The sequence below is a fragment of the Cyanistes caeruleus genome, chromosome 25 (assembly GCF_971803275.1).
Source record: "Cyanistes caeruleus chromosome 25, bCyaCae1.hap1.1, whole genome shotgun sequence".
Taxonomy (NCBI): domain Eukaryota; kingdom Metazoa; phylum Chordata; class Aves; order Passeriformes; family Paridae; genus Cyanistes; species Cyanistes caeruleus.
This window is the reverse complement of record NC_141725.1, coordinates 487,570-558,694: the sequence shown is the minus strand read 5'-3', so window position 1 is coordinate 558,694 and position 71,125 is coordinate 487,570. Positions and strand designations below refer to the sequence as shown.

Below are 71,125 nucleotides of genomic sequence, written 5' to 3'. Positions count from 1 at the left end.
CAAAAGTCTGGGTCTATAACATCATCACACTGTAATTCTTCTAGGCTTCGCTTTGAATGTTTGATGTTTTTTAACTTTATCAGCTATATTCAGCAATTGATGTAAGTTTGGATGGAACAAAATAAGTTTCCCAAGATAACAGGGTCCTCCATGTAGACTAGCTGGAATTGCATTCCATGCTCTATCTCCACAGATTAGGAATATGGAACTAGGTAGTTACTTTGTTAATCATCTTGTGAGATTGCACCATGAATAAAAAGCTTTACTTTCAGTGTTAGTGATGAGATCAACTATGGGGTTAACTGTAGCCCAGTGTTACATTACTTTGTTGGAGCGGTTTTTTGTTGGGGGCTCAAACATTATCCATCCACCTGAGGTATTGGTGGAGCCTAACAAATCTAATTCTTCTAGGGGCCCTATGGTAGCATTGAGAATTTCAATAATTTTTGCTTGTCAGCAGGCTTCAAGCTGTCTTGACGTGAAGCCAGTAGTGCAATTGCACTCTTGCAACATTGCTGATCGATTCAGTTGAATTTCATTGCTAACTAAACTTAAATGTTTGAGAATCCCATTCAGGGACTCCTATGAGACAGGTGCGAAAGGATCTCCAGGTGTGGTTAGGCTTAGACACATTGATTTTTGACCTGTCAAGTGTGCCAGAGTGACCCATATGTTCTGTCGCTTTTGGATGTTAGGTAGCAGACAGTTGGTCGGGACTATACACAACACAATTACCATAAGCATTTGTTCCATGCAAATGACACCATGCTTTTAGAATCATGGCTAGGTTTTAAGGTTGAATGAACTTTCAAATATGCTCACTTTAACTCTTGAAGGGGGAATACTTATACTTTATACTAGTATCTTTTCTAAACTTATCAACAATCTACAAATAACAATTATCACAGAAGATAAACTCTTTATCTTAAACTATTATCTAACTACCTTTAACACACATGCTCTGGTATTCATGCTATCTAAGTGTGTGTGATAGATTGACATTCAAGAAAACAAAGAGAAACACCTAAGGAAGTTAAAACCGCTGGTGGCTGATGGGAATTTTTCTCCTAGCCAACAGCTGGCCATTTCTAAGAATTGACAGCAGTTTTAACCATTGAAAAGTGAGATCAACCTGTGAACACCACCTTAAGACCCAAGCCTGGGAGTTTCTTTGTCTCTTTGTTTCCTGGCTGTGGAAGGTAACAGAGCTTTTTTTTTTTTTTTAGCTGGGTTCCTGTCCCCTGCCCGGGCCATGTGGCCCAGGCAGGGGCTGGGCTGGGCCTGCCATGGTTCCTGGCCAGTACATGGGGGCCTGTGGGGCTTGCCCCAGGCTCTAGCCGGGCCAGGCTGGTCCCGAGTAAAGAAAGAAAATGCTCTTGACCTGTGGAGTGCTGAGACAGTGACCACATGTAATATGTTTATTCAGTTCTGTTAAAATTGTTAGTATTTCATCTGTTTGGTATGTTCCTGGTTTTCCCCCATTTACTGCTTTGGTTGGTTACAGTTGTCTGTTATGTAAACCGTTCCCAGTTTGCCTGAATGTTCCCCATCCATCACCTTTTAATCCATCACTGTAAATCCCACCTCTCCTTCCAGCTCCTTCCATGCATATCATCCCTTCCTTAAAGCACTACTGGTTGTTATGTTGTATTCCTGCCTTCTTTGTATCCCCATTGGTCCCTGACATTGTAACCTCCTCCCCTTACCCCTCCCTCCGTGAGCTCCCATTGGACCCTGGACTGTGCCCGCCCCTGAGATAAAACCCAGTGCACAGAGGTGCTTGGGGCTCTCTTTGGTCCTGAATTCTCCCAGCCCGGACCCTTGTGCTCATCCCCTTTCTTGAATAAACCTGTTCCTGGGAAGTACAGCTGAGTGAGTCTCCTCCTTCCTTTTGCCACCACCCACGACACCTGATTTGGCAAGAGCCCGGCAGGATTCGGTGCTCTGAAGGTTCTGCAGTGGGATTGCCTTTCCCCTGCAGTTCCCCACTCCTGACAACTGCCCGTGCCAGAGTGGCACCATAGAGCTAGCCCGGAGCTCTGGTGCAGCCGAGAGCAGCGTCAACCACACTCTCCAGAGCAGCCATGAAGAATCTTCCATCGCACACAGCTCCAGCTGCTGCTCCGGCAGAGATCACAGAACCATCTACAAAGCCTGGGCAAGGTTTTAACTCTTTCATTACCCAGATGAGACTTGCAGATTAATCCTTTTTTCCAGAGAGAGAAAAAGAGAGTAATCAACATGTAAAGAGATTTATAAACTATCAAAGACAGTAAAGAAAAGAGTTAAGCTTCAGAAGAGGTAGAAAATAAGGAGATGCTTTATAAGCTGAAATATTTTTCTGTTAAAGCTATGGAGATGGACAATAGTGTTCTGAAAAAACTCCTTTAATTCATGGGAGAGTATATTGGGAGGAATAGAGTGTTCAAAATGTGGATTTTGAGCAAAAGGTGGAGTAATCATGATACAGTGAGGTGCTGGAACCAAGTGAGACGAAGTAATAGTTGAAGATTTGAGGCCTTGAGAGGCAATGAGAAAACTTCTGTTTTCCAGGGAAGCTCACAGAAACAGATGAAGAGAACTTTTGCCTTTGAATAACTCATCCTTAAAATGACATCCCTAGACTCATTGACCCATACACACCTCAGAGTGGTGTGACATGGGAGGAGTGAACTGATGACAGATTTCCGGGCAGCTGGCATCAGAAAAAATAGAAAGCTATAACAGAAATGGTTTTCTTGTGAGAAACTCCATAGATTAGCAGAGGAAGACTTCCATTTCTCTACAAAGACTGATGAAAAGAATCTCGCAGGAATTGGGACTGTTTTAAACACCAAAGTTCCAAAGTTTTTTGTCTCTATGTTGTCATGTGAACGAGGGAATTGTTAAGTAGTGGGGGATAAAGGGGTTTTCTGGAGGTGTATTCTGGTGTTCTTATTCTTGTAGTTTTGTTAATAAACTTTTTTTATTCCTTTTAGGTTTTAAGCCTGTTTTGTTCTTGTTCTAATCCATATCTCACAGCAAGAAATAAGTAAGTTTTCTAGTAATTTTTTAGTTACTACTTTAAAACCACAACAGCGTGAAATCAATTTGCCTAAAGGGTAAAATACAATTACAATTTGCTCTTATATACAGTTAGATGGAGTATCTGTACTCTTCTAGATCTTCTATAAAACTCTTCTCACGTTTCAGTCTTGGATCATCTGCTGCTCCTGTGATGTCAGCTGGCAGCTGATCAGTGACTGACTGAGGGCATCAATGTTCTGATTGTTCTTCACATTCTTCTAAATCTAAAAACAGAGAATACCCGAAAAAAATGGTAGAGACACAACATCATGATAACAACATAAAATTTCTGTTGGCAAACTGTCTGTGTAGTTGTCAGACACAACTGTGTCCTGACAGGTCGACTTCTGATCCATGTCTTGAGTACCAAGGCTGTGTCGTAACTTCTCTGTCCACTGGGTCTCATGTGTTCAGAGGCAGACAGTCTGGTCTGATGAGCAGGTGTGTCGCCCTGAAAACTCAGCTTCTGAGCTTGCTGACATAGTTTTCTAAGACTTTCCCAGGACAGGAACTGTAAACATAGAGATATGTATGCATTCCTTCTGTTACACATCTTGTGATGGACATCTCTCACGGCCAGTGCAGTGGGAAAGTGTTATCCTGACCATTCAATCCCTGGCCGTGGTCAGAAATCCTGGGAGAAGAAATAAACTTTCTCTTCCTTTCACCACACCTCGACCTGTGTTCATGTGATCTATTCATCGCAGTGGCAACACAGGTGACCTTTTTGAACCTGTCAACAAAACACAGACACTTCTCCCCTTGAAGTTAATCAATGATTTTGGCTTAGCTGTGGTACACCCAATTGTAAATTTAGATTATATGATCTTTCTAAACTTTCAATATAAGTATATCATTATTGTAGTCCCAATTGCTAATGCACATATTACACTAATCAAATGCATCTAGGGCATAATTTCCCCCATTTTTTTTTTTTTAAATAAAATGGGATGTACTTCTGTCATACACATCAATATCAACACAAAACCGTATACACAATAAAAAACTTATAGCAGTTAAAAATCAATCAAATAATAAGTATTATTAATCACATACATATATAATATAAAACTACCACTAACCACTTAAAACACTGCATTAGCATCCCATAGATTGCAAACAAACAAACAAAAAATATTAGTGAAGGATTGGATAACCACCTCCGGAAATGATTCTTCAAGCCCACTTCAAAACTGATCTAGCTGTCATATTAATAGGGTCAAATTGCCAAGTCAAAAAGTGACTCAAATACTGATTTGGTACAGAAAACATCTGGATCTGTTGGCAAACATTCTGGCCAGCTAAAGTCAAGGCTTGGCCAGGGCCTAGGCTCTTAACGTATTTCTAAAACAAGGTTCTCAATAGCAGCAGCTATGAGATGCTTACAGCACAGCAAACTGTTAAAATGCATTTGTACAAAGCAAATGATCAGAAGCCTTAGGTACCAGACCAATTAAACCATGCAGCAGTTGGTTTAATCTGAAGCCTCTCCCATGGCAGCTGATCTTCAACAATGATACATTTTCTTGGAATTCTGGAAACACCGAAAAATAAGAAAGCTATAACAAACAAAAACTGCAGAGATTGCAACAACCAATAGAACTCCCGATGAAATCAAGGGTGTCACAGACTGCATTCACCTCTATCCACAAACAGGTGTTCACCAGTGTTCTATCACAGCTGTTTCAGTTATAATTATCTTCATCTCTCTAGCAAAATAACTATTCTTCGCAGTTTAAACAATTATCTCCAATAAAACATAAAACAATTTAAATTAAACAATATTTAAACCTGATAAAAATTGATTATAACAGAAGGAAATAACAAAACTTAACCTTAAAAGAATATCAAAGTTATAAAACAATTTAAAAACATTCAAACCTAAACATAACAAAACTTAATTTTGCTTAATTCTATTAACACCTAATCCATATCAAATAAAAACATAACTTAATCTCACTCTGTTACTACAAAAAGGCAACTAAAAGTTTGATATATACCTTTTAAACACAATATAACAGTAACATGGATTCACTATAAAGATTATAAAAATGTAACAAATACATCACAATTCTATGTCATCTAACTTTGAGAATAACTGACAATAACTGCAAATATTTCTAAAAATACTTACTCATTACAGGAATTTGCCTGGTATATGCTTAAGTTGGTTAGGATTTTAAAGTGTAGTTTTTCTAGAGAAAAACCACAGCACCACAGGATTTGGCAAGTTGCCATTCAACTTTTGTAGCACTTTTCAGAAACATCAAGTCCAATTTTTAAACTAAAATCCAAAATTCAAATCAGTATATATGCTGTTATATATGTTTTTGATAACAAAAGGACTCACATTAAAATTACCTTATTAAAATTGTGGAAAAAACAAGCAAATGGGTATCACATGCTTTAACTTAACTTTGTCTTGTGCAGTAAAGTTCTCTTAGCTAATTATTTTTAAACCATAAGTATCTTTTGTAGATAACATTAATTGGAAGGTTGTTTTTCTAGCAACTGTAAATCATTCAATATATAACATTAGGTTTCAAAACTAATTATTGCAAGGTAACTTTTACTTCTGTTAACATTCACCTTAAACACATTTTTTTTTAAAAAAAGGGGCTTTTTGATCTTTCAAAGAATCACAATAATTTCTCTAGTAAAACTAAAAAAAAATACCAACTGCATTAATTCATAATTACTTAAGACACAAAATTAACTCTAAAAGAGTATATTAAAACATTAAAAAAACCCCCAATGAATCATGACTTTTTAACAAACTGGGTACTATCCCGATGCTTTTTCTTGGAGAGGGAACAGGGAGAGTGAACGGCCCACTTTGCTGATGCTCTCTGCTGCTGTTACCTCTAAAAGGTTTGAGTAATGTCTCTGTCATCCCCCACATACTCTCGCAGAGGAGAAAAATGGTGAGAAAGAAAAAAAAAAACCTCTCAAAGTTAACTTTAACAAATGCAGTTCTTTATCTCAATATTTTTCTCATTGTTCACAGATAGAATAAAAAGGGCACGATTTTACAAAAGCAGGCGATGTTACACGAAAAGTCTCTCGGGGCCAGGTAGTAACAATGGGTGACCATTGCAGCTTATCAACTGTTAATTACAGTGATGAGTTTTGAACTAGATACCATATAGTTAGTGATGTTTTGGCTATTTTGTCTCTCTTTGAAGCTGTCTGAGCCACCTGTTTCTGCTCAACTATTGCTGCTGAAGAATAATAGATCACATGGACACAAGTTGAGGTGTGGTGAAAGGAAAGAGAAAGTTTATTTTTCCTCCCAGGATTTATAGGTTTCTGACCACGGCCAGGGATTGAATGGTCAGGATAACACTTTCCCAATTGCACTGGCCGTGAGAGATACCAAGATGTGTAACAGAAAGAATGTACACATATCTATGTTTACAGTTCCTGTCCTGGGAAAGTCTTAGAAAACTATGTCAGCAAGCTCAGAAGCTGAGTTTTCAGGGCGACATCTCACCCTTTTTGCTTTTAACAAAAATAAAAATAAAAAGATAAATGAACAAAGAAATTAGCAACATTATAAACAATCAAAAGGGAAAATAATAAGAAAATACAATCCTGCATACAATCAGAAGGCTATAATTTCAGGGTGATACCTCACTCTTTCATTATTTCAAAAAAAAAACCCCAAAAAAATAAATACAAAAACATCAACACCTGCTCGTGGATTACTCCCAATTTGGTCGCAGAAGCAGAATCTGTGGCCAGATTGAAAGGTGCCTGGGAAAACCTCTGAAATGTTATGACAGCAGCCTGTAATTCCATCAATTGGGCTGATCCAGCTTCATGACTCTCTAAAACCTGCCACTCAGATCCATCCTTCCAGGTAGCAATGGCATTTCCAGTGTTTTCATTGGCCAATGATACCTGTGGAATGCAAATCTGGAGTGGCAATAAAAAAAACCAGTGACATCAATGGAAAGATTAATGTAATAAACTTGATGAGCAGAACCTCCTCCAGCATCTACTGTGCCTCTGGGGTCAGTGTCAGAGGTGACATTAAATCAGAGTCCCCCTGTAATAGAACAAACAAGGGAGACAGTTGTGTCGTGGTCAGTCCCATATAAGGACACAACCATGTAAAAGTCCATTAATATCTGGACATCATTCATGCAGTGTCTGCACTGAATGCAAAAAAAATAATTGCACCTCCAGATGCGGGACTGTTCGTCCCAAAAATTATTTTGACCCTCAAATAATTTCAGGGAGGTTGTAGAGACGAGCAGCAGGAAACTGCTTGCAAACTCCAGAGAGGGCTAGAGCCCCATATCATCGGCAAATGCCAGCAAATTTTCACAAGCCTTACAGCAAAAATCTCCATTGATATCTCTGTGTGGGCTCAGCATTAATGATAGCTGGCACCAGAAAGGCAAATTTCAGTCTGTCATGGGGATGCAAAGGAATTGTAAAGAAACAATCCTTCAGCTCCATGATGAGGACTGGCCAATCAGCAGGAAGCATGGCAGCCGAAGGCATGCTAGCCTGCAACATCCCCATGCTTTCCATCATAGCAGTAACTTTCTGGAGGTATTGTAGCAACCTCCATTTCCCAGACTTCTTCTTGATAGAGAAAACAGGAATGTCCCAGGGACTGGTCGAAGCTCCAGATCACTGTGATCCAACTGTTCCTGCATCAAGTCACGGATGGTGACTAGTCTATCATGAGAAAGGACAACAGAATCTGCTGAACAAAGAGTCAGTCTCAAATTCTTCTTTGCATAGAATGTGTCAGCATCAGGTCCAAGGGTCACTCTGGGGGCCTGTCAGCAAACCTGACAATTATGATGTCCATGCCAGTGTCAAGAAGTCTGCAGAGCCTAATCTTTGACAGCATCTCACCAAGGATGGACAGGCTGCAGACCCTTTCAGGATGATCCCTGGCTGTCAGAACAGCAGTCCAGTGAACCCAGAGAGCTCCAGGGAACCCGAAGGCACCATCTCCCCGCAGCTGGTTCTCAGCTCTGCAAACACAAGACTCAAAAGGCACAAGGGGAGCAAATCCGGGTCCAGCAGGGATAGGAACAGGAGGGGTGAGTGTGGAACCCATGGCAGAAATGCACCCCAGGAAATCCAAATCAACATCCCCATGGTGAACAATGATGCCCTGAGCAGTGGTATTCAACCACACCACAAGAAGACCACTCATGCCCTCACCCACCGGACCAAAGCATTCGGAAGCACATGGAATGCCTGATATGCTCAGCTGCACAGCCATTTGACAGGGGGACAAAGTCCACAGGCCAGCCAAAGAGGCTCCAGTAGCCTGGGACCCTTTTCTGTGAAGGCCACTGGCTTCACCCCCGCGGCAGCACCATCTGAGCCAATAGTAACCAGCACAGGGCCTTGGTCTGCCACGGCTGCGGGAGGCGACAGGGGAGGCGTGCCTCCAGTCGCAGGCTCGGGCAATGCCCGGGAACCTGAGGCGGGGTGGGTTGGAGCCAAATCGGCATGACACGCCTCTGGCGCTGGGGGGGACAGGGCCGTTGGTAGAGGCACAGCCCACGGAGCCACGGTACCATCCCGCTCCACTGCCAAGGGACAACCTGGGCTCACAGGAGGGGAAACCCGCAGCATGGGGCCGGCAGAACCCGGCCCGGCGTCTGCCCCACTCACAGCACCCATCCCCACGCCCCATGAATTCGGTACGGGGGTGGGGGGCGGGGGCAGCGCTTGGAATCGCCCCTAACAGCGTTTCTTCAGGGGCAAAAGGTCCAAGAAGCGGTGCCAGCCACTCCTCCACTGGAACAGCGTGTGTGGCTGCCAGCATGGAGCCTGGCTCCGTCCCATCCCCCACTGTGGGGCAGGGCACAGCCCAGCCACAGCAGGGACATGGGACCGACCCTGAGGTATCCCCCAGGGGCCGGCGCCGCCCCACGTTCAAGCAGCCCCTCATCAGTCTGCGCCTAACCCTAACCCTAATTCCTCAGGAATCATGAGGCTTGCTTTTACTGTGGCAGTAATTAAGCGGGTTACACAAGGAAGCATACACGGCAGGAAGATTAGCCCAGTAACTGCACATACGGTGATAAAGGCTATTTTCTTCCACCATTTCCCTTTCCTGGACCAAAATTCATCCCACCAATTTGTGTCAACTAGGGGTGTCCACTGTTGGGTTCCTACATAGGCGATCTTTTTGATTCCTTTGGATATATTCTTAACTACTTCATTTTTTTCATTTATTTCCAGACAACATTCAGAGTTATTAAATTTACCACAGATTCCCCCTTCATCAGCGAGTAGGTAATTGACCGCTAGCCTAATTTGATAAATTACAGACTGGGTTTGAGTTAGTTGATCACTAATTTGATCAAGGGCTAGGGGAGTCTTATTAGACACTATTTTGAGTACACCTTGCAGCCGAATGATTCTGTTTAGCATATAAATTGGGGTCCGGTAACCCCAGGACCCGTCCTGGGCCCAGGTAGTGGGTCCATAAGTTTTGATTATTTCTTCAGGAGTCCAAATATTCCCTTTCCATTCTTGATCACCCCCCATTTGGACAGTTTCTCTTTTCTGTTGACTTTGGTTTCTTCTTCAATCATCAAATAGTGGAATTCCTAGATTTGCCCCAAGCTCTCTTGGTAATAAAAAGAAAGCGGGTGTCATGGGGTGGCTTTACCTTTAAGGTCATTTTGGGAGCTAAGAAAGTTGAAACTGCTGGTGGCTGATGGGAGTCTTTCCTCCTGACCAATTATCAGTCATTTCTAAGAATTGACAGCAGTTTTGACCATTAAAAAATGAAGTCAACTTGTAAACACCCCCTTAAGATGTACAGTCAAAACTCTCTTGTCCTCTTTGTTCCCTGGCTGTGAAAGGTAACAGAGCTCCAGCTGGCCTCCCGTTCTCTGCCCAGGCCATGCGAGCCAGGCTGGTCCCTGGCTCGGCTGCAGTTTTTGCTGTGACTGAATTCACCAGAGACTGCCGAGTAAAGAAAGGAAAAAAAGTTCTTGACCTGCGGCGGGCTGGGACAGGGACCACACTCTCCAGAGCAGCCAAGAAGAATCTTCCATCACAGACAGCTCCAGCTGCTGCTCCAGCAGAGATCACAAAACCATCTACAAAGCCTGGGCAAGATTTTAACCTTTTCCTTACCTAGATGAGACTTGCAGATTAATCCTTTTATCCAGAGAAAGCAAAAGAGAGTAATCAACATGTAAAGAGACTTTATAAACTATCAAAGACAGTAAAGAAAAGAAGCTTCAGAAAAGGTAGAGAATAAGGAGATGCTTTCTTTATAAGCTGAAATATTTTTCTGTTAAAGCTATGGAGATGGACAATAAGGTCTTGAAAAAAACTCCTTTAATTCATGAGAGAGTATATGGGGAGGAATGAAGTGTTCAAAATGTGGATTTTGAGTAAAAAGTAGAGTAATTGTGATACAGTGAAGTGCTGGAAGAGAGTGAAGCGAAGATTTGAAGCCTTGGGGGGCAATGAAAAAACTGTTTTCCAGCGAAGCTCACAGAGACAGATGAAGAAGACTTTTGCCTTTGAATAACTCATCCTTAAAATAACATCTCTAGACTCACAGCCCATACACACCTCAGAGTGATGTGAAATGGGAGGAGTAAATTCTGATGAAAAGATTTCCGGGCAGCTGGCATCAGAAAAATAGAAAGCTATAATAGAAATAGTTTTCTTGTGAGAAACTCCATAGATTAGCAGAAGGAGACTTCTGTTTCTCTACAAAGACTGATGAAAAGACTGTAGCAGGAATTGAGACTGTTTTAAACACCAAAGTTCCAAAGTTTTTGTCTATGTAATCACGTGTACAAGAGAATGGTTAAGTAGTGAGAGATAAAAGGGTTTTCTGGAAGTTTATTCTGGTGTTTTTTTGTTCTTAAATTTTGTTAATAAGCTTTCTTTATTCCTTTTAAGTTTTAAGCCTGTTTTGCTCTTGTTCTAATCCATATCTCACAGCAAGAAATAAGTAATTTTTTTAGTTACTGCTTTAAAGCCACGACAGCGGGCTTCACTATTCCCATCATGCAGCTGCCTGCCCAATTGCCTGGAAGCTTTGTGTATGCAGTGTCCCCACAAATCCAGAACAGATGCTCTGGTGTTTCCCAGAAAGTATTACTGATTTCTGAAGGGGATTCCCAGAACTTAGATAATTCCCTTATTGCCCAGAAGGGGTTTATTCCTCTGCCTGCACATTCATGTAATTGATGTCCTCCATGAAAGATGCAACCTTGGGGTTTCTTTTCTATGGACCAATATTTTAAAGGGGGTCTAGGCACCCATCGAGTTACTGCATTTTTAACCTTCAGGTAACATATACAGGCCATGTTTCCTACTGGAGCATCAAACCCTTCCCCTTTCCTTAAAATACATTCTTTACCTATTACTTTGTTCTTTAAGTTCCATTGTACCATTTTCCCTATTCCTAGAGACGGGAGTTCCGGCTTACTTTGTTTCTGGTTGAGTAGCTCCAATGGTCCTAAGCTAATACCTTCCCAGGGCAATATGTCAATCATTTGAGTGTTCCTGCACACCCGGCAGTTAGTCACATTTAGTTCTCAACTTATTCTTTCCACCAGGTCTACAAACAGGTTTTTCCCTTTTGGAATATCCAATTCCCCTTCCACATTTTTGGGGTGAATTATTTCTTCTTCTTTTACCAGGTCAATGGGTTTATTTTGCCCTAGGTCATTTTCAAAGCACAGCCATTGTCCCACAGGACACTCCCCCAGTAATCTCTGCCAAAATGTGGCAGTATTCCTAGCCATCCAGTATCGTTGCCCATCCTCTTGGCATGGTATGGCTAGGGAAGAGTTTACACATTTGAGATTCAGATTAGTGTGGATCTGCAACAAAGAACTCATCTTCTCCTCATAGTAAAGCGGTTGATAGCACTTGGTGCATGGCTCTGATGGGTCTTCATCAGAAACCCAAATCAAGAAGAGCAGCACCATACTCCCTCTGAGTCCAGTATAGGCCATCTTTAGAGATCAGCCTACCCCAGTCTTGCCTCCTGGGACTTCCTTTGAAGGGGGCACTCAGGAGGAGTTCCTTTTATTCTGAATCCTCTCCTCAACCTCTTCTAAAGGGGAGATCCTAGTGGGAGACTTTGGCTTGAGCCTTAGTAGGTTCCTGAGAGCCTCTTTCCATGGAAACAAAGTTTGCCTCACCCACGGGTGTTGTAGTTGGGTCCTGGCGCTGCGGAAGAACTCGGGATGTAACGGAAAGTTAGCAGACCCTCTCTCTGCTAAGATAGTAAGTTCTCTTGCAATTAGCCAATAGCACCTAGGTGTGACATATGCAGATGGGAGTAACACAGTGAACCCAGGCTATAAAATGTTAAGTTTCCCTGTAATAAATCGCCATTTTCGCCATCCATCACATTGATGCAGTGGGAGATGGTCCACGCGGCTGGGATAGCCGCCTGTGCTGGAGCGAGTCAGGGTGCTTATCTTGCTTTAAACCCAACATCTGGTGCCGGAAACCCGGGAGAAAAAAGCGGGAAGAAACATGAGAAGAAATTAAAAAGCAAGGATACCCTGATTCAGCGGACAGTGGCCAAGAGAGCTGGACTATTCTTGGCGTGGAAATCCTGGGCCCAGAAGGATGATGGAATCATCAAAAAGGTTAGATTGTAATTAAGTTGTAAACCTAATTTGCTTGTTATTGCAAGAATTTAGGTTGTTGAAGTCGTAAATGAGTTTGTAAAGTTTATCCACCCTAAGGTGTGGGACAGATGTGCTAAAATCCTTGCTGAACAAATTTGAGAAACGACAAGAAACTGTTTGCTGGCTACCCTGAAATTTAGGGTCAGAGCTTTACATCCCCCAGATCGGAGAAGCTCAGCTGAGCCAAGAGGGGGGCTGGGAGTCCCCTCAGTCCCTAAATTCTTATCTTCTCTCAGAGAAACAGTGAAGAACAGAAGATTTTTGGAAAAAGTTAACAGAAATAGCCAGAGGTGTGGCAGAAAAAATAAGAAGAAAGCATACCCCCAAAGTCATAAAGATGGCGCAGAGAAAGAAGTTGTAGCACGAGAAAATATGTCTCTAACAAAGAACTAAAGCTGGCCTTGGAAGGTGGGCACAGTCGGGGGGATGGGAGAAAAAAGGAATGTGAAGAAGTGAAGTGAAAGAGGTAAGACGCGGCGAATGGGAACAGACACACAGAGATTGGAATGCAAAGTGATAAGGAGGAGAAGAAGGCAAAAGGAAAGGTGGGGTAAAAGGCGGAGTGGAGGGTGGAAAGAAAGGCGTGGAGAGCCGGGGGGAGGGAACAGCCTGCCCACAGGGGTGGCAGCGGGGCCAGGGCCCAAGAAAAACGCACAGAAAACAAGAAGTAACCTGCCAGGTCTGACTTTGGCCGAGACACGAGTGGTTCACCCCCCCGCCCCCTCTGAGAAGAAGCACCGGGATAATACTGAGTTTGTTAGAAAGTCATAATTTACTGAGTTTTTAAAAGGTGTTTATGTATGTTTTTGGAGTTAATTTTGTGTTTTAAGTAATTATGAGTTTATGCAGTTGGAGTTTTCAGAGTTTTTCTCAGATTTAAAAAGTAACCCGGCACAGACGAGTTTAAAAAAAACACACGGCAAAACGCTGTTGCCACGGCAACCACCGGGGAAACAAGTGACTTCAATAACCTCCGGAAAGCAAAGCAATGAAACAACAAAAAACAAAACAAAAAAAAAGCTGGACATTTTAGAGAGAGATAAAAAGAGAGAATTTTAATTAGACAATTCAAAAATTAAAAGCTTTATAAATTGTATTGTTTGTAAATCAGCAAATTGTTGCAATCAAGATTGAAATTTAAAATAAGTTTTTATTAAATGAAGTGCCTTTAAAAATAGATTAAAAAGTTTAAATGTTGTATTTCTGTATCCCAAGAAACTTAAAAGATTTTTGTTTTGTTTTAGTAATCATATATTACCCATTTGCTGAGTTTTTGAGAGTTTTAATAAAGAAATTCTAATGTGAATCTTGTTGATATATAAAACACATATAACTGCATATATATCAATTTGAATTTTGGATTTTAATTTAAAAATTGGACTTGATGTTCCTGAAAAGTGCTACAGAAGTTAAATGATAACTTGCCCAGTTCTGTGTTGTTGTGGCCTTTGTTTTCAGAGAAGCATCACTTTAGCTAATTTGAGCATATACTGGGCAGATTTTTGTTGTGAGTGAGTGTTTTTAGTGACATTTCCGGTTGTTGTGGGTTATTCTCGAGGCTAGATGACATGGAGTTGTGATGTATTTGTTACATTTTTATAATTTTTATAGTGAATCCAGGTTACCATTGGCTTGAATGTTAAGTTGGGTTGTTTAACTTAGATGTTTTTTGAAAGTTAGGTTTTGTTATTCCCTTTTGTTACAGATAATTGTTGTTGAATTTGGGTGTTGTTTAATTTGAATTGTTTTGTGTTTTATTGGAGACATTTGTCTGGATTGCAAGGTATAGTTATTTTCCTAGAGATATGAAGACAGCTACAACTGAAACAACTGTGAAAGGGCACTGATGAACACCTGCTTGTAGACGGAAATAAATGCAGTCTGTGACACCATGGACTTTATTAAGAGTTCTATTGAGTTGTTGCAATTTTTGCAGTTTTGTTTGCTATAACTTTCTTATTTTTCAGTGTTTCCAGAATTTAAAAAAAAAAAAATGTAGCATTGCTGAAAATCAGCTGCCATTGAAGAAGCCTCAAATTAAACCAACTGCTGAATGATTTAATTGGTCCGGTACCTAAAGTTTTTAATTATTTACTTTGTACAAATGCATTTTAACAGTTTGCTGTGCTGTAAGCATCTCATAGCTGTTGTTATTGAAAATCCTGTTTTAAAAATAAGTTAAGAGGCATCTTTCCAGTTTAAAGTCTAAGACCCTGGCCAAGTCTTAACTTTACCTGGACAGAATGCTTATCAATAGATCCAGATGTTCTACTACAAAATCAGAATTTGAGTCACCTTTTAACGCAACAATTTGACCCTATTAATATAACAGCTGTTGGTTTGTTTGTGTTTTTGTCTCTTTTGGTTTGAGTTGTTCTCCTTTTTTAGAAATGACTGGTGAAGTTAGGAGCCAAACTCTAGAAAACGTAAACCAGGCTTGACTTTCCAGAAATTGCTTTTGGCTGGCTTTAGCTGCATTCCCCAGGATCACGATCAGCAGTAGATACTTGCAGGTTTTGCTCTGCATCCTCAGCCTGCCCAGATGTTGTTCAGTGTTTCAGCAGTGGAGAAGACAATGGATATTTTGCCAAACCTCCTTTCAAACAACAAAACTTGGGTTAGCACGACAGAAAAGAAGAAAAGAAAATATTCCCCACTTAGAACAGAGCCAGAGTCCCACCATTTCCCCCTCCACTTTTCTTTCTTTTCTACATTTAGAGGCAAATCTCCAAAAGCTTCCATCTCCCACTTCCTGATGCCATTTGCTACCCTTTAGCCTTGACCCCCACGCATCGGACTGCTGTCCGTGTGGGGCTGGGGATGCTCAGCCTGGAAAGAGAAGGGGGCTGGGGAGGCCTCCCTGCAGCTCTAGGAAAGATGGGCACAGACAGGAGAAGCCTTTCAGCTGCAGGAGTGAGCTTGAAGTTGGATCTAATGAAGCTGCTCTTTTCCACTCAGGCTGCTGGGGCACTGGCCCAGGCTGTGCACAGAGGCTGGGGATGCTCCATCCTTGGCAACATCCAAGGCCAGCTGGGAGCAGGGCTCTGAGCAACCTATTCTGGGGGAAGATTGCTCCGCTTGGAACAAGATGGTCTTTAGGGTCCCTTCCAAGCCCAAGCACCCAGGGATTCCATCATTCTATGGTCTCCGTTGTCCTCTTCAGCCTGGGCCTGAACTCCTGGCGGTGATGTCACAGTGCACGCTCCAGCTAGAACTTCCAGCATCCAGCAACGGCCACGACACAACCCTTGGCTCCTTGTGCCAGCACGCTCTTCACCCTGCTCCAAGGCTACCCCTGTCACCTTGTTGCCACCTGCTCCCTGATTCCCCCAGCAGTCCCCAAAGCTCGCCATTGTGTGCATTTTCTTCTCCATCCCTGCACGATGTCTGCATTTGCTCCAAAGAAGGTATGGTACTATTCCACGGAGGTGGACACCCCGCAGCTGCCTGGGTGGGCTGGAGCTCTGTGGGACAGTGTGGGAAAGGGACCCCACTCTGGAATTTTGCTACCTCTGCAGGCTGGCACAGACAGAGAGGAGGAGATGGAGGTCGATACACAGACTGATAGAGAAGAAGCCATGGAAGTGGATGGAGAGGATACTGGAGACGAAGAGATGGATGTGGATATGTACGAGACAGAGGAAGAGATGGAGGTGGAAACGAAAAATTATATTGAAGAGATGGAGATTGATGTAAAAGACGAGGAGGAGGACATGGTGTTGGGATGAAGACCGATGCCAGCAGCAGAATAGGCAGGTGCTCCCCACAGGCAGAGTGGGTCCCCTGCTGCCAGCCTGGGGCTGGGCTGGGCCCTCCCTGCTCAGGGACACGCTAGCCCATGCACTGGATTCTGCTGGCCATCCCTGGCCTGGCCTGGGCTTGCTTTGGGCCACACAAGCCCTGTTCCAGTGCCTGGGCCACAGCCCCCAGCCAGGCTCCCTTCTGGCAGCAGAGTCCCACTGGGCCAGTGTCCCAGCCCGGGAGCACATGGAACTCCCTTCCATGCCTGACTGCACTGACCGTGCTACTTGTTTTTCTTCCAGGACTGAGGCACATCCTGGACAGAGATGCCACCCTGCTGTATATACATTTTACAGTTGTTGTGTTCAGATAGACGTTTTGGAGTTTAAGTTTTCTGTAAATACGTTTCATAGAGTTTTGTTAGATCTGTTCTTAGGTAAATAGGTTCTATAGTTTGTTGCTGTTGTTGTTGTTGTTCCCAATATTCTTACAATGTAAATATGTTGTGTAGTTCATTCTTGTTCCTTTTCTTCTACAAATAAACATTCTTTGATTTTCACACCCCAGTTCTCTTTGCATTTTCTTTGGGTGTTATAAACGAGGCTCGAGACTTTTTGGTGTAATTAAAGCCTGGCCTGTTTATTAATACTGAGCTGCAGCCGAAGGGAGACACAGGCTAGTCCCGTGTGCTCCACGCTACAGACCGGGACAGTAACAATGTATCGAACAAAACTTACGAACAACAACGGAGAAAAAACCCCACAAGAAAAGAAAGAAAAAGCCCCGCTAACATGTAACACCCTGTTTTATATCCTCCCTTAGGCTTGGATTGGTCCGTTTTGGATCCGTCTCAGGATTGGCTGTTTTCTTGGGCTTTGATTGGTCCATAGCCATGTTCATCCTGGTCCAATCATTTTCCTAGGGCGTCAAATGATTGGTGGATATTTCTTCCAATCCTTACTCACTCTGCTGATGACATCATGTTCCTGAATGTTCCATTCCATGTCCCCATAAGCCCTTTTATATCTCTTACCAATCCCCCATTTTATCCGCCCAACCCCCAATCCAATACCAACCCCGAACATTCTAAAATACACTCAACAATTATCTTAACAATCTTACAACATAATTAAACATATCAATTAACTCTCTAACAGTAACAACTTTAATTAACCTCCCAAGTTCAAGGAAAAGATCCCTTATAACAATTCCCCCCTCTAAAACTTTGATCGGGCTGTTAGCCCGCATCAACAGTCTATTACACAGTCTCTTTATCTATTGTTTGGTAAAATCTCCGCAGCTTCTGGTAGTTTTCATATATTTCTTTCGCTGCTTCCGAGCTTTGGTCTTCTTCTGGGTTCTCAATTTTCATCACCCGGAGGTTTTCAATTCTTTCATCAGTTAACTTCTTTTGTAAGCTCAGTTCAAGGGAGGTTTGGACGGCATTTGTTACAGTCCGGATCATGCAAGGAATTAGACAGGGAAGGAAAACAACACTTATTAGTGCACCACCAGCAATTACTAACCATTTCTTCCACCACTCCCCATTGAACAAATTTTCCCACCAATTCATTTTTATCAAGGGTGTCCATTTTTGAGCTGGTACATGGGCTAATTTTCTTATGTTAGCTGTGATGTTGGTAATTACTTCGCTATGGTCATCGATTTCAATACAGCATTCAGATGAATTAAATTTCCCACACACACCACCCTCTTCGGCTAACAGATAGTCCAGTGCCAACCTGTTCTGATAGATCATTGTTCTCATTTGCCGAGATTGGGCTGAGAGTAAATCAATGGCCAAGGATGATTGGTTTGAAATAATTTCTACTAGTGCCTGTAGACGAATTATGCGATTCAGCATATATATAGGGGTCCTGTATCCCCATGACCCATCTTGAGCCCATGTAGCAGGGCCATATGTAGCTATTATTCTCTCAGGAGGCCACTCATCTTCTCCCCACCTTTGAGTACCTCCGATTAAAATCTCTCTCCTTTTTCTCCTTAACTCATCATAGAGTGGGATCCCTAAATGTTTCTTTTCAATTCTGGGGAGTAAGAAAAAGGAAGGCTTTATAATCCCCAGGGTGCAACTTCCAGCCCAATTCTTAGGAAGCATTACATAAGCTGACTTTCCACACAACCAGAATAGACTCTTTGGGGCTTTCCAATATTTATCTGTTTTTACTGAAGTTATACCGGTTTTGTTCCAAAACTTGGAGATTTGTGGCTCACCTAGAAAAGGGTTTTCTTCTTTAGTAATACATTCATATAGTTTTTCCCTCTCTACCAGCACACAACCTCTCTTGCGCTTCCTTGCCCAATGTAAATGTGGTGTTTGTGGAATCCACCATTGACTGGTATAATTTGTTACCAAGTACCTTTTACAATGAAGCTCTCCCACATATACTGTATACCTGGGACCTCTTCGCCACAAGCATTCTTCCCCAATCACCTTAGATCTCAAACTCCAGGTTTCTTCTTCTGGTCTGTTATCTGGTCCTGGTCCTTCTTTGTCTAACAGTTTTAAAATTTCCTGCGGGTTTAAAGGTATTCCTTCCCACGGCCATATTTCTGCCATCCTTGTATCACCACAAATCCAACAATTTGTTACATTAAATTCTCGGCTGATTTTCTCAACTAGATCCAGGAATAAATTTTTACCTCCCACTAACTGGATATCAGGAGTACTCTTAACCACCCCTTGTATTTCTTCCTCCTTGATTAGATCAGGCTCATAAATTGGTTTATTCCCCCTCAGGTTTGCAGGGTTTTTCTCTGTACATATCCATTTTTCTTTCATAGGGCATTCTCCCAGTAATTTCTGTTTAAAATTTCCTACATTTTCCAGTTGCCAATAAGTTTTCCCGTCCTCTATACAAATTATTGACTGTGAAGTGTTGACACAGGAGGGGCTCGGGTTCGTATGCACTCTGAGGACGGCTGATCGAGCATCCCCTGCATATAATGGGTAGTAACACCTATCACAAGGGACAGCCTCTCCCATCACGGTGTATATCATCAGGAGGGCTAGAATCCGTGGGAGTCCGGTATAGGGCACTCTGTCATTCTTGCCCAGAGAATCCATGCCTCTGACTCAAAAAGTGTTTCCCTACCCGATCTTGCCTCCCTTTCTCCTTGCCCTGGATTGCTGTTCTTACCAGCTACCTGGTTGCAGGGTTTCAAGATTCCCTCTGTGTCAACTGGTTTCCTCTCCTGTTTCTCTTTTTGGGGTCGAATTTGCTAAGCACCTGGGAGAATGCTCTATTTCTTGGACTCAGAATCTGCAAAAGAAACACCAGAAGTTCAGTTTTTACTAAACTACACAATTTAGGTAATTATTCAATATCTGTTACGACTCACAAACTTCAAATAACTTTTCTTAACACTGTCATTGTAGGTTCCATCTGTTTCCCTGTCCGTTGCCGTCCCTTTCAGGTCAGTCACCTGGGGTAAGGAACTCAACCTGGGGCAGAAACAGGCCCTTTTACTCTTGACACGTGAGTCCATCCTTTTTCCTGGGTATTAATTGCTGTTTCCGTTGTCAGAAGGACCTGGAAAGGACCCTCCCACTTTGGAGTCAATGGTTCTTCTTTCCACGTTCTAATTAATACCCAATCTCCAGGCAAAAATTTATGGATCTTAAAGTCTATTGGTGTTGTCTGAGGGAGATGTCCCTTTTGTCTTAACTCTTCCAACATAGTAGCTATGGTTTGCACATATTTTTTTACGTGATGTTCACCTTCTTCATAGGTTCCTATATTATTTGGAGTAGTCAAAAAGGGCAATCCAAACATCATTTCATATGGGGAGATTCCCAAATCTGCTCTCGGTTTCGTTCTTATCCGCATCAGTGCCATTGGGAGACATTTTAACCAGCTCATTTTTGTTTCTTCCACTAACTTTGTGAGAGTGACCTTTAACGACTGATTCACTCTTTCTACCCGAGCTTTGCGGCCTCCATGGAGTATGGAGTTTCCATGTTATTTGTAGTGCATTGACTGTTTGATGTAATATTTTTGCTGTAAAATGGGGGCCCCGGTCTGAATCTATGGTGTTAACAATTCCATATCTTGGTATGATTTGTTCTAGTAAGATCTTACTTACAACCTCAGCCGTCGCCTTGGTGGTAGGGTATGCCTCCACCCAATGGGTCAAATGATCTACTATCACTATTTGAACCTTTGAACCCGGGGCAGCTCAGTAAAGTCTATTTGTATACTCTGGAAAGGTCTCCTGGCCAACCCTCTTCCTCCTTGTGGTAACTTTCTCATTGCTTTCCTATTAACTCTTTGGCATATTATACAGTCCCGAGTTATAATTTTTGCAATTTCAAAGGCGCCAATACAAGCGTATGTTCTTAACAAATGATCACATAAGGCTTGAGTTCCCCAATGGGTTGAGGCATGTAAGTCCTCCAGTACTTTCCTTGCTAGAGTCTTATTTAACACTTGTCTCCCATCAGGTAACCTCCATTCCCCTCTCTCATTTTTGATCGCACCGTGCTTCTGTAGTTCTTCCTGCTCTTTTTCCGTGAACACTGGAACGCCTAAGTTCTCTCTATCATGCTGGTTCCCATCTTCACTACTCCCTTCATTTATTTCTGATATATGAAGTAATCTTTCAGTATCTTCTACAGCCGCCTCCTTGGCAATCCTGTCCGCCAACTCATTTCCCCTTACTTCCCTTGAATCTCCCTTTTGATGTCCTCTCACGTGCACGACCGCTACTTCTGAAGGGCCTTGCAGGGCTCCCAACACTGCCTTTATCAGTCCCTCATGGATTAAAGTCTTCCCTTTTGAATTTATAAATCCTCTCTCAGCCCAAATTTTTCCAAATGTATGCACTACTCCATAGGCATACTTGGAGTCTGTATAGATTGTTCCAGTCTTTTTGTTGAGCCATTTCAGTCCCTTTAGCAAAGCATACAGTTCACAGCATTGTGCTGACCAAGTGGAAGGTAGTCTTCCTTTTTCTATCACAGTCATACTTAGTCCATTTATCACTGAATATCCTGACAACCTTTTTCCCTTCAGTACTCTTGATGAACCATCGATGAAGACTATTTCACCTTCTGGTAAGGGGTATTCATAAAGATCATCCCTAACCTTGGTTTGCATTTCAATGGTTTCTAAGCACTCGTGTTCCAATTCACCCTTAGGTTCCCCATACAAAAACTGTGAGGGATTTTGGACTCTCGTGGTGGCTAATTCCAGATTTTCAACATTATTCAAAATTAATTCATACTTTAACAGCCTGTTGTCTGAAATCCAGTGACTGGCCTTTTTACTCAGTATCGATTTTAGATCATGCGGGGTATACACTCTAATTTTGTTTCCAAATGTCAGTTTGTAGCTGTCTTCCACTAGGGCTACAGTAGCTGCTACAGCTTGCAGACAAATAGGCCAACCTCTTACCATTGGATCCAGTAACTTTGAAACATACGCCACTGGTTTTCTTACCCCACACCATTCTTGAACCAAAACTCCATATGCAACTCCTTCTTCTACATTCACAAATAGTTCAAACAATCGATTCATGTCAGGTAAACTGAGCACTGGGGCTGTTACTAATTTTTCTTTTAACTTCTTTAATCTGTCTTCATCCTCCTCATTCCATGTTACTGGCTCTCCTCCTGCTAATTTGTCATACAGAAATTTTACCAACTTGGTATAGTCCTCTATCCATAATTTACAATACCCGATCAATCCTAATAATTTTCTTATATCTGTCTTAGTTTTGGGAGCTGGTAGTGATATTATTCCTTGTATTCGACTTGAGTCAAGTTTTTTATATCCCTTCCCAATTATATGTCCTAAATACTTCACCTCTGGTTCTACGAACTGCAATTTCTTTTTGGATACCTTTAAACCCTCCTGAGCCAGAAAATTCAATAATTTAATAGTGGTCTCCTGGACTTCATTTTTCAATTTCCCTGAGATCAACAGGTCATCTACATATTGCAGGACTTGTGTGTTTCCTTCTGGGGTAAACTCTCCCATCAATTTCTCTAAGGCTTGCCCAAACAAATTTGGTGATTCTGTAAATCCCTGGGGCAGCCTTGTCCATTGTAACTGTTGTTTCCTTCCAGTCTCCTCATTCCACCACTCAAAGGCAAACCACTCTCGACTGTTCTCCGCCAAAGGGCAGGACCAAAAGGCATCTTTTAAGTCTATTACACTGAACCACTCATGTTCAGATGGGATCTTATTTAACAAGGTGTATGGATCTGCCACCATAGGATACCGGGTGACTGTTTGTTTATTCACTTCCCTCAAGTCCTGCACCAGTCTATATGCGCCGTCAGGCTTTTTGACTGCCAGTATCGGGGTGTTGTGTGGGGACATGCACGGCTCCAAAATCCCCTCTTTTATCAATTCTTTAATCACTGGTGTTAATCCCTGTCGACTTTCAGCTGACAGGGGGTATTGTTTGACTCTTATTGGCATTGTATCAGGTTTCATTTTGACCTCCAAAGGAAGTATATTCAACAATCCGTGGTTGCCCTTTTCCGCCCATACTACTGGATTTATTCCTTTCTCATCTTCTTCCCTTAATACCATCATTTTAACCACCATGCGTCCTCCCTCAGGTATTACCCCTATTCCCAATTGCACTTGCAAGTCCCGACCTAACAAATTAATTCCTAAATCTGGCATATATAAAAGATCAACACAACCTTCCCGAAAATTTCCTCTCACTTGGACTCTTTCTATTATAGAGGTTTTGAATGGATTGTTTTCAGCACCCTTAACAATGCATTTACGATTGCTTACTTCATATCCTTCAGGAATTTCTGTTACACTTGATCTATCTGCCCCAGTATCTACCAAAAATATATATTCTTTGCTCTGAGGGCCTATTTCCAAGTTTACCAGGGGCTCTTTTTGGTGTTCTAGTTCTTCCCTCAGAGCATAGAACCCCTGACACCCCTAATCATCACCTCTCAGTATTTTCTCTAAAGCATCCTGTTCTTTCGCTATCCCCTCATCCATCCTTCGCTTCTTACAAAACCGCTGTGTGTGTCCTTTTTCATTACAGTAATAGCAAGTTATATTCATCCATGGTGATCTCCCTTCTTTCCTGACCTCTTCTTTCTCCTTAGTTCTTCTCCTTTGATCTCCCCTATCACTTCCCATCGGTCCTCCTTTCCTCTCCTTTTCCAATTCTTCAGTTCCTTCCTCTTTTCTCATTCCCATACTCTCTCTCGCGACTGCCACCATAATCTTTGCTTTTGTTTTTGTCTTTTCTTCTTCTCTCCTCAGATATACTTTCTGCGCCTCTCTCAATAGTTCATTCAAACCTCTTTCCTGCCAGTCATCTAGCTTCTCTAATTTTCTCCTTATATCAATCCAAGCTCTGGTGACAAACTGGACTTTTACTAACACCTGCCCTTCAGGGCTCTCTGGGTCTACACTAGAATATAATTGAAAATTTCTTTTCAGCCTTTCTAGCCAGGCACTCGGGGTTTCATCTTTTTCCTGCTGACTGTCAAAGGCTAGTTTTGCATTGGTAGTTCTGGGAACCGCTTCCTTTATTCCCTTAATGATCAGTGATCTATAATCCCTCATCTCTCTCCGCCCCTCTTCTTCATTTGGGTCCCAATCAGGTTGATTATGGGGCATTTTCTCTTCACCCCTTGGACCACCTCGGTTCTCCCGCTCCCAGATCCGCATGCCAGCTGCTCGGATCAATTGGTTTTCTTCAGGAGAGAAAAGTATCCCCATAATGGAATTTAATTCCTCCCATGTGTAAATACTTGGGCCCAGGAATTGATCTAACTGGTTAGAAATGCCAATTGGATCTTCTAATAAACTTTTTATTTCCTTTTTAAAATTGCGCACTTCGGAAGCTGTGAGCGGGACATTCACAAACCCTATTCCTCCCCGAGCTCCTCCCATGGGAACCTCTCTCAGTGGCAACAACCTTTCAACTTTTTCCCTTTCCATTTGGCTCTTTCTAGCCTGGAACCTTGTATTGTAGTGATGACCTTCCAAATTCACATCCTGCTTTTCTTGGCCTCCTGCTTCTGAGGTTTTACAACCACAATTTGACCCCAGCTCTTTTAATCTAGTCTCTTCTCCACTCTGTGCTTCTAAAGTACTACTTGGGGTTTGTGCTGTTGGTGAAAGATAAGAAGGACCACTCTGAGCAAAATTTGGGGCTAATAAACTTTGAGAGGTAGGACGTAATTTGGAAGAACTAGATACAGCTACCAGAGCAGCTGAGGATGATGTAGGGGTAACCAGAGAAAACTGAAGTTCTGGGGTGGGTTCCAAGGAGGAGGAGGAATGTAAAGGAATTGGGGATGAAATACCTTCCATACAGGAAACAGGAGGGTTAGACCCTATGGATAGTGATGTAAAGTTCGTTTCTAAGGTGGGGGGTACAGGTAAGTACTGGGGTTTAGGCTTGGCTGGGGATGGATTAGGGTAAGTGGGCAAAGGGGCAAGTTGGGGTTGAGGTGTTAGTGGTGAGAGAGGAGGGGGTACTATGGGAATAACTGGAGGGGGTGGTGGAGGAAGATGATCCAGAGGATCCCATTTTTCCTTAGATCTTTCCTTACAATCATCCAGTCCTTGTGATACTTTGAACAACTTAACCTCTTTTTCCTTTTTTATGTTTTCTAACCAGCATGCTGCATATTTTATCTCTTCTGTACTTTGATGTCTTTTTACATTAATGTGCTTATTTAATGCCAGACACATCCATTCCTCCTTGGACCCATACCATGGCCAGTATACTGGGCCCTCTGCAATACTCTCTTGTGGCCAAATCTCCAGACAATATTCAATCATTTTTATTTTATCTAGACCACTTAACGTGAGGTCCTTATCCCACTTATCCAGCATTTCTCCCAAAGGGCTATTTGGAGGAATATCTCTTACTAGAGTTTTTTCTTTCTGTGACTTGCTTGCCCGTTTGCTAACACACTGGCCCATAGCTCAACTATTCAGGTCACAATATAGAGAGGTAATATAGTTTAACAGAAAACGAGTTAAAATCTATAAAATCAGAAAAGTAGCTGAAGAGGAATGTGGGAGACAGAAAACAACGTTGTAAACAAATTGGCAAAAAACCGAGCTAAAGTTCATAAAATCAGAAAAGTAGTTGAAAAGGAATGTGGGAGAAACAAGGCAACGTGGTAAATAAATTAGCAAAATAAGGGTAAGAGAGCGTGGGAAAAACAGGAATGGTGCCAGCAAAAGGTGGCTTGATAATAAGGAAGGAAGGGCGTGGAAAGAAAATGAGGATGACCAAAAGGATATGTGGGAAGATATAAATTAAAATGGCGGAATAACGTGGGAAAATGGAAATGAACAAAGAGAAGTTCCGGCAAACTAAGATGGTGGTAGTTCCCTAACGTGAAAACTCAAAATGTACAAAAATAAAATAGTAATTTAAAGGAAAACAGATAATGTTTGAGAAACAGATTTGTGGTCCTGGAAATTCTAAATAATCTATTTATAGATATAGGAAAGCACTGACAGAATCAAGTTCTTACAAAATCTAGTAATCTTAAGTAATGTAATTCGATATGTATTTATTTTCAACAAAAACGAGATAGCGCCCCCGTGACCTCACACTTTAATAACCAGAATCAAAAAGACCTATGAAGTGTTATGAATATATTAGAGTAGAAACAAAATAACCAACAATTGACAATAATTAAATGTAAATATGATCTCTGAGTAATTGGGTAGAAACAAAATGGTGGGAAATTGAAAACATAAACTAAATATGATCAAGTGAAAACAAAATGGCAGACAATCGAATACAATAACTAAATATAATCAAGTAAAAACAAAATGGCAGACAATAAAAAAAATCCGTTAAAAACAAAAGGGCAGACAATAGAAAATAATTAAATATAAAAGTAACCAGGTAAAAACAAAATGGCAGACAATTGAACACAGTAGCTAAATATAGTCAAGTAAAAACAAAATGGCAGACAATTAAAAAAATCAGTTAAAAACAAAAATGGCAGACAATAGAAAGTAATCGGGTAAAAACAAAATGGCGGACAATTAAAACCAATAATTAAATACAAATGTAATCAAGTGAAAACAAAATGGCGGACAACCAAACACAATAACTAAATGTAAAAACAAAATGGCGGACAATTAAAAAAAATCAGTTAAAAACAGAATGGCGGACAATAGAAAATAAGGACTAAATATTAATGTAATCAGGTAAAAACAAAATGGTAGGCAGTTGAAAACAATAATTAAATATAAATATAATCAAGTAAAAACAAAATGGCGGACAATATAAAGTAATCGGGTAAAAACAAAATGGCGGACCCACCTCTCTGAGGGGATTCAGCCTCTCACAAAATGGCCGCTACCTTGCTACAAAAAGCTCCTAAAATGGCAGACTCCTCCTCCGCCCTTCCCTGAGGAGTGGTCTGGGGACTCTTGGCTAGCCCTCACCCCAGAACCTCACTCCCCAGACAGCCGTGACTCCAAAACTAAAATCAACCAACTATAACAAGAACAACTGATCTTTGGTAATAACAATAAAAGGCAACCAAACTTAACTTATAACTAATTAAACCAAAACAAACTCTATCCTTATGTAATAAACAGAACTCAATACACATATATTGCAGACCGAATGATGATTTCTAAATGACCATTCAACTGTGATTAAACAATTAGCAATTCCATTAATCAAATACACATTTCATTAACAACAAACAACTCAGATGTAAAAAAAAAACCTAGCTTGACAGGTTCTAACCCGTTCTTCCCAATCCTAGTGACTGGAAAGATCCTCCCACAGCCGGTGGCCCCTCCCTATAAACCCCTCTCTGGGTTCCTAGCTCAGGGAAGTGAGTCTCCCCCTACGAACCCCCTTTGGGTTTCTAATTCGGGCCTTAGGAGTCACCTTGCTGCAGGGTTTCTGCCTCCCCTACAAATCCCTTGGGTTCCTAGTTCAGGGAAGGATTAACCCCCCCTTATGAACCCCTTGGATTTCTAACTCGGGGAGCTCCTATCTTTCCTCCAGAGTGGGTCCCCTCCCCTCCCCCTGTCAAAAGGAAGGGCACTCACCTATCCGGGGGCCCCCTTTTCGTAGCGGTCCCCGGGTAAGTGTCTTTCTCCCTTACTCTGGAGTCCTAGTTCCCCAGACAGCAAACTTGCCCCAAGTCCGTTTCTGGGGAACCGCCCTCCAGGTAGAATTTAGCCCTCCCCTACAAACCCCTTTAGACTCCTAGTTCAGGAAAAATTCCCTATGAGTCCCTTGGGTTTCTAACTCAGGGATTAGGTCAAATCCACCCCTTGGAGCCTCCCTCCCGGGGAGGAGCGGGAGCCTAAGCGAGTAAGGGCGGCTGAAGGAGAGGTACTCCCCGTCTCCCCTACTCCCGGGGGTCCCTAGGGTACTCCGCACCCCCCTTTTTTGCCTTAAACCCCACTCCCGACACTCACCCACGCATCGGAAGCCTCGCTCCCTCTCGGAGGACCCTTAAACTCCCGGCTGTAGTTTCGTCTGCAGCCTCGGGTACAGCCAGCAAGCTCGTCGATGATCCCGACGTAGTCCAAGCTCGGGCAGCCAAAAACGAGGCTGGACGCTTCACCCCGGTCCTCTCCTACTCCGGGACCGCCCTAGGGCGTGGCTAACTCCTGGACGAGCCCCCAATTACTGTTATAAACGAGGCTCGAGACTTTTTGGTGTAATTAAAGCCTGGCCTGTTTATTAATACTGAGCTGCAGCCGAAGGGAGACACAGGCTAGTCCCGTGTGCTCCACGCTACAGACCGGGACAGTAACAACGTATCGAACAAAACTTACGAACAACAACAGAGAAAAAACCCCACAAGAAAAGAAAGAAAAAGCCCCGCTAACATGTAACACCCTGTTTTATATCCTCCCTTAGGCTTGGATTGGTCCGTTTTGGATCCGTCTCAGGATTGGCTGTTTTCTTGGGCTTTGATTGGTCCATAGCCATGTTCATCCTGGTCCAATCATTTTCCTAGGGCGTCAAATGATTGGTGGATATTTCTTCCAATCCTTACTCACTCTGCTGATGACATCATGTTCCTGAATGTTCCATTCCATGTCCCCATAAGCCCTTTTATATCTCTTACCAATCCCCCATTTTATCCGCCCAACCCCCAATCCAATACCAACCCCGAACATTCTAAAATACACTCAACAATTATCTTAACAATCTTACAACATAATTAAACATATCAATTAACTCTCTAACAGTAACAACTTTAATTAACCTCCCAAGTTCAAGGAAAAGATCCCTTATAACATGGGCACATTTGCAAAGTTGTGGATTGTTTTGGGAACAATGTTTGCAGGACTCTAAAAAGAGTATCAAAACCGCTCTGCCACACTCTCAGCTGCTGCTGCCCCAAAAAGCACTGGCTCTCTTTGCTCACAGAATCACAGTTGTGGTGGGATTTCTACCACACCAGAGGACAGCGATGTTTTTCCTTTTCTCCTGGAAATATCTACAGCACTCGTGGGTAGCAAGGCAAACATGAGCCTCTTTTAGTGGCCCTTGAAATTGGACATGTGAAATGAGGTACACAAAGCCACAGGCCAGCTGAACCTGGCATCTCTGAATGACTCTTCACATTCTTCCCAGGAAGATGAATGGCAATCACTATTTTGGCAGGGAGGAAACTGCATCAGCTGGCAATTTGGTGTAGAAAATGTCCTTTCTGCTGCTCTCAGAGCCAAAACTCCTACCCATTTCTTGGAAGTCCTTCTTAGATAAGGACCATGTTCAACTGAGTGACAGTGAAGCCAAATGGCAATCCCGGAATCAATTGTCCTGTACACAATCTCCTCCATCCACGTGGAAGGTTACTCACAGGCACACAGGAGGAAGGAAGAAACCTAAATGCATCATTGGACTTAAAGTCAGATGTGTTGAGGGATGAAGAAATCTTGCAGAGATATGGAAAGCTGCCCTGAAAACCCAGTTCGGGGAGAGCCTGAGCTCTTTTGTGCTTCTAGGCCTGAAGATGCCCAGGATCTTTCCCAGATGCTCAGCAGGCAGTAGGATTGTGCCTGAATCTGGCTCTGGAAATGCCAGTGCCTCAACTGAGAGCTGTGGCAATGATTTCCATTGCATGGAGAGGGGCCACAGTCCTGCAAGAGTCTTTCAGCAGAGCAAACAGCAGCCTGGAGGGTGGGCAATGCTGCATCTGTACCACTGCATACTCATCCTTCACCACAATGCAGAGCTGCCCCCAAAGCTGCCATGGATTACTTTTTCGATTTCTCCTGTTGGATATATTTTGGAGAAGTTGTTCTAGGTGGCTTTGGATGGTGATCCTGTAGGAAGCAGCCATTCGCCTGCTGTGATATCCTTACAAGTAATCCTAACTTCTCATTGCCTTTGGTTTGATTTGGGGTTTTTTAATCTGTTTGTTTGATTGGTTTCTTTGGGTTGGTTTCTTTGTGTTTTCGTCTCTTTTGGTTTGAGCTGTTCTCCTTTTTTAGAAATGACTGGTGAAGTTGGCACAGAAAAACTCCAGAAAACGTAAACCAAGCCAGTCTTTCCAGAAATTGCTTTTGGCTGGCTTTAGCTGCATTCCCCAGGATCACGATCAGCAGTAGATATTTGCAGGTTTTGCTCTGCATCATCAGCCTGCCCAGATGTTGTTCAGTGTTTCAGCAGTGGAGAAGACAATGGATATTTTGCCAAACCTCCTTTCAAACAACAAAACTTGGGTTAGCACGACAGAAAAGAAGAAAAGAAAATATTCCCCACTTAGAACAGAGCCAGAGTCCCACCATTTCCCCCTCCACTTTTCTTTCTTTTCTACATTTAGAGGCAAATCTCCAAAAGCTTCCATCTCCCACTTCCTGATGCCATTTGCTACCCTTTAGCCTTGACCCCCACGCATCGGACTGCTGTCCGTGTGGGGCTGGGGATGCTCAGCCTGGAAAGAGAAGGGGGCTGGGGAGGCCTCCCTGCAGCTCTAGGAAAGATGGGCACAGAGAGGAGAAGCCTTTCAACTGCAGGAGTGAGCTTGAAGTTGGATCTAATGAAGCTGCTCTTTTCCACTCAGGCTGCTGGGGCACTGGCCCAGGCTGTGCACAGAGGCTGGGGATGCTCCATCCTTGGCAACATCCAAGGCCAGCTGGGAGCGGGGCTCTGAGCAACCTATTCTGGGCGAAGATTGCTCCGCTTGGAACAAGATGGTCTTTAGGGTCCCTTCCAAGCCCAAGCACCCAGGGATTCCATCATTCTATGGTCTCCGTTGTCCACTTCAGCCTGGGCCTGAACTCCTGGCGGTGATGTCACAGTGCACGCTCCAGCTAGAACTTCCAGCATCCAGCAACGGCCACAACACAACCCTTGGCTCCTTGTGCCAGCACGCTCTTCACCCTGCTCCAAGGCTACCCCTGTCACCTTGTTGCCACCTGCTCCCTGATTCCCCCAGCAGTCCCCAAAGTTCGCCATTGTGTGCATTTTCTTCTCCATCCCTGCACGATGTCTGCATTTGCTCCAAAGAAGGTATGGTACTATTCCACGGAGGTGGATACCCCGCAGCTGCCTGGCTGGGCTGGAGCTCTGTGGGACAGTGTGGGAAAGGGACCCCACTCTGGAATTTTGCTACCTCTGCAGGCTGGCACAGACAGAGAGGAGGAGATGGAGGTCGATACACAGACTGATAGAGAAGAAGCCATGGAAGTGGATGGAGAGGATACTGGAGACGAAGAGATGGATGTGGATATGTACGAGACAGAGGAAGAGATGGAGGTGGAAACGAAAAATTATATTGAAGAGATGGAGATTGATGTAAAAGACGAGGAGGAGGACATGGTGTTGGGATGAAGACCGATGCCAGCAGCAGAATAGGCAGGTGCTCCCCACAGGCAGAGTGGGTCCCCTGCTGCCAGCCTGGGGCTGGGCTGGGCCCTCCCTGCTCAGGGACACGCTAGCCCATGCACTGGATTCTGCTGGCCATCCCTGGCCTGGCCTGGGCTTGCTTTGGGCCACACAAGCCCTGTTCCAGTGCCTGGGCCACAGCCCCCAGCCAGGCTCCCTTCTGGCAGCAGAGTCCCACTGGGCCAGTGTCCCAGCCCGGGAGCACATGGAACTCCCTTCCATGCCTGACTGCACTGACCGTGCTACTTGTTTTTCTTCCAGGACTGAGGCACATCCTGGACAGAGATGCCACCCTGCTGTATATACATTTTACAGTTGTTGTGTTCAGATAGACGTTTTGGAGTTTGCTTACGTGTTGTATAATAAGTTTCATGTAATTTTGTTATATATGTTCTTAGGTAAATAGGTTCTATAGTTCGTTGTTGTTAGCAATATTCTTACAATGTAAATATGTTGTGCAGTTCATCCTTGTTCCTTTTCTTCTACAAATAAAGATTCATTGTTTTTCACACCCCAGTTCTCTTTGCATTTGCTCTGCGCACATTTGCAAAGTTGTGCTTTGCACTCGCTCCAGGTTCCCAGGGTTGGATGTCCCTGAGGGAGCTGGCACAGCCACCCCAGGAGTGGGCTCCCTGTGCACAGGGGGTCCTACTGACAGAGCTCACCGTCTCCTTGCAGTTTCTCTGCACACACTTGGTAGCTGGAGGGGCAAATCCCAGTGGACCCTGTCCCATGGCATCCCACATGGGAGCAGGGCTCAGCCTCATCCATGGCTCTTTCCTGGCAAGCCTCAGGGCTAAGGAGGCTGCACTGGGCTGCAGGCAGCCTGCTTCCTGGGCACCCTGAGGGGCTGGAGCCAGACTGGAGGGAGCCTCAGCACAGGGGCCTCTGTGCACCAAGATTTCCTTTGGAAACCCTCTCTGTCACCAGACTCTGCTACAAGCACAACATCAATTGTTCCTCCTAGTTAAAGGGGAGACCTTAATTGGCACAAATTTGTCCCTTGGACTTTCTAGCCCAGAAAATGTCAGCGCTTGTAATCCCTGTTCTGCACTCCCTGCTCAGGCACCAAAACATTGGAACCTGCCAGAACATCTTGAATTAGCACCAACCTGCAGAGAGCTACAGGGGGAGAACCTACCCCCAACCACACAGGGACATTGATGGGCTGGGGCAGAGCTGAAACTAAAGTATTTTAATGCCAAGAGAGAGGATTTTTTATTGCTGAATTCATTCTCCCAGGACAAGAATGAAAGCTTTGTCTCCTCACCTGCCACACATGTCTGTTGCCAAGGTTTGCTTCTGATTTCAAGGTTTACGACTGATTTTCATTAATCTGTTCAGAACTCTGATGCTCTTCCTGCCTAAGGTGCAGAGATGATATTTCAGATATTTCAGAGCCAGATGAGCTCAGCACAGCTTATGCAACACACAAAATTTCCAGACCCACAGATTCAGGCCATGCAAACTAATATTTTTTCATCTCTGTGCAAAGATCACTGTAAGGATGTCAGTGATGCACCACACACTTCTCAGAGCTGTCCCGTCTATCCAGCTCTCCCCAGTCACTTCACACACTTCACTCCAAGCAGTTTCTGACAGAGTTCAGTAGCACATGGGATTTCATCCTGCTTTTTCTTCATTTTCTCCTGAGCTGTCTCCAGACACAGTATGTGGGCACTGCAGCAGCATGAACGTGGCCCCTCCCTGACACTGAGATTCATGTCACAACTTTTCATCAAAAGCAGCAAAGAAATGATTCCCACTGGGTCCCACACGGCTCCCTGGCAACTTTGTGCTGCTGCAGCTCCAGCACCAGCCCTGGTGCACAGCAATTTCAGGAGACACACAGAAGGAATCAGCCATTCCCAGAGAAGAAACATCTGTTTGCATGGCCCAAATCCCCACAACACTGCAGACTGTGCTGACCCTGCAGACTCTGCATTTGCACTTCAGCCTCTGTGCCTCACTTTTCCTCTCACTAAAGTCCCCCCAGTTTCCCTCATGCTCACATTCCCAAGATAATTCAAAGCAGCATTAGGAGCAGGGATAGATGATGGGAGCTGTCCCAAGGCTCAACCAAATTTCTCAGGCCTGACAATTCTAGCCAAGGACAGAGGAAAAACCTGCATGAAAGAGGTGTGAAATCAAAGCAGTCATCAAATTTAGGTAGAATGAGAGAAGCTGAAGAGCTTGTTGCTTGTTTGCAACAAGATTAGCAGCTCCAGGCACAGGAGGGATGCGACATTTTCCCCACTGTAACAACTCTGGGGTGCAAATTGCATCTCAAATCCTTCTCCCCAGCTCTGGGACTTGTTCAGCCACCAACATGGTTCTGAATTTTTAAAGCAAAGTGGAAGCTGGTCAGAGGGGTGGCTTGCAAATCAAAATCACAGAGGACAGCTTGGAAGCAGCAGCCAGAGCAAAGAGAGGCAGAGCCTGGCCCTGGGGTGCAGCACAATGTAATGGTTTAGATTTGCTAATTTCATTTCCCAGCCAATGCACCAAGTAATTCTCCCCCACTACCCAACCATTCCTTTGTTTACATGACAACATAGAGACAAAAAACTTGGAACTTTGGTGTTTAAATCAGTCCCAATTCCTGTTAGAGTCTTTTCATCAGAACTTGTAGAGAAACAGAAGTCTTCTTCTGCTAATCTATGGAGTTTTTCACAAGAAAACTATTTCTGTTACAGCTTTCTATTTTCCTGATGCCAGCTGCCCGGAAAAATCTGTTATCAGTTCACTCCTCTCATTTCACATCACTCTGACGTGTGTATGGGTCAATGAGTCTAGGGATGTTATTCTTAAGGATGAGTTATTCAAAGGCAAAAGTTCTCTTCATCTGTATTTGTGAGCCTCCCTGGAAAGAGAAGTTTTCTCTTTGCCTCTCAAAAGGCCACAAATCTTCAACTATTACTTCTCCCTCTGTTTCAGTATCTCACAGCATCACAATCACTTCACTATTTGCTCAAAATCCACACTTTGAACCACTGCATTCCTCTCAATATACTATGTCATGAATTAAAGGAGCTCTGTTTCAGAACAATATTGTCCATCTCCATAGCTTTAACAGAAAAATATTTCAGTTTAATTAAAGCATCTCCTTATTCTCTCTTCCCCATCTAAAACTTAACTCCTTTCTTCACTGTTTTTGATGGTTTTATAATGTCTTTTTCATGTTGATTCTCTCTCTCTCTCTCTCTCTCTCTGGGAAAAATGAGTAATCTGTATGTTTTATCCAGGTAGTAAAAGAGTTAAAGTCTTGGAAAGCTGCAGATGTTCATGGTGTCAGGTTTCAGTTCAGCAGCAGAAACTGCAAACCAAGCCAGGCTGGCCGGCTCCGTTTCTCCCCCCCCCCGCCCTCTGCGGCCTTGTCCGGCCTGGAGGGGGGGAGGAGGCCGAGACAGAGCCTGTTACCTCGTCAGAAGCCAGAAACCAAAGAGAACAAGAGAGTCCTGGATTTACATCCTAAGGAGGTGTTCACAGGTTGACTCCACATTTTAATGGTCAAAACTACTGTCATTTCTAAGAAATGACTGATAATTGGTTAGGAGGAAAGACTCCCATCAGCCACCAGCAGCTTCAACTTCCTCGCAGCTCCCAAAGCCATCTTTAAGGTAAAGTCACCCCATGACACTCTACCAAATTCCTGCAACATCTCACAAAATCTCCACCAATTTCCACAAAATCTAAGAAAAATTCCTCAAAATTCTTCAAGTGTCCTCCAAATTTCGCAAAATACTGGAAAAGCCCCACAAAATTCCAGAAAAATGCCACAAAATTCCTTAAATCTTCTCAAAAACATTACCAAATTCCAGCAACATCCAACAAAATGTCCACAAATATCCACAAAATTCAAGAAAAATCCATCAAAATTCTTCAAGTCTCCTCAAAACCCCACAAAATCCCAAAAACATCTCACAAAAATCCCACAAAATTTCCTCAATATCCCACAAAATTCTAGAGTAAATCCACAAAATTCCAGAAAAATCCCACAAAGTTCCTTAAATCTTCTCATAACTCAACCAAATTTCTGCAACATCTAAAAAAATCTCCACCAATTTTCATAAAATATACGAAAAATCATCCTCAAAATTCTTCGTCTCCTCCAAATCCCACAAAATTCTAGAAAAGCCCCACAAAATTTCAGAAAAATGCCACAAAATTCCTTAAATCTTCTCAAAACTAAACCAAATTCCAGCAACATCCAACAAAATGTCCACAAATGCCCACAAAATTTAAGAAAAATCGTTCAGAATTCTTCAAGTCTCCTCAAAATCCCACAAAATCCCAAAACATCTCACAAACATCCCACAAAGTCTCCTCAATGTCCCACAAAATTCCAGAGAAATCCCACAAAATTCCAGAGAAATCCCACAAAATTCATTAAATTTTCTCAATATTCCACAAAATTTCAGAAACATCCCATAACATCTCGTCAATATCCCACAAAATTCAAGAGAAATCTCACAAAATTCCTGGATAATCCCACAAAATTCACTAAATTTTCTCAAAAACCTACAAATTCCATAAAGATCCCACAAAATCTACACAAATGTCCACAAAATTCAAGAAAAATCCTGCAAAATTCCATAAATCACCTCAAAATTACACAAAATTTTAGAAACATCCTACAAAATCTCCACAAAATTCAGGAAAACTCCCACAAAATTCTTGAAAAGCCCCACAGAATTCCAGAAAAATCACTCAAAATTCCCTAAATCTTCTCAAAACCTTACCGAATTCCTGCAGGACCTCACAAAATCTCCACCAATTTCCCCAAAATCTAAGAAAAAAACCCCAAAATTCTTGAAATATCCTCAAAATCCCACAAAATCCAAAAAAACCCCACAAAATTCCAGATAAATTCCACAAAATTCCAGAAAAATCTCCACAAATTTCCACAAAATTCAAGAAAAAACCAAAAAAATTCCCTAAATTTTCTCAATATCCCAGAAAATTTCAGAAGCATCCCAAACATCTCCTCAATATCCCACAAAATTCCAGAAAAAATCCCACAAAAATCTCCACAAATGTCCACAAAATTCAAGAAAATTCCCACAAAATTCAAGAAAATTCCCACAAAATTCTTGAAAAGCCCCACAAAATTCCTGAAATCTTCTCAAAACCCAAAAAAATTCCAGCAACATCTCTCAAAATATCCACCAATTTCAACAAAAATTAAGAAAAGTCCCTTCAAATTCTTCAACACCCATCCAAATACCACAAAATTAAAGAGAAATCATCTAATTTCCAGAAAAATCCCACAAAATTCCCAATATCTTCCCAATATCCAAAAAAATTCCAGAAACATCCCACAAAATCTCCACAATTTTCCACAAAATCTAAGAAAAATCCCTCAGAATTCTTCAGGTCTCCTCCAAATCTCACAAAATTAAAGAGAAATCCTCAAATTTCCAGAAAAACTCAGAGAATTTCCTAAATCTCCTCAATATTCCACAAAATACCACAACCATCTCACAAAATCTCCAACAATTTCCACAAAATCTAAGAAAAATGCCTCAAAATTCTTCATGTCCCCTCCAAATCCCACAAAATTCTGGAAAAGCCCCACAAAATTCCAGAAAACTCTTACAAAATTCCCTAAATCTTCTCACCACCCAGTCTAATTCCTGCAACATTTCACAAAATCTCCACCATTTCCCAAAAAATCTAAGAAAAAACCCACGAAATTCTTCAAGACTCTTCCAAATCCCACAAAAATCCCATAAAATTCCAGAAACATCCCACAAAATCTCCTCAGTATCCCACAAAATTCTGGAGAAATTTTTCAAAATTGCAGAAAAATCCCACAAAGTTCTTGAAAAGCCCCTCAAAATTCCAGAAAAATTCCACCAAATTCCCTAAATTTTCTCAAAACCCTACCAAATCCCAGCAATATCCACAAAATGTCCACCAGTGTCCAGAAAATTTCAGAAAAATCCCACAAAATTCCAGTAAAATCGGATGAATTTGTTAGAGTTCAGGAACACACATCATCACAGAATGATTATATGAAGGTGCTTTATTGAAGAGCTCTGAGTGTCAGGGGTACACAGGCCCAAATCTGACCCATCTTGGTTTTGTGCTGAACATGTTTTATACTCCATCATTGTACAACTTAGATATTAACTATTAAACTTACATTATTCTATTGTATGCATTGTTTTTACCCAAGCATGGATTTCTCATGTTCCCCCCTCAGCCCCCTAACATTGTTCCTCATGTTCTTTAAACAATAATTATATGTAATCACATCTAACAATTGTGTCATTTATCATATATTGATTACACAGGTGCAGTTTCACATGATCTTTAGCAAGCACAAGGCCTAACATTCCCCAGGGCCTACTTTTCCCAGGGCTTGCCAAGCCTAACTTTCTTTCTAAGTCCCCAGATTTTCTATGATTTTAAAACCTTTTACTATCATTTCCCCCTTTGAAAGCATTTTCACTTCACTATAAGTGCAAATGTTTTCACTTGATACAGTCCTTTGTTTCTGAGTTTACACTCGATGTTCTTGGAATCCTTGATTGATGTAAACGTTGTCCTGGATGCTGTCAGGAACTGGAGAACCAGAAGATGGTGGGGGTGGATCTCGTGTCAGTGCCTTTATTATTTTCTGGTTCCAGGATGTTTTCTTCTGTATTTCTCCCTTGAAGATGCTGTAAATTAACCAAATTGCTAAGAATACAATTAGTAAGATGATCACACTCTCAATGATAGATTTAATCCATGAACTCACATTCCACCCTAACCCTTTGAAGATTTTTTTGCCTAACCAACTTGTAGTCAAATCCTTTTGCTCTTCCTGTGCTTTGTGCTCTATTTGTTGCAACTGATTGAGGTAATATTCTACATCTGCAGTCACATTTGGGATGAGGACACAGCAATGATCAATCCATCCATTTAAAAACCCACATACTCCATGCTCTTTCAGGAGTAGTAAATTGTAATTGTACATTTAGTTCTTTAAATCTTTCCCAGGTCACTCTTGCTAATTTATCTACCTGACCTGTAGGTTCGTACAACATTTCTTTATTCTGATAGTTTGCTATAGGACCGAGCAAAGACTCTAGGGCCCAGCCAAATTTCACTCTACAAGAGGGTTCTTGCCAAGTGTCATCCTGATTCTGTTCCTATCCTAATCTTCCCTAGCTATGCCTGTGTCTAGCTACTGAGTTGTATTTAAGCAGATTTCACATTTTGAAATTACTGATTTTGCCATTGTTAGCATCTGTACCAAGATTAATTTTTGTTTCATCCATTTTACCAATGCCTCTGCACCCCAATGACATTTGTTATGTTTCATTTATAGAACTTGTCTCATTATCAAGGGGGTTAACACTATTTGTCTTCGTGCAGTTACATACCTCTCTTCTGAATTCTTTTGTGCATTTAGAAAATGTCCCAATTTCTCATCTTCTATGGAATATTTTGGGTTTGGAGGCAAATTAAATTGAGATACATTAACTTTTAAAGATATCAATGCCATTGTTCTTTGCCCTTTTCAAGCAATCTGTCGAGCTGTCCAGTCTGCTTTTCCATTTTCTTCACAAATTTTGGAGTTTCCTGATTGGTGTCCTTTGCAGTGCATAATTACTACTTGTTCAGGTTTTTGTATTGCTTTTATCAATTGCAGGACTGCATCTTGATGTTTCATGTGCGTGCCTTGAGAAGACAGCAGTCTTCTTTCTTTCCACAGCACTCTGTGGACATGCACTACTCCAAAGCATACTCTGAGCCAGTCCAGATGTTTACCCTTTTCCCTTTACTCAATTCTAGTGCTCTGCTTAAGGCAACCAGTTCTGCCCTCTGGGCAGATGGATTTGCTGATAATGCTTTTGTCTCCACTATTGTACTGACTGTTGTTACCGCATATCCAGCGTATCTGGTCCCGTTCTCCACCAAGCTGCTTCCATCTGTGAATAGCTCTCACTCTGGGTGCTCTAGTGGGATGTCTTTCAGGTCTTCTCTTGCCAAATAGGTGTCCTCTATTACTTCTACACAGTCATGCTCTAATGGGCCTTCTTCAGTTGTGGTACCCAGGAACAGAGCTGGATTCAAGAGGTCAGTTGTCTTTAGTGTGACATCATCCTGCTCAGTCAGGATTACCTGGAATTTCATCATCCTGCTTGGAGATAGCCAATGGCCCCTCTTTTGTTCTAAAACAGTGCTCACCATATGTGGCACAGAGACATCTATGTGTCTACCCATCGTGAGTTTCCTGGCTTCTTGTGTCAGCATCGCGCTGGCTGCAACTGCCCGCAGGCATGAAGGCCATCCAGCACTCACCTTGTCAAGCTGTTTGGAAAAGCAGCCTACCAGCCTTTCCCAGCTTCCCAAACCTTGGCTCAGCACTCCCAGTGCTAGGTGTAGTCTTTCATGCACAAACAGCTGGAAATCTTTGGACAAATCTGGCAATCTGAACGCCGGAGCTGTTGTCAATGCCTCCTTCAGTTTGAGGAAGGCCTCCTTCTGTGGTCTGCCCCAGGTAAACGGCTGCATCTTCTGGGCCTCATCCAGGGGTTTTGCAATTAGTCCATAGTCCATGATCCACAGGCAGCACCACCCTGTCATCCCAAGGAAGACTCGCAGCTCCTGCAGGTTCTGGGGTTCTGGAATAGCACAAATAGCTTGAATACAATTAGTACCCAGCTTACACTGCCCTTGTGAGATTTCACATCCCAGGGAAATCACAGTCTGCCAGGCAATTTGTGCCTTTTCTTTAGACTCCTTATATCCTCCCATTCCCAGCTGATTTCAAATTTCAATTGTTACCTTTATGCAGGTTGTTTTCTCTTCTGTAGCTATCAGTACATCATCAACATACTGTAACAGCAGGTATTGTTTTTTCAGTACTTGCACATTCTCAGTCCAAATCTCCAGCTCCTTCCCCAGCTGGCTTCCAAATAGGGTTGGACTGTTCTTGTATCCTTGTGGGAGTCATGTTCAGGTGAGCTGAGTTTTCCTTCCATTTTCTGGACTTTCCCATTCAAAGACAAACAGTTTCCTACTTTCTTTGTCAAGGGGTATGCAGAAAAAGGCATCTTTTAAATCAAGTACAGTAAACCATTTATATTTCATTTTTATAGATGCTAACAGTGTGCAAGGATTAGCTACCACTGGGTAAATATCTTTAGTTATTCCATTTATTGCTCTCAAATCCTGCACTAGTCTTTATTGGTCAACACAGAAATTTGGGCTCCAGTGTTAACTACAAAAGTAAAAAGTGGATGTATAGGACCCGCTATAATTGAGAAACCACTCAGACTATTCAGCCTAGTCTTCACAGAAGTATGGAGAACACGGTTTATTTCTATCTTTAGCACACTTTTATAGGGTTTTACAGGGTCCCCGGGCTAAGCAAGTTACTCTTGGTTAATCCACACAGGTTTACATTTTTTCTCTTATACACAAGGATATTGTTTTGTTTCATTCTCTCTGCTTCAGGAAAATTTCAAGGACATGAGCCTTTAATATCACGACTTATACCAAAGGCTGGTTTGTGCAGACAGGCCTTTACTAAAATATCATGCCCACCTTCTGTTCAAATATTCTCTACACACTATTGTAGTAATCAGTATGTCTCCAGTTTTGTTATTCCTAGTGAGCATTTGAAATAAAAGCAACCTCTGCCTCTCTGCTCACCCATGAGAGGCAGAGTTCCCAGGTTCCCTGATTCTGAGGCTCTTTGGGCTCCACTCCCAGAAGCTGAGAAGGAGACGGCTTTGGCTCACAGCCCAGAGCCTGTGGAGCTGTGCTGGGTTATCCAATGGGGCATTCCATACAATGAACTTGGGACAGTGCCAATAAGAAACAACTTCACTCAACTTTGAAGTGAGAAGCCATCTATTACCTTTCTGGGGACCCCCTTCTTTATCTCCAGTGACCACCAATACTGGCAGTGAGAGATTTCTTTTCTCTTGTCTGGGTTTTCCTTAAGAGAACCAATGCATCTAACACCTTTGCTTTCTCTGATTTTTCTTCTGCCATTTTTACAGGTCCATCATTTCTACTGGAATGAATTAGCTCTTTTGGAGGGTAAATTTGATTCAGGAGAGGGGTTTCCCCCTCTTCTTTCCTCACTTCTTTGCTTAAAGCCAGTTTTTGGAGCTGCTGTAAAACAAGCTCCCAAAACTGAGCAGAGTATAGTTTGATTTTTGCCCAGTTTAAATTTTCTTTCATCTTGTAAAGAACATATTCTATCAATCACATTTTCCAAATTAAACCAGTAACTAAGCGCCCACTTTTCCCCTCTTGGAGAAGGTCTGGCATTGTGTTTTGCTAACAGAGCATAAAATACAGCTTTAACTTCTGCACTGCCCTTTTCAGTCATTTTTACAAAGGGAAAACCACTACAGGGAGGTATAAACTTCAATTATAAACACACACACACACACACACACACACACTCACTGTCTTTTGCTTCCCTGTACGGGTAAAAAGACCAAATCTTCTTGGGAGGCACTCTTTCAGTTTAAAATGCTGATTGTCTCTTTGCTACACCAAGCACTCAAAATTCACACACACAGCAACAACAAAAACATTCCCGCCCTTTTGCACTAAGAGATCTTTTGTGAAATCCTGCACACAGAGGCCTCAAGTGAGTGTGGGGTGCTTTTCACCTCGGCGTGTGCAGTTTGTGGGAAATTCGAGTCGCCCCCCTTGCTTTCTAGACACCGCTCACTCTCTTGGGAGTGTCGGGCTGGGTGCGGCTGGAGCAAAACATCTTTCCCCTAATAAAGACTGCACAACAAACCTGCAGCCCCTTCTGTCTGTCAGAAATCCTGTCTGTGACTCCAGTTTAAATGTCACGATTCGCTAACGCCAGTGGGAGTCGCGAGAAGTTTGTTTGATCTCAGAGGGCAAAAAGGACACAAAGGGATTTCAGTTGAAATCACAACAGCAATAATGTACCTTTATTTTAGAGACAACAAGGGCTATGTGATAGAGGAGAGGAAGAGAGAGAGAGATAGAGAGATATAAAGGAAACAAAGTAAACAGAGGAGAGGAGGTTATAGCTACCAACAGACGAGACGGGGTCACTGGGGTCATTTTCCATGGGGGATCTTAAAAACGAGTTTCACTTAATAAATTATAAAAAGAATTTAATATAAACAAAAGACAATTAGGAGACAAAAGAAATAAAGCAAAGGGTTAAAACGGTCGGGTGCCCTGGTGGGTTACCAGGAACACACCTGGTATCTCAGGAGTGTCCTTTTTATCCCATCTTTGCTGTGAGAGGTTAATGCATATTCAAGCATGTCCCCTCCTTGGTTCCACCTTCTTGGATCATGTTATTTTCTGCTGGTCAGCATTATTTTGGAGTTTGGTTTCTTTTTTGCTGCAGATGGTCACTTGTTGATAACAGCCTGGGCCCCTCATCCTTCCCCTGAGGGCAGCTGGTCTTCATATCTTCCGCTGATAACAGTTTGGGCTCTATTGTTCTCCTGATAACAACTTGGGCCCCACTGTCCTTGCCCTCTGGAGTTTCCTTGCCTTGTACCTAGGAAATTCTTTTAAACTTAAGACTTGTTAGCATAGCTAAAAAGTATTTAATATATAATATTCATCTGCGAAAGCCAATATCACAATACAAATTTATAACAAACCCCTCCTCTTCTTTTTTTATAAATCATTTGGCTTGAGCAATAATTCTTGTATTCGTTCATTTTTTTTTTTTTTTTTTTTTGTGCCATTCCAGATATAGCCAATTTTGAGTCTGTAGGCATTACTACTATTTGCATGCCTTGCACTACTTTGGTGATTAGCCAAATTAAACAGGGGATTAAACAAGGAAGAAATATTAAACCAGCTGTAGCACTGCTACAAGGAGAAGAAACTTAGCTTCTTCTACTACTCTATCCCCAATGTATTATCCCACCAGCTAGTGGTCATTACTGATTTTCATTTTTGGACTGGCACATGGGCTATTTTTCTGATTTCTTTGGCGATATCTAGAACGGCATTTTTATTGTCATTGAAAACAACAATTTTATGTATTAATTTTCTCACAGAACACCCCTTCTTTTATGCAATAAATAGTCTAAAGCCAGCTTATTTTGATATATTGCCACTGGCTTTCATCACTGACTGGCTATTAATTCTATAGCTCCAGCTGTTTCACTGGTTATGATTTCTACAACAACTTGGAGTTTCATAATGCAAAAATTGGGGTTCGATATCTCCAACTTCCATCTTGTGCCCAAGAATGTTTCTAATATGTGTTCAGGGGCTATTTCTCATCTCCCCATTTTTGAGGTACTCAAACTATTCCCTTTTATTTCTTTTTAGGACCTCAAAAACCAACACCCCCAACTAATTTCTGTCTTGTCCTGACAAAAAGAAAAAATCCTAGCTGAATCATTCTCAGAGTACAATTCCCCTTCCATTGCGAAGGGAGCTTTGGGTATGCCCTTTTCTCACATATCCCAAAATAAGACATCTGGTGCTTTCTAATAGTCATTTTTTTGTTGATTTATATTTCCTCAAAATTTGGCTATTTCCAGAGTAAGTATTTTTCCCTGTACTATTACACTGGAAGAATCTGGTTCTATTACTATGTACACAATTTTTTCTTTTACTTTCCTTGGGGTCTAATACCGAGTTGGTTTCTCTGGAACTTACTATGTACAAGTTTTATTACCAGCTTTATACTTTTTACCAGGAGTATTTCTCACTTCATGAAGAAGTTTTCTCCATTTAATTGCTGTTTGAGCTTTGCTTACATGTCCTGATGTGAGGTTAATACAGGTCTAGGTTACTGTGTTGGCTTTATCTTTTCACTTACCATTTGCTCTCTTACCAAATCTTGGTTATTTCTCCTGGCAACAACTGTGAAGAAAATCCATCTTTTTCTCCTTTTTGGGCAGTTGTTTTCTAATCTGTTACTACTTGTTCCTAGATTTTCTGTAGTCTAATATTTTCCCTTTATGCATACAGGTACTTAATTTGGATGGGTTATAGCAGTGATTATTGATACTGGTGTGGGTAATAAGAAAGAAACCCCGGTGTCATTCCATGTGAAGCTTTTGATAGCATTTGTAACATGGCTTTGCTGGTGTCCCAGAAGGGAGAAGGATAAGTGACAGAAGAAGGAATAATAGGGGTCCAGTATGGCTTACACCCCCACCAATCCTGCCTATGAGGTTGCAGCTCACAGCAGGTGTTTTATATTCTTCTCGGTGGCGAGTTGTAGTGGTCAGTCTGGTCTTGCCCCCTATTTCCTTGTCACTTCCTTTTTTGTAATTTCCAAGCAAATTTCTTTTGACACCTTTTAACAGCAGTTTCCCACCGTTCCTCAGGTACTTCCCACTCAACACGCACTAGTAATTTCCCATCTGTAAAAAAAGTTATCATTTAAGTTATTCTTAATAGATTTGACACCTAACACTTCCTGCAATGAGAGGCTTAACTTTGTGGACCACAATACCTATTATTCTCTAATTTAAACACTTATATTTAATCCAGATAGCATGTCCCGTATTGGGATGATTTAGACAAGGTATATGATGTGGCACTGATGGAAGTTGTGGTTCTCCCCCCTCCTTTATACAAATCACAGGCAAAAGTAAAAATATACGAGGATTTCCCAACCAAAACAGCCCCAGTCCTCCTGTTGGGAGTGGGAGTTTTCCTCCTCAAGGTGGATATCGAAAGTGTCCCAGAACTTGTCCAGGCAGGACTTGAAACTACTGATACAGGCTTGGTCTTACTTCCCAGTTAGGCGTGATTCTTAGCTCATTCCTTGGATCATTTGGATTGTCTCAGTTCATTACCACCGGTCTCTGCTCCAGAGTACATTTGGTGCCACTGGGTTTGGGTGTTACAGTCCAGTCCTCAGCTCTTTTGATCTTATTGGTGTGGATCCAACTTCACTCTTTGGTCCAGATTGCAGCTTCTCTGCCTTAATTATCAGTAGTACCTGAAAACAATTTCTTAATAACACAGGGAGAATGAAAACATCACATTAAAATTTTCCATCAGCGAAATTTAACAGTTAACATAGGAGCCAATCTCTTTCTGTGCGTTCAGATTAGTTAAACAAGAAAGGCTAGGTTAGTTTTGACTTCAAATAAATTACATTCATTACCTTTTTTACCTTTTGGTTACTATTTATTTGTTTAGCTTCACAAACTTCTTTTATCGGTTTCTTAGAACAAACCCCTTCCTTTTAACAACAAGAGTAAAAGAAAGAAAGAGAAGAAGAAAATAAGAGAGAAAAAAAAAATCCTATTTCAAGAAATTTAAACTCCTTGATGAGGTTTTCAGAACCTAATGAGCAAGATTACTTTTGCTTTGGTCTCATCATCCACCGGTCTGTTTCTTGGCTTTTGTTCCATTCCTTTCCCATTGACAGCAGTTTTTCAGGCTATCTCTCTCCCCCACTGCTGCCGCAGCTGTGGGCTGAGCAGGCTGTTTCAGCCGCTCGCTCTGCAGGGACACATAGGCTGTCACTTGCGTGCTGACCCTGGGGCAAAGCTCGTGTCCCCTCTTTCCCTGCTGTGCCGTCCCTTCACACACAGGACTGGCATGTTCAAACACACTCAGCTCCCGCCACTGCCGAGGGGCAGAGCCCGGAGTCCACAGTGCTCTGGTCTAGGGCTCCTATGCTGGGCCAGCTCGCTCCTCAGCAGCAAACCTCACCCAGCGCCGCTGCCGGGCCGGCGAGCACTGCCGGCACCCCGCACCCCTGGAGACCCCGGCACAGACACGGCGGGTCCCGCTCCAGCAGCGCCACTCACGAACCGCACTCTGCACCCTTCACATCGGGTGGGAGAGGACCGGGAGCCGCCACACCGAGCCCCGCTGTTCGCCACTCACAGGGACCGGGTCCTGCTACAGCCGCTTTACATAAAAGCAATAAAACAACACCTAAACCTAGCAACTCCTAACCCAGCGCTCCAGATGCTCCTAACATCTCCTATTTCAGGCACAATTCTCATCTCTAATCGCGCTTGAAAGTTTTTCTCCCCACAAGCCAGTGCTCACTCTTCGGAGCCAACAAGACACTTCTCGCTCTCTTTCTAAAAATCTTTACAACTTTAATGAAAAGAGACGCAAACCTCTCTCTTTCTCTTTGCCACTTTTATCTCGCCACTCTTTACACCACATCCCTCCAGAATCTCCACTACACAAATTACTTTGCTTCAGAATCAACAACAAATTTTAACACCTCCTTTTGGGGACGCTCCCCAAAGCCATCAAAGGCACTAGACACAGAGACCAGTCAGCTAGCTAGCTACTTTTACCAACTAAAACAAACTTGCAATTTCTATTTCTTCTGCCTTGAACAGATCTTCAGTCAAGCTAGAAATGAAGACACAGACTTCATTCTTCTCTAAGTTTTCTTCTACAGGTACAAAGGAGTCTATCCTCACACAGCTGCTTAATGTGAATAATCTCTAGTGTAACTTTTCTCATGACAAGATAGGTCAGGTCTTTTATTCTTACAGGCATTTAGATACATTGACAAGTTTCTGACAATACCTTTATGTTTCAACAGTACTTGCAGCTTATATACTATGAACAATCTATAGCAAGAACCAGTCTTACAATTGTTTTCGAACTCTTCTTTCACAAAATAAGACTCATCTCTAAATTAACACATGTACTTATTAAAATAGACCAAGTTTAGAGTCTCCACAATCCTCTTCTTAATTCGAAACACCAACAATCTTAATTTTAATCTTTTAACTGGGTCCACTTCTGCTTTTGTAATAAGCACAGCTGCAAAACAACACAAGCACTCCTAGAGACATGTGCACTCTCTTGGCAAATTCAAAAGAACAAGAAATCATGGCAGTTCTGAGCCTGATCTTCAGCTAAACACACTATCACAATAACTCCTTAGCAATCACCAGAGAGATGATCAGCATTTCATATCGTGAAAAGAGACAAAATAATTTTCAGCAGCAGTAAAAAATTTACAACAATCCACAGGATTTTGCTTTTAGGCTGACACCAGGTTCTGTTGTTAAGAACCATGGGCTGTGCCCATCAGCACGGAACACAAACATTAGGGTTAACAGCTCTAACACTTATTGACAACCTGATAAGTTTTCACCTCAAGAAGTGACTACTATGCAAATTACTGCAACTTGCCTTTAAAATTATAATCAACCACAAAATTCTACGATATTCACTAAAGTAAAGAAATTGGAAGGCATACTAAGAAATGGGTTTGTTTCTCTACAAAATAAATATTGCAATCACTCAAGAAAAAAAACAAACAGAGCTCACTTCTTTTCCATTTTCTCCCAGGATGCATACTCTTCCTGAAATCTCAAATTTTAAGCACCGACACAACTTATTGCTGCAGAAGCCCACAGCACCATCATACACGGAATTCTCTCAGAACCCGATAAAAACAAAGGCTTGCAACTTGCAGCTCCCTTGGTTTGGAGCTGATACCATACGCCAGTACTGCTCCATATCTCGCTCACACATCTGGCTAAGAAAAAGCTCTCTGAGACAGTTTGACACCAGTCCTTACTCCTGAAATCACAGAACTTAATGTGCGGGGTCTCATAAGACCCTGGCATAGAAAACCTGGGTCCCAGAGGGACTCACCCAGCTCTCTCTCACCACTGGGCCTGTTCCCGGCCTGTTTCACAGCTTCAGGAGGTTCCAGGAGTCACTGAGAGCTCCTCCGATCCCCCTGTGCCTGGAGCAGGGAACCTGAACCGGCATCTGTGGTTCAATCCAGCCTGCCTGCAGCCGCCTAAACACAGCTCTGCGGCTTGAGACCTCCAAATAAGTTTAAACAATCCAGGGGCACCAAGACATAGAAGACCCCTGCCCTCACTTTACTCAAAAGGGATGGGCTGAACTCATCCCCTCAGGGCACCCTCCGTGCCCTGATCTTATCAGGGTTCGGCCCGACTCACCGCCGGCCGGAGCTCCAGGAGTTCCCTGACTGAGGCTGACCTGCCCCTCCATCTCAATAGCTTGGCAGGGAGTAGCCCTGGGAGCACCATCTCCCAGGAAAACCTTTCACCGCCCGCTACAGTGGGGCAAAAAAACTTCTAAAAAAAAAAGCCAAAAAACCAAAAAAAACCAAACAACTTCAAACGCTGAATCACATACCAGCTCACCAAAGCGACCCCTCCCCCGCAAGCAGCTCTTGTTGCCCAGGGGGGAGGAAAGGCACGGAGGGACCATCACCACTAAAGATAACTTTGGCTTTGCTCTGAGACCAGAGCTGCTATCCCGCTGAGAACAGATTTGATACAATACCCCCGCGACTCCTGGGCTACAAGCCCCAGTTCTGGTTTGCCACCCCGGGGCTCCAGGACAGGAGCTCGCAGGGAGGAAGCGAATCCCTCCATGTGTCCCCACCGTGATCCAGTCCCTGTGGAAGCATTGACCCGTGTTCACTCCTACTCCAGCACAGCATCGAAAACCTTTCCTCTTTAACAACACAATTCCAAAAAAAAACCCAAAAAACCCACAAACTTCAATGCAACAATCACACCTATTTACGCATTCTCACATCTGTTCATTCAACTCCAGCCAGTCACAGCAAGACAATAAGGTGCTTTTTACTTCCCTTGTTAATATCCGCCCATGGGCGCTGTAATATGTCAAATATCCCAAGTTTCTTGGATTATTCCTCAATTTGGCAGTTTTAAATCCAAATTTCTTGGATTTAATCCTCAACATGACAAAGTTTTAGAGAATCCACATTTTACTCTGTTTTCCCAGTGGATTGTGCCAGGAAAACCTTGGGCTCCCTTTCCCGAGGGGCCAACCCCTCCCCTGAGACCCAGTCCCAGTAACCCCGGGGGTATCTTGCAACCCCCGCTTCCCGCTCCCCCAAAGATTACTTACAATCCATCTTCTTCTTTGGGTCTTCGTGCACAAGAATTATGGAACAAAAATACCGCGGTTTTATGGAGCCTTTTTTCCCCTTTCCTTTGCTTTATTTCTCCCCTTCTTGTCCTCGGGTTTTTGACCTGCAGCCGCTTGGTCCACGCTGGGAGAAACAGAATGGGATCTGCTGAACTCAGCAGGGGCGCGCCTGTTTCCCCGTTCTGGATCTCCGGTGGTCCTAGAGGTGAGGTGCTTCTCCCGGACGAGCCCCCAAAAATTCTTAAAAACGAGTTTCACTTAATAAATTATAAAAAGAATTTAATATAAACAAAAGACAATTAGGAGACAAAAGAAATAAAGCAAAGGGTTAAAACGGCCGGGTGCCCTGGTGGGTTACCAGGAACACACCTGGTATCTCAGGAGTGTCCTTTTTATCCCATCTTTGCTGTGAGAGGTTAATGCATATTCAAGCATGTCCCCTCCCTGGTTCCACCTTCTTGGATCATGTTATTTTCTGCTGGCCAGCATTATTTTGGAGTTTGGTTTCTTTTTTGCTGCAGATGGTCACTTGTTGATAACAGCCTGGGCCCCTCATCCTTCCCCTGAGGGCAGCTGGTCTTCATATCTTCCGCTGATAACAGTTTGGGCTCTATTGTTCTTCCCAAATGCTCTATTGTTATATAACAACTTGGGCCCCACTGTCCTTGCCCTCTGGAGTTTCCTTGCCTTGTACCTAGGAAATTCTTTTAAACTTAAGACTTGTTAGCATAGCTAAAAAGTATTTAATATATAATATTCATCTGCGAAAGCCAATATCACAATACAAATTTATAACAGGGGACCTCACCAAAATCAATTGAGCCTTATGTAATTCTTCCCCAAAGTGACCTTGTTTCCAATGTGCTAATAAGCACCCCAAAGGAGAAGTACCTGCTATGAGAGCATTGCTGCCCAAAACCCCTTTAAGCTTCTCCATGTCACAACTACAATACACCACAAATGCCAAACCTGCAACGCTTTCGCAGTCGTCTGACAGACGGCGCCCAGGCAATACCAACAGGAATTCTTTTAGCCCAACCAAGCGCAGCTTTTGCTGCGTCTTATTGGCAGGCACCCAAACCAAAGTGAAAGCACCTTACCTCTTCTCCTGGGGACGCTGTGAGCAGCACAGACGGTCGCGGCCGATGAGCTCCCCGAGAATCCCTCGGTGCTGGCTGGAGCAGGATCGGGTCGCGAGCTCGCTCAGCAGCACTCACAAGGTCCCATCTGGGTCACCAAAATGTTAGAGTTCAGGAACACACATCATCACAGAATGATTATATGAAGGTGCTTCATGGAAGAGCTCTGGGTACACAGACCCAAATCTGACCCATCTTGCTTTTGAGCTGAACATGTTTTATACTGTATCGTTATACAACTTACATATTAATTATTAAACTTACATTGTTCTATTTTATGCATTGTTTTTACCCAAGCATGGATTTCTCGTGTTCCCCCCTCAACCCCCCTAACATTGTTCCTCATGTTCTTTAAACAATAATTATATCTAATCACATCTAACAATTCTATCATTTATCATATATTGATTACACTGGTGCAGTTTCACATGATCTTTAGCAAGCACAAGGCCTAACATTTCCAGGACCAACTTTTCCCAGGCTTGCCAAGCCTAACTTTCTTTCTGAGTTCCCGAATTTCCTATGATTTTAAAACGGTTTATGATCACCTGCAGACACAGAGAGTCCTGCCTGAACAGTCACAGAGCTACATCTATTTTTAATTTTAACTTTTATAAATTTTTCCAGAGCCTCCTGGCTGTGTTCCAAGTTTTCTCCCTATTTTCTCCCTAGTGCACATTCTCTAGAAACTGTGCTTATACATCTTTTTGCTTTGATTAAAGTTACCTGCAATGACCAGTCAATCCAAACCATGGGAAAACTTGAACTTCGATCTCTACCCAGGCAAAATATTTACCTCCCACATCTGAAGCCATGAGCTGCCAAGTACTGTCCCCACTGTCATACCCTGTCCCCTGGAGGTGTGCTGATGCCATTTCAAAGGGGTTGCCAATGAAAACAAGTTTGAATATTTTTGTAGGTTCCACATTGGCATTAAAATCCTTGACTAGAAAAATCACAAGTCAAGATTTCTAGGATTCTTCCATACTGTCATGTTCACCCTGGATTTTAGAGTGTCTGAGCAGTCAGACAAGGTTTTAGTTTTAGACACTACAGACAAAGTATCTGCTGTTTGGCGATCCCATTCCATCAGCATATAGTCCTGATGATTCCTTTAGGCAGGAGCAGCAAAGGCAAGAATGAGCCAAACAAGCTGTTTCTGTGTCCTCATGTCCTGCACAGCAGTAACTGGGAATTCAAGAATGGATTCAGGAGACAGTGGGTGCACAGGGAGCCACCAAGACTTTGGGATGCTGAAGTGGACCAGCCTGGTGCCTGTGCCCGGGCTGCACCGGGCTGAGCTCCAACTGGACAATCTAACAATGGTTGAATGGACACACCATGGGCCACTGGAGACTCCTACTCCTACTCCTAGTTCTGTGAGCTACACTATTCACCTGTCATTCACCAGATGATTTTTTCATCTTTGCTTGAAATCCAGGAGAGGAAAAGCTCAACATGGAAAAGTGTTCTCCCAATTCTAGTGACAGCTGTGCCTGCACACCACCTGTGCCCATGGCAGGGTGGTTGGAGACTGCATGATGTTGATGATACTTTGCAACACCAAGTGCTCAGGGATTCTGGGATTGCCCAAGTGGAGAGAAAAACTGAGCCATATAAGTGCTTTTTTTCAGTGCATGCTGCTTCTTCCTTGTTCCAAGCAAGTCCAGGATTTTGTTTCATCGGTCTTCAAGGTGCCTGGACAGGAGAGAGGGAGGGCAGCTGCAGCACAGGGCTCCTGCCCCATCAGACTCTCTCTCTCTCTCTCTTCTCTCTTTCTCTCTTTCTCACGATGGTGACAATGCCACTGCCTTGGGACACCTGAGTGTGGAAGGCGAGCTCGCCCTCAAGCATGGCCATCCAAGTCAGTCACAGGCACAGGCTGCAGCTGAAGCTGGCAAGCGTTGCTGTGAGGCTGCAAGTGAAGAGAAAGCCATTGTGGCCAACTGTACTGAAGCCTTTTGCCAAAGCAAAGGCAATTGTGCCCACAGCCTCCCCCTGCTTGGCACCCGGCTGCTGCGGATGCCTCAGTGCGCAGGTGCCGACGTTGGGGCTGCTGCTGTTCCTGTGCACACTCTGCTGCTGTTTCTGTGGGCTCCAGAGCCGCTTGGGCAGCAGCCACTGGGCAGCCCTGCTGGAGGAGACATCGCCACCCTCCCCATGGTGGCAGCAGCTCTGTGGGCCCCGAGCTCTGTGTCAGGGGGGCCTCGGTCACAGCAGCGTGGCCTGGGCAGCTGCGAGGGCCTGGGCTGGCCGCCAGCCCTGCCTCTGTCCACTGCCCCTTCCTGGAGGCACCCAGTGGCCGTGGCCTGGCAGCACCCCCCTGCCCTCCATGTCCCCAGCCAGCCCAACCTGTGCACCTCGGGCTGTCCCCACCCTCCCACTGGGGTGGTGTCCCAGCCTCCTGGCCTTCTGCTGCAGGCCTGGGGGACATTTTAGGGAAGCACCGGAGCAGCCGGATGTCAGGGACCAGGCGGCTGTCTGGGGGCTCCTTATGGCCTCTGACACCCAATTCCTCAGGGCTTCCCACCACCCTGGCTCCTCCAGGGCCTTCTGTCCCCTTGGAACCTCCTGCCACCCACTCCCTCACACATCCCCCTCGTGCCTTCCCACTGCCTTGTCCCGTCTGGGCCTCCGCAGCCCCTCATCCCTTCACGGCCTCCCAGCACCCCGTGCCCTCAGGGGCTCCCCCAGCCTGGCCCAGCAGCAGCGCCGCAGCCCCACAGGAGCTCCAGCAGCTCCTCAGCCATCACGCCAGCAACACACGGGCAGCAGGACACAGATGGCGCTTCCTGCCTGCCACAGGGCTTGTGGCTTCAGCACAACCGCCAAAGGCCAAGGGGCTTCTGGCCATTTCCCCTGCACCACTGCACGCCCCGGCAGGTTGCTGAACACAAGAACCCTTTTCCCTCTCTTCCCCTATGCCCCGGACACCCTGGGCAGCAAAAGAAAGGTCTTGGGACTCTTGTGGTTTATAACATATCCTATATTATTTACATACTAGATGGAAACAAAACGAAGAAAAGAACAATCTCTATGAAACAAAAAATAACAGATGGCCCATGTGGCCCCAGAAGACAGAGCCTCTCAGCCCTAACATATCCTATATTATTTACATACTAAAAGAAAAAAACAGAAGAAAACAATTCTTATGAAATTAAAAATCCTGGCTTGCCCAGGTGGCCCCAGAAAACAGAACGTCCCAAATCAGCCTTGAGCACATCTCCAGCAGCGCAGCCAGCCCAGACCCGACAGATGAGGCCGTGTCCTCCATGCCCTGAGGATCTGGTCATGCATCCTCTGGAGAATGGAGTATCGGCCACTCTGGATGGCCCGGAGGACATACAGCGTTTCAAGTGCCAGGTCTGACACGGCACAGCTTCTGTCCTCCATCAGGCATTCGAGAGCTGGAAGAGAGACGAACAGAGGCACAGTCAGATCCCAGAACTGCGGGGGCGCAGCGAGAGCCCCCTGCCAGGGCCATGCCAGCCGGCTCTTGCCTTGGCCAAGAGGGAGCAGGGACCAAGGGGATCAGTCCGAAGCTGCTGGCCACAAATGCCCCACGTGGCCCTGAAATCTCACTGTGCTCTACCCCCGCCGCCCCTCATCGGTGTTAAGAATAATACGTTACAGTTGCTGTTTGTAAACTCCTTACTTACCTTGTACCCCTGTCCCAGGTTTACTTACCCTTGTACCCCTGTCGCAAATTGCTGTACCCCATATTTTTGTTCCTTGTTCAGCCAGGCCCTGCCCCCTCTCCCAAGTTGCTGTACCCTGTGTTTCTTGTTCTGTGTTCAGCCAGGCACTGCCCCCACTGCTCCTAGACTCCCACATGGCAACATTGTATCCCTTTCCCAAGTTGCTGTACCGTCCTGAGGAGGAAGATGACATACTGACTTTTATGCAAACGAGAGAGACCAGAGACTTATGGGATGCACCCAGACTGAAAAAACCCCGAAACAACGAGCCACGCAAAAGGAAAGGAATAAAACCAGAACCATCTAACAAGGAAGACCCAGAGGAGTCCCCTGACTTCTTTCCAGAGGCCGACATAACCTCGAGGAGACTCGACTGGGATGACAGCCTAGACTACGAGCCCTAAAGAATGAGTCTTCCCGGGGACTCCCGTGAGGAAGGAAGGCCCAGCTCTGCCCTAGTGACAGAGCTGTATGGATCCTCCTCTTCTGTGGTGTCCAGTGGGAGCAGTGGTGGTGTGCGCAACCGCTTGGGCCCCCACCCCAGAGCTGTCCTGCTTAATAAAGGCCTTTTTAAAAGGAGCTGGTCTCCTGGCCCGTTTATCACAGCTTGGGGGCTCGTCCGGGATAGCCACGCCCCGAAGAGGACCAGGGACGGCTGCCCACCCTATTGGGCCTCCACGGGACAGCTGGGATCGACATCGTAGAAGAGTGCCGGATTGGGTAAGCCACCGGTGGCGGGAGTAGGAGGCGAGTGAGTGGATGTGTGAGTGAGACGGGGGCTGGCAGCTCAGACCCCTGGGGCGAGTGCGGACTGCCCAGTACCGCGGTTCCGGACTCCCGCGAGGGGGCCGGCCGGGAACAGCAGGAAGCGAAAGAAGCTCACTTGGGCCCAGAGAAACGAGTGAGGCGTCTCCTGGGGATAAAAGCCCCCCCTCTGAGTGCGCAGAGGGTACCTAAGAGAGTGAGTGGCGCACATAGGGGTAGGCCCCTCTACTGAAAAGGGCTAAACAGCCTAGGCTGCTCCAGGCGTGTGGAAGGCCTAGGTGAGTGAGAGTCACACACAGGCAATCTAGGTAACTCCCGGGGTGGTGTGTGGGGGTGCCTAGGTTAGGTGTGAGTGAACACACCGCCCCTGCTTGGGTACTCAAGACGACCTGACCGGGGAATTGGAATTGGGGGTCCCCAGACCCTACCAGCACCAGGCTGTCAGCGAAGGGCCCTTGCTTCCCAGGGTCTGTGACACAGGACGTGCTGAAAGGCTCTAGTTGTCGCGGCTCAGTCTCGGCTCAGGGGGTTCCTGAGAAGGGAGGTTGTCAACCTGCTGCCGGAGAGCACAGGGGCAGGTAGTCTGCGCGGGCGGGCGAGGCAGCTAGAGTAATACACTCACGCATCCCTTAGCCGAAGCCATTCCCTGGTGGGCGGAGCGGCTAGGAGGCAAGGGGGAATTCTCCCACCACTTACTTACAGTCAGCCCTCACGCAGAAGCTATTCTCACTGGGGAAGGGGGATAGTCAGGGAGCGGAGGGGCAGGGGGTTCCGGGGTGAGCCCTGCTGACCAAATCTTGTGGACGGCACTGAGACAGGGACGGGGGAAGGTCCCAGGAGCGTCTAGTGCTAGGGTCTCCTCGACGTCGACCCAGGAGTGCTCACAGTCTTCGCTGGAAAGGGGGTCAGGGAGGCGAGGCGCGAGGGGAACGTGATTGGGGTGTAGGGAGGGGAAGCGGAACCTGCAAGCCCCGCTGGGACGTAACCCCCGGGGCAAGCGGAGACTGCAAGCCCCAGAAAATTCGAAGTGTGAGTGGAAGGCCGGCCGAGTGTAAGAAAGGGTGTGGATTCCTGTGTGAGAAGATTGAGTGTATTCCCTAGTGTGAAAGGAGAGAGTGAGTTCCTAGAGTGTGAGTTTTTGTTGAGGTTTGAAAGGTCAGTTGTCCGTCATTAGAAATTTTTAGTTTGAGTAGGAGCACCTTTATAAAGTTTAATTTAAGTAAGGGCCAGTTTTAAGGTTGTGTTGCCTGTCAGTTCCAGTTTGTTCGGGTAGAGGCACCGTAAGTTTTTTTTGGTTTTTTTTGTTTTTTTTTCAAGTGAAGGCCTGGAGATAGGAGGAGCAATGGGACAATGTTTAAGTAAGAGAGTAGGTCCCAAGGGGAATGAAGAGGCCACCAGAACCATTCCCCCTGATAGCCCACTAGGGCAAATGTTAAATTGCTGGGATGTACAAGAGGCCACCAAGGGCCTAGACCAGATCAAGATGATCCATTACTGTATAGAGGTCTGGCCCAAACTAGAGATGCAAGGACAGTGGCCTTGGTATGGTACTAAAGATCCTTGGATGTGCTCCCAACTGTACCAGCATCTGAAAACCAGAAGAGGAACTGAGCCCAGAGAGAGTATCAGGCATTCTAGCCATACCTGCACCAAAAACAAAGAGGGACATAAGAAAACTCTTAAGCCTTTTTAGATACTGCAAACTATGGATGGAACAATATACCCAGAGCATCAAGTTTCTTTATGAAAAGCTAGTTGATTGTGAACCCATAAGGTAGACAGCTGAAGATGAAGCGCAATTAAATCAGCTGAAGGTTAAGCTGTCCTCAGCACCAGTTTTAAGCCTGCCTGACTTAAAAAAAAAAAGAATTTGATTTGTTTGTCAACTCTGAAGAAGGGACTGCATATGAGATTCTGACCCAGGAATGGGGAGGATGTCGTAAGCCCATAGCCTGTCTATACAAACTGCTGGACCCAGTAGCTTGTGGGTGGCCCACCTGCGTGCAATCAATAGCTGCTGCTGCCATTTTAATAGAAGAGGCCTAAAAGCTAACCCTACAGGGTAAGATCAGAGTCCACACGCCACATGATTTAAAAACAATCTTGAGCCGAAAGGCTCAGCAGTGGCTGACAGATGCCAGGATATTAAAATATGAAGTCATCCTGATGGATACTAGCAATTTGGAGCTAGTAACCTCCAAAGGCCTGAACGCGGCACAATTTTTGTCGGGAGAGCCTCTGCCTGAATTAGAACATGACTGCTTAGAATTGGTAAATCTCCAAACCAAAGTGAGGGAGGATCTGGGAGATGTACCCCTGCCCTATGGGAAGGTACTATTTACTGATGGTTCCTCCAGGGTGGTGGAGGGGAAAAGATACTCAGGGTATGCAGTGGTCATAGAGGTAGGGGAAAGAAAACTAGAGGTCCTAGAAAAAGGGAGGCTACCCCCCAGTTGGTCAGCTCAGTTCTGTGAGGTTCATGCTCTAAAGAGGGGTCTGGACTTGCTAGAGAAAGAAAAAGGAACCATCTATACAGATTCAAAGTATGCCTTTGGGATAGTCCATACCTTTGGTAAGATCTGGGAAGAGAGAGGCTACCTGAACTCCAAAGGGAAGAACCTGGCACATGAAGGGCTGATTAAATAAGTATTAGAATCCTTGACCAAACCCACAGAGATTGCAGTGGTCCACATGAAGGGGCATCAGAAGGGAGACTCCTTAGAAAGCAGAGGGAACCGACTTGCTGACCAAGCAGCTAAAGAAGTGGCCTTAGATCCAAAGGAATCAGTAAAAGTTTTTAAACTGGATGAGGTAGTAACTGAAGAGGACGGAAAGAAGGAACCAATATTTACCAAGAAAGATCAGGAAGTAATAAAAAGATTAGAACTGTCTCAAGGAGAACAAAGAGAATAGTTAACCTCAGATGGGCGAAAGTTTCTGAACAAGGCCTTAGCCCGGAAAATATTAAATGAGATACATGAACTGACTCATTGGAGAACCCAAGGGTTGTGTGATCATTTTCTGAGAGAAAACCTATACTTGGGAGCAACATCTAGCAAAGGCCACCTGGTTAGTTAACACCAGAGGTTCCACCAACCGAGCAGGTCCTGCCCAGTCTAAATCTTTACATGTAGTAGACGGAGACAAAGTCCCAGTAGTACATGTCAGAGGTCTGCTAGGGAAGACAGTTTGGGTCAATTCTACCTCGGGCACAGACAAAACCCATTCGTGGGGTTGTCTTTGCTCAAGGACCAGGTTGTACATGGTAGATAATGCAGAGAGATGGAACAACACGATGTGTACCTCAGGGAGACCTGATCATTGGGTAAAAGGTTACTGCCATTGTCTGTACCTTAAACCACGCAGATATGAAACAGAAGGAAATGTGTAAGTGTTGAAGGTATGAGCAGGTGAAAGATGGTGTTTTGAGTGAGTAAAGTGAGAGAGTGGGGAATCCTGCAGCTCTCCAGCGTTGGGGGGTCGTCTAGATTCAGTAGCTTGTTGTGGGGCTTGACAGAGGCATGATGGATATACTGCTTGTATTTTTTGAGTAGAACAGAGGGGAAGTTTCTATGTATGTAAATGTGTGCAGAGTTAGAATGTTAGTTTTGGCAGTAAGTCGACGATATGGGGATAAGGGGTGGAAGGTCCTGGGTTGATTATGATGTTAAATTGTATCCCCATTCGTCCACCTAACTCAGACACAGGTTCTGTATTCTTAAAATTCCATCTGAGAGTAAAAGTGAGTGGAAAAGAAGCACCAAGTCTGTTATCAGAGACTGTACTTGCTCCCCCCGCATCGGGAGTTTTGACTACAGCACAGACAGACAAGAAGACACAAATCGCCTTGGCTTTCCAACTAGCCGGAGCAGAGAGGTCTTCCTGGACTGTTTTTTTTCCCTTTTTCTGAAACGAATCAAACCTGCTCTGGACTGGGGACTCGGGGGAGCACCGAGAGCTTGCACCCATGGACTACTGGGAGCCCAGCCTGGGCAGCGGCATTTTCCAGCGCCAGAGGGACTGATAACAGAGCGAACACCCCCAGGAAAGAGACCCTCTGAAGTTTGTCATCTCTTCTGAAGGGCGAGAGGTTTTGTAATTTGATATCATTCATTTATGTGCTGGGTAGTGCTGTGCCTGTGAAATGAACAGGTTTTTTTTCCACTTCTCTCAGAGAAATCTCTTCCCGAACTGGTTGGGGGGTGGGGGAAAAGGCCCACGTGGGTTTGCTTCCCAGGTGGAGCCCCCCCTGGAGGTTTTCTCCCAAATTTGCCCTAAACCAGGATAAAGAGGCAGCCAGAAATAGACTGAGAGAGAAATAATATAAACAAAGACTGCAGAACTCTGCTGAGTGAGTTAGTTTAAGTGGGAGTGTTCTTGAAGTTCTTGTGGTTGTTGCTGTTAAATATTTTGATGTTAGTAAAGTTGGTTGAATGAACCCCCCCCCCCCCATTAACTTCTCCCACAGAACATTCTCCAAAAAGGCAACTAAATTAAAGAAGAAGGTGGGAGGAGAAGGACCATACCATCTCTCCTGATCCCCCCCCAAAAAAAAACAAAACAAAAAACCTAAGAGACAAGACTGGGTGAGGCTAACAGGGAAGGTGAGCCATGAAGCTCCCTAAAACAAAACTAGCTCATACCGGACTCTTAGGTGGACTGATGTTAGTCCAGCTGGTGAGCCTTGGGATAGGGGACAGTGGAGAAGCATGTACAAAGTGCTACTATCCCCTATATGATGGAGAGGATCTAGGATCACTGATGAGGGTCCACACAAACATCAATCCCACCTGTTCTGATCACACCAAATTGGAAACCTGTCAGGAGGAAGGAAAGACATATTGGATTACTAGAAATACTGCCTCATTTAGGCAACGTCTGCTTGGAGAATGCCCTGTAGGAGAATCCTGGCTCTGCTTTGAACAGGAGGGACTGAATGATGTAATAAAGGAAAAACAATTGAAGATAAAGAAAGGTGATCTGGATGAAAGACGAGGTAAGAACCTATTCATTGACCTGATGGAGAGAATCAGCAGAGAGTTAAACTTAACCAATTGTTGGGTATGTGGGAACACCCAGATGTCAGATATTTGGCCCTGGGAAGGGATCAGCCTGGCACCTTTAGACATTCTAAGGTGAAAATTAACTGAGCAGAAACCCCAGACAGGGAACAGGGGACAAGAACAATGGGATCTGAAAACAAGAGTGATTGGGGAAGAATGCATTAAAAGGACAGGAAAAAGATACAAAACCCCTGTGGGAAAAATGGCCTGCAAAAGATACCTGACTGTGAAAGACTCAGGTAGCAGGTGGATCTCCCAAGAACCAAACAGGTATTGGGCCACTGGGAGAAAGGAAAGGGGGTGTATTTATCATGAGGGGTACAAACTGCATGAGTGCGCAGAAAAAGGAATAAACCCTTTTTGGGGGTTAAGAGAACTCTCAAAATACTGGGAACATCCTACAGACACACAGGACACTTTTTGGAAGGCCCCTGAGTATTTATTTTGGATTTGTGGGAGCACTGCCTATACCCACCTCCCAGGAGATTGGGCAGGAAGTTGCACAATTGAAGCAAGTTTCTTGTTCCTACCCTGTTTACTCCCCTGTATAATCAAGACAGTGACTACCACAGTACAAGCAAGCATCCAGATCCCTGAAATAAAAGATAAGAAGCAGGCCAGGATCATGCTAATGGAAACTCAAAGTCAGGATCGAGAGCACAAAACTGCCAGGGAAATATATGAGCAATATCGAGAATTAAGAGATAAATATTCCCAAGAGCCAGAAGTTAATGGTTGATGCGGGCTAGAGCCTGATCAAAATATAAGAGGGGGGATATTGTTAAGAATAATATGTTACAGTTGCTGTTTGTAAACTCCTTACTTACCTTGTACCCCTGTCCCAGGTTTACTTACCTTGTACCCCTGTCGCAAATTGCTGTACCCCATATTTTTGTTCCTTGTTCAGCCAGGCCCTGCCCCCTCTCCCAAGTTGCTGTACCCTGTGTTTCTTGTTCTGTGTTCAGCCAGGCACTGCCCCCACTGCTCCTAGACTCCCACATGGCAACATTGTATCCCTTTCCCGAGTTGCTGTACCGTCCTGAGGAGGAAGATGACATACTGACTTTTATGCAAACGAGAGAGACCAGAGACTTATGGGATGCACCCAGACTGAAAAAACCCCGAAACAACGAGCCACGCAAAAGGAAAGGAATAAAACCAGAACCATCTAACAAGGAAGACCCAGAGGAGTCCCCTGACTTCTTTCCAGAGGCTGACATAACCTCGAGGAGACTCGACTGGGATGACAGCCTAGACTACGAGCCCTAAAGAATGAGTCTTCCCGGGGACTCCTGTGAGGAAGGAAGGTCCAGCTCTGCCCTAGTGACAAAGCTGTATGGATCCTCCTCTTCTGTGGTGTCCAGTGGGAACAGTGGTGGTGTGCGCAACCGCTTGGGCCCCCACCCCAGAGCTGTCCTGCTTAATAAAGGCCTTTTTAAAAGGAGCTGGTCTCCTGGCCCATTTATCACAATTGGCACAGGGAGCAGAGCCCTCCACAGCCAGGCCAGGGCTTGCAGCTGCCCCCGACAGCCACCGCTGTCAGCCCGCTGCCCTGGCTCACCTCTGCACAAGACCTGGAGCTCTGCCTGCTGCCCCCTCAGCTGCTCCCCGGCCATCCCTGAGAACACAGAGCCTGTCAGGGTCCCAGCAGCACAGCTCCCTGCCAGTGGCACTGCCAGCCCCATGGCCACACGGCCTCCTGCCCTGGCAGGGCTCAGCCCGGGCCCTTGCCGCATCCTGACTCAGCCCAAGGGCACGGCTGCCAGAGGCCGGCAGCAGCAGCCCCGAGGGCAGCCGGGGCTCCAGGGCACCAGGTCCGGGTGCCGCTGCCGGGGCAGCAGCCGGGGCTGGGGCCGAGCTGCGGTGGGGCTGGGAGGGAGCCCGGGCTCGTGACTCACCGATGACCCTGATGGCCGCCGCTCGCAGGGTCTCCTGTGGGTCCTGCAGGTACTGCAGGGCCCGGCGCAGGTGCTCGGCCAAGGGGATCCTGTTGTCTGCCAGCTGGAGAGAGCGGCAGGAGGGAAGGGTTGGCGCGGGCTCTGCCCCTCGGCCGGGCGCTGCTGCCTGCGGCGAGCCCCGGCCTCCCGTGTCCGGCCAGCCCTGAGGCCCGGCCAGCAGCCGCTGGCGCCGGGCTCTGGAGGGGACAGAAAGCCGGCTGCTGCCCGGGGAGCCGCGGTGCCGGCCCGGCCCGCAGCCCCGCTGGGCCGGGGCTGCATCGGCACCCGGCTCGGGGCCACAGGGGGCTGGAGAAGAAGCCGTGTGGCCCCAGGGAGCAGCAGTGGGCAGGGGCACAGCTGCCAGCCCCACACACTGAGCACCGGGGCCAGGGGGCTTCTCTTCCCTGAGGATGGGACTTTCAGGCCGTCCTTACCACGAGCTTGGCAAACTTCCACAGTTTCTCCTTCCTGACAGCTTTTTCCAGGTCTGGCCTCTTCAGGAAGTCAGCCGTGTGAAGGAGCGTTGTCCGAGAGGCCTGGGGAGCAGCAGAGAGCTGCAAATGGCCCCACAAGCCAGGGCACAGGAGTTTCCCAGTGCCAAGGCCTGGAGGAGGCTGCAGCCTGCAAGCCTGCGTCAGGGCAGGAGGCAGCTGAGCCCCCTGCCAAGGTGCAGCAGCAGCCCAGGAGTCCTCACCTCTGCCACGTGCCAATTCTCATCTTGGCAGTGGAAAAAGAGTGGGAGCAGGCTCTGGTACACTTTTTTCTTCAGGGGCTTTCTTCCTTCTTCGTCTGCCAAAGACATTATTCTTTGAAGGAGAGACGTGGAGAGGAGCTGCACCTGGCTATGGATGCTAGCTTTGGAACAAGCTGCAGGGAGCTGCAGAGACTGCTGCTCCATGGCCTCTCAGTCCTGCCTGAGAAAAAGTATCCTGGGAAAAATATGAGAAGGAATTAAAACAATTCTCAGGGACACTAAACAGCCTTGCAGGTGTTGTTTTGCAGCCTCTTGTTTCTCCTTGCAGGAGAGAGTCAGGGGGGCAAAGTGCCCCTGACCAATGATGGTAATGTAGCACTTTGTTAACCAATAGGAGTTTCCTTTCTGTACTTTCCACGTATCTGTCTATAAGACAGAGCTGAAGCAATAAACTAAGGCATTCTCGTGTTGTGACTCCCTTGAGAGTCCCGTGTCGTTCTTTCTAGCCGTTCCCAATCGGAACAACATCTGGTGACCGCCCGACGTGATGTTGAACCGACCCCTGAGGTCCGGTGACCGCCGACGTGTGGTGCAGCCGACCCCTGAGGTCAGAAGGTAACCAACGTGACTTCTGCTAATCCCCTGAGGGTAAGCAGCGAGCGGGAAAAAGCCAGCCCTTCCCCCTAGAGGGGTAAGTGGAATTCTCCCGGGCTTTCCTAGAGGAAGCTGGTTCTGGAAACCAATGGGATAGTGGAGCCCTGCCGGTGAGCGGGCTTGGAATGGCCATCTTGGTGAAGCAGAGCTCAAAATTCCCGGGTCTGAGCCGATAGCGTGTGCATAATTGCATTCCCGGAGCCGCCAAGATAAAGTCCTCATAATGGGGAACTGTACTTCAGCTGATGAACAGCTTGCCTACCTTGCATGGCAAGATGCCCTGCCCCGCATGGGACTCAGTGTTTCTGAAGATGCCATGCGTGCTTTATTTCAGTGGGTGAAAGAGCAAGGTTTTGATATAACAATGGACAATGCCTTTGATCTCGAACTTTGGCTGTCGATAGAGAACCATTTATGGTCGAAATTCATTAACAGAGATATCAGCGTGTGTAGCCTGGCAGCCACCTGGGGAGTGCTTTTTAAAGCGCTGAAACGGAGCCAATCTGAGGACAGTAAAACTGGGATGAGAAACTTTGATGCCGAAAGTTCCTCCGTTGTACAAGATAAGGGACCGGGAGATGAAACCGTGAGTGAGCCACGTAGTACTCTTTTAACTCTGCCCAGACCCTTAGAGAACTTTAACCGCGGGCAAGAGCAGTTTGCAAACCAGAGATGTCCCTCTCCAGAAAAGTTTGAGCGCCCGTCACCCACGGAGCTGGGCGCGCGGGCTTTGCCAACGAGAAAGTGGCAGGCAAGCAGAGACTGCCCGCCTCCGCCTGTGCCACCCGCAAAGCCTCCGCCGGCACCAAAAACGCCACCTCCGGCGGCCGCAGCACCTCCTTTCTCCAGCCCCTCCGCGCTGTCCGAGCTTCTTCCTTCTGTGCCGCGAACAGAAGCGCAGACACCCCCGCTGTGGCCCGTCAGCGCGGCGGAGGGGGGGGGAGAGAGTCAGCGCTCAACTCCCCCGCACCCAGCGCGCGGGGCGCTGCCGAAAGTCTCGAGCGCGAATTCGGACCGCCACAACCCGCCACCGCCAGAAGGCCCAAGCAGCCGCCCGAGCTGCAGCCGCCAGCCGCTGAGAAACCCGAGCACACAGACGCACCGCCGCCGCCCGCAAAGCCACAGCGGCGGCGGCAGCGAGAAAAAAACAAGAGAATAGATGGAGAAAAAAGAAGAAAAAGCCAGCTCAGGACGCTGCCCGCCGCCACTGGCTGCGGCCCGGGGGACCATCCGAGCCCTCCGGTGCCGGCCGGCAGCGAGAACCCCCCGTGTGTGCGGCGGGAAGAACAGTGCCCTCACAGCCACCAGCAGGGCCTGCCAGCGCCGCGAGGAAAAATCGCCACCCCCGCACCCATCCGAGGTGCCGGCGGAGAAGCGGCGGGGGGGGGAGGGGGGGAGAGCCCAGGCCTCCCCTGCGCTCTCCCGCGCTCCAGCGGAGAGGCACGGGGGGGGGCAGGGGAGCGAGCCTCGCTCCCCCCATGTGTGCCTGCGCGACCCGCGCGTCCGAAGCACCGGCGAGAAAGCACGGGGGGGGGGCCCAGCGGCCTCGCTCGCCCCGCGCGTGCGCAAGACGGCTCGCCCTTGCGCCCCCCCGCGCTCCAGCGGGGAGGCGCGGGAGGGAGAGAGAGTGCTTGCCATGCTGCGCTTCCGATCTGAGCTCTAGCAGCGGCCCCCCCGCACCCATAAAGGTGGCGGGGGCAGAGAAAGACAGCGGCAGGCCTCTGCCGGGTCCTTCCACACCAACCTAAAGAAATACCTCAACAAGCCCTCCAGCGGCCTGAGCCGTGCCAGAGTCCTGCAACCCCTGCGGAACCCAAATTTACTCACTTTGTACCTTTTAAGTCTTGTGTTTACAGAACTGACAACCAACCGCGAGGAAATGGTAACTTCGAGTTCCCTGAACCTTCCTGAAATTCATGGACTACTGTTCAAACCCGATGAACAACAACAGCAACCATAGAAACTTTATAAATCCCTCAAAAACCCCTCAATTATATTTGAAGAAAAAATCCAGTGGAAAAAAAAAAAAAAAAAAAAAAAGCAGGATAAGAAGAGGGGATCAAAGCAGCATAAACTGCATTGTGCATTGTTTTTATCACTTTGGTGTTCTTTCAAACTACTCTATTGACATGTTGGACTGTCAATTCGAACAGACTAACAATGTTGTATATAGTGTTTTGTATAGTGTGTGTATTAATTCACTGAATTAGAAATATTAGACTCAACCATCAAGTCCTTGCAAGGAGAACAAATCTTAAATACCAAAACATAAGCCAAAATTCTAGATGAATTCTAGATCAGCATCCATTCGAAGTTCTAGTAAAGAAACCTCTTGAGCTGTGTTTGTTCTCTATCCTACAAGGGCCCAGTAGGATATGACAAACACTGCTTTTTTATTTTTTCTAACAGAAAAGGGTGAGTTATGGATGCTAGCTTTGGAACAAGCTGCAGGGAGCTGCAGAGACTGCTGCTCCATGGCCTCTCAGTCCTGCCTGAGAAAAAGTATCCTGGGAAAAATATGAGAAGGAATTAAAACAATTCTCAGGGACACTAAACAGCCTTGCAGGTGTTGTTTTGCAGCCTCTTGTTTCTCCTTGCAGGAGAGAGTCAGGGGGGCAAAGTGCCCCTGACCAATGATGGTAATGTAGCACTTTGTTAACCAATAGGAGTTTCCTTTCTGTACTTTCCACGTATCTGTCTATAAGACAGAGCTGAAGCAATAAACTAAGGCATTCTCGTGTTGTGACTCCCTTGAGAGTCCCGTGTCGTTCTTTCTAGCCGTTCCCAATCGGAACGACACCTGGCTATCGGGCTATATGAAAGAAAGGAAGGAAAAATGACCTCATGATTGGCTTCTTCTGGCCCACATTGGCACAGGCCTGCAAATGCACAGGGCACAAAGTGTCTGGGCAGCAGCCAGTGGCCATGGCTGGGGCACAGAGCCTTACATTGTCCAGGAGTTTCATGAGCGGCTCAGCCAGCTGCAGGGCCCTGCGCCAGGATATTGGGGTGTCTTCATCCAAGAAAATATAGCTGAGGAGAGCAATGCTCATCCTGGCCACATCACTATCAAAGTCCCACAGGAGGTGCACTAGTCTTCCTGTCAGGCTCTGAATTCTTTCGGCCTGCGCAGAACACAAGGGTGTGAAAGCCCGGGCAGCTGCCGCAGAGTCCAGAGGCCAAAGGCCTGTCCCAAAGCACTTGGGCAGCTGAAGCAGGAGGCAGGAGAGCTGGGAGGAGCTGCCTCAGTGCCCAAGGCAAAGGCCAGCCAAGGCCAAGTGACAGCATTGTCCAGCCTCATGCTGCCCACACGGCTTCAGCTGCTGCCCCCTTCTCACCATGGAGGGATGGTCCCTTAGCAGGAGGAGAGCCCTGAGAACCTGGTGATGCATCTCTCTGGAGTTGTACCACAGGTACTTATACAAGATATCCATTAGGCTGTCAGTGCATTCACTCAAGTCCAGGCAATCTAGGAGCTGAAAGGCACAGGGCAGTGAGAGGGGAGCTGGCCGGCAGGAGCCTGGAAGTGCACAGGGCTGGGCCCAGGCAGCAGCACAGGGTGCGGGTGCTGTCCCAGGCAGCTGTGGCTATGCCAGGGGACAGGGCTGGCAGGGAGCTGAGTGAGGTAGTGCTGGCCATCAGGCTCACCTCCACAAGGAATGCCATGGCAGGGACATCCCAGTGTGGCATCGGTTTGCTGAGCAGCTCAAGCAGGTAGCTTATGATGCTTTTGCACAAGTGGACGGATGCATGGCGCATTTCCCTGGAAGGCGGAAAACGGCACAAAGAGCCTCAGCAAGGGGGAGAAAAACCTCTCCCATGACTGACTGACACAGTTGTCATATTGCCCCAGCACCCTGTGAGGGGATGTGGGCCCTTGAGATGTGGCTGCTCCTGGACAAGCTCCTCTCGCAGCCTTTTCCAGTCTCCTTGGCCATCCCTCGCTGACGAGGCCCTCGGTGACGAGGCCCTCAGGCCCATGGCCACGGGGACTGTGGGGGGCATCCCGGGCAGGGGGCAAAAATGTCAGAGGCAGTGGGGAGAAGGGGGGCTCACCTGGCCAGCAGACCCACGGCATAGTGGTGGGTGTCAGCACAGAGCAGTGTGTCCCAGCCACGCTTGTGTTCCATTGCCACCACCACATGCTCCAAGTGGAGACTGCAGAGCAGGGCCTTCAGGGTCTGCACTGCAAACCTGTGTGCACAGCAAAGCCCAGGTGATGCTGGGAGTGCTGGCTCTGAGGCTGGGGAAGTGGCAGGGACAGGAGGACTGGCATGGAGCACCTGTTGGGGCTGGTGGAGAGGCCGTGTTGCTCCTGGCATTCCTTCCAGAAGGTATGGACGTCCTTTGTCATATACAAAGTACTGAAGTACATTTGGAAGAGGAGATGCACAAAGAGGCGGGGGAAATAGACTGTGAGGATCTGTGGGCAACAGGGTCCCTGGAGGATCTTCCACATCACCAGAGTTGCCTGCAGAGGACAAAGCAGCCCGAGACAGCGCTCAGTGCCGGGGCGTCCGTGTGGCAGGGCCTGAGCGTGGCAGGGAGAGGCTGGGGGAGATGCAGGGGGAGCAGTGGGCCTGGTGGCCCTGAAGCTGCCCCTAGGCCAGGTTTGTGGCCAGTGCCTGAAGCAGGGAGATGCAGTGGGGGAAGGAGGCAACAGAGCTGCTGGAGAGGCGGCCGGCCTTGCGGTGAGCAAAGGCCAGCTCCAGAAACTCACAGTCAGGGAAAAGACAGCCGTCTTGTCCCCATCAGAGGTGCACAGGTTTTTCGGCGGCCAGCTCCCCACCACATTGATGAGGAGTGGTGTCACTTCCTCTGAAATCCAAGGCGAGAGCAAGATGGTCGTCCACATGGCCATAGCAGCTCTGCGGGGTCAGACACAGCACCGTCGGCTGGGCAGGAGCTGAGCTGGCCGCCGGCTCTGCCTGTGCCCACTGCCCCTGAGCGGCAGCAGCAGCCAGGCAGCCCAGCCCTGTGGGGACAGGCCCCTGAGGGGCAGGCTGGCAGCACGGCAGTGGGCTCGGGGGCTGACTTTGTAGCAGGGCTGGCAAAGGGAGCAGCCAGAGGGCCCTGGAACTCTGTGTTGCTCACAGCCCTGGGCCGGGCTGTACAGGGTGATGGGCTGGGAAGCCCTGAGGCCTCGGGGCAGCTGGGCCCCATACCTGTCACACGTTGGGGCCACCTGCAGGAGGGTGATGGCCACATCATCAGGCTCTGCCTCAGACACTTGCATCAGGGCCCAGTCCATCCTGTGCTCAGCAGCCTCATTGGCCATGAGCCACTGGTGGATGTACCTCACCACGGCGGGCACCTGGAGAAGGCACAGGGAGACTTGGAATGCTAGCAGAGGGAGTCAGCAATGTGCCCAGCTTCTTCCCCAGACAAGTGCTTCTCTTCCAGCACACTGCCATGGCCTCTAAAGCTTCAAGTGAGCAGCAGGCGTGGCTTGGGAAAGCCAAGCAATTGCTGGAGGATCAAAGGCTGGCCACAGCTGCTTACTTGCTCTGGATTGAAAAGAGCCGTCTCTACAAGCATATCCAGCTGGGCAGCGCTGCTCTGCTCTACCAAGACCTCTGAGGATGCCTTGACCTCAGTGTCCATGGGACTGGTGTCTTCCTTGCCAATTCTGGTGATGTATTGGTAAAGAAACTGTAGGAGAAGGGCAGAAAGGCAGGGAAGTTGCATGGAGTGCTCCAAGTGCAGTGCTGGGCTGAGCAGTGCCAGCAGGCCCAGCCCAGGTGGGGATGGCTGCAGGTACCTGCGCTGCTCTGCGGAAGCGGCCACGGGCGGTGTCCTGCTCTTGTGTGCCGTCCATGGCTGCATCTGGCAAAGAGCAGCCAGAGCTGAGGGGCTGCCCCCATCCCCCCCACAAGTGGCCCAGCTTGGAAGGAATCCCTTGCCCAAAGTGTCTAAGACAGCCTGATGGGATCTTTAGGAACAGCTTGTCAGAAATGAAATGGAGTCAAATTTATCAATAAGAATTTTATTGAAAACTTTGTAAAATTTACTCATGGAAATGTCTCGGTTTTGGGAGACAGGTGTCTGCTAGGGAGGGCAGGAACCTCCCTTGGAATGAAAAATGTAGACCCCCCCCTGCTCCGAATTATGATAATCCTGAAATCAAGGGGCTCTCAGGCAGAGATCTGGGGATAGGAATATCAGTTCTTTACTAATATTTGTAACCAGGTAAACAAACAACAATAACTACAGCGTTAGCACGAAAACAGAACCAGGGACCCCGTGACAGCTTTCTGGGCTGAGACGGGAAAGGATGGAGGAGAGGCTTTGTTTCACAAACCCCCTTGGGTTGGCAGTCAGTGCTGGTGTCCTGCAGGGCTCTGAGAAACACTCAGCTGGAACAGCAGGGATGAGCTGAGATCCCGGGCCAGTGGCTGAGGTGGATCAGCAGCTCCACGGTGGTGGCTGGCACTGCCACACGTCCCGGCAGGACAGGGGGTGCGAGGCCACCAATGAAGAGGGAAGAAGGAGAAGAAGCAGCAGCTCCGTCTGGGTGATGCCGAAATTCCTTTCTCCCCACCACAACAGCTCTGCACCCAAAGTGTTCTTCTCCGGAGCTGAAGAAGCCACCAAACTGTCCCCACCCTCCCCTTTTCCTGCTCCCTTCCCCCCCTGGGCCCAGCCAAACTCTTTGTCTTTCCTCAAGCACCCACCAAGTACCAGCAGTTAAGTTTTCCCTGCAAGTCGTGAGTAAAAATTCCACAGGCAAGCCAGAACTAAATAGAAAATAAAGTACACCTAACCCCCAACACCTGTAAGTTGTATCTTGAGAGTCAGCCAGGATCTTTGTTTGCCAGAAACACCTCTGAAGTTTAATCAAGGCATTAGTCATCAAAATTATTTTGTAAATTTAAAAATCAAAGTAGCCAAAATACTCAATGTAACTAATTGCTGTGTATGTTCTCAGCTCAGGTTGGGAGGAATGGGGTTCCCTCAGAGGGCTCACCCTGTGGGGTGGCCAAAACTCTGTCAATGGGCTCTGACTCATAACGGATCCAGTGCAGGGACACTGACAGAAAACTGTGCTGTGGAACACAGGAATGCAATTATCAGTTTTACAGGATTGACTGAGATTTCCCTTCAGGAGAAACCAAGCCCTGTTCTAGTTGGAGGCCACCATGTGAAAGGATTTCTGTGCTTTACCATCACAAGCTTACTCATTCTTTTTCCTCACTCTCATTCACGTTAGGAACAATAATTCTGTTGTCCATGGAGCTGGTACCTTTTGAATTCCAGAATAATGTCCCCAAGGTCCTTTGCTGTTCAGCTTTACCGCGCTGTCTGTGGCTAACAAGGCTTGCTAGGGTCCTTTTCCCTTTGGCTGGAGAGGTGCTGGGTCCCAGCCCCTGAGGGACAGCCAGACTCCTGTCTGGAATTGGTGTGGAAGTCCCTCAGGGTCACATCAGCCTTCACATGGAGCCCTGTGGATCTGAGCATTTTCCAAAGGGGCCGTTGGGGCAAACAGGGAGATTTGGTCTGGCAGCATCTGTAAAACAATATCCCATCCCATCGACTTGTTCTGGCAGAGAACGCTTGGCTGCAGGGACATATTCCCATTGTTCCTGCCCAGGTCTCAGGATTCAAACAGTGTTGTCTTTGCCCAGAGCTGTTCCTTCAGCTGGCTCAGGAGGGCCATTTGGCCTCTGGACCCACACTCTGGCTCCTTTATTAGGACTGCTGGGTCCAAACTCTTTTTATCCACCAATAGAGGCAATTTGAAGTGGATATCCTTTCTTCACAATTATTTTTTAAATGGCGATATCAATATTTCTTCTACCTTGTCATGGGGTTGAACAATCAAATCTTGTTCACTATTGTTTAACAGACTGACTTCAATTTCTCCTTGATAATCTGCATCAATTCCTCCTCCCATGACATGAACACTTTGCAAGGCCAAACTCCAGTGAGCAGTTATCAAACCAAAGTGTCCTGGAGGAATCTGAATTCTTATGCCTGTATTGTAAACT

At 45.8% G+C, this 71,125-nt stretch overlaps 1 protein-coding gene and 2 long non-coding RNA genes across 3 annotated transcripts; 1 reads left to right on the top strand and 2 right to left on the bottom strand.

The window, feature by feature from the left end:
• Positions 1 to 17,080: 17,080 nt before the first annotated feature.
• Positions 17,081 to 28,366, bottom strand: LOC147649310 (uncharacterized). Its single transcript, XR_015279192.1, has 2 exons — positions 27,899 to 28,366; positions 17,081 to 19,753 (listed from the first exon to the last, which is right to left on the bottom strand). It is a non-coding gene; the product is annotated as an uncharacterized LOC147649310 (long non-coding RNA).
• A 2,305-nt stretch (positions 28,367 to 30,671) lies between these two features.
• LOC147649309 (uncharacterized) lies at positions 30,672 to 31,837 on the top strand. Its single transcript, XR_015279191.1, has 3 exons — positions 30,672 to 30,953; positions 31,065 to 31,298; positions 31,590 to 31,837. It is a non-coding gene; the product is annotated as an uncharacterized LOC147649309 (long non-coding RNA).
• Positions 31,838 to 37,341: 5,504 nt separating this feature from the next.
• Positions 37,342 to 68,958, bottom strand: LOC111946030 (maestro heat-like repeat-containing protein family member 7). The gene is made up of 14 exons (XM_086862772.1): positions 68,899 to 68,958; positions 68,640 to 68,789; positions 68,303 to 68,451; positions 67,858 to 68,005; positions 67,421 to 67,608; positions 67,194 to 67,331; positions 66,786 to 66,900; positions 66,476 to 66,613; positions 51,724 to 52,024; positions 50,288 to 50,414; positions 40,113 to 40,351; positions 39,627 to 39,949; positions 39,198 to 39,388; positions 37,342 to 37,996 (listed from the first exon to the last, which is right to left on the bottom strand). The coding sequence occupies exons 1-9, from the start codon at positions 68,953 to 68,955 to the stop codon at positions 52,016 to 52,018; spliced, it is 1,092 nt and encodes a 363-aa protein (XP_086718898.1). The 5' UTR covers positions 68,956 to 68,958; the 3' UTR covers positions 37,342 to 37,996; positions 39,198 to 39,388; positions 39,627 to 39,949; positions 40,113 to 40,351; positions 50,288 to 50,414; positions 51,724 to 52,015.
• Positions 68,959 to 71,125: the final 2,167 nt, after the last annotated feature.

Coding starts and splice junctions, on each gene's coding strand:
- LOC111946030 (XM_086862772.1), bottom strand. CDS start 68,955: ATGGACGGCACACAAGAGCAGGACACCGCCCGTGGCCGCTTCCGCAGA. Junction 68,452..68,639: donor CTCTTTTCAATCCAGAGCAA/GTAAGCAGCTGT, acceptor TGCCTTCTCCAG/GTGCCCGCCGTGGTGAGGTA. Junction 67,609..67,857: donor CGGCTGTCTTTTCCCTGACT/GTGAGTTTCTGG, acceptor TGTCCTCTGCAG/GCAACTCTGGTGATGTGGAA.